This window comes from Meriones unguiculatus, chromosome 15, assembly GCF_030254825.1.
Source record: "Meriones unguiculatus strain TT.TT164.6M chromosome 15, Bangor_MerUng_6.1, whole genome shotgun sequence".
In the NCBI taxonomy this organism is placed as follows: domain Eukaryota; kingdom Metazoa; phylum Chordata; class Mammalia; order Rodentia; family Muridae; genus Meriones; species Meriones unguiculatus.
In genome coordinates this window covers 45,121-99,906 of record NC_083362.1, presented here as the reverse complement: position 1 = coordinate 99,906, position 54,786 = coordinate 45,121, and the positions used below count along the sequence as shown (strand labels likewise).

The 54,786-nt window shown below is 49.8% G+C and overlaps 4 protein-coding genes across 8 annotated transcripts; 2 read left to right on the top strand and 2 right to left on the bottom strand.

The window, feature by feature from the left end:
* The first annotated feature begins 8,347 nt into the window (after positions 1-8,347).
* On the top strand, positions 8,348-26,049 carry Orai2 (ORAI calcium release-activated calcium modulator 2). 3 transcript variants are annotated; one of them, XM_021651482.2, is made up of 4 exons: positions 8,631-8,764; positions 18,515-18,752; positions 21,064-21,582; positions 25,958-26,049. In XM_021651482.2, the coding sequence occupies exons 2-4, from the start codon at positions 18,528-18,530 to the stop codon at positions 25,985-25,987; spliced, it is 774 nt and encodes a 257-aa protein (XP_021507157.2). In that variant the 5' UTR covers positions 8,631-8,764; positions 18,515-18,527; the 3' UTR covers positions 25,988-26,049. The 3 variants fall into 3 exon arrangements, with proteins under 3 accessions (XP_060223875.1, XP_021507157.2, XP_060223874.1); XM_060367892.1 differs by lacking the exon at positions 18,515-18,752 and having other exon boundaries at positions 8,348-8,764; XM_060367891.1 differs by lacking the exons at positions 8,631-8,764; positions 25,958-26,049 and having other exon boundaries at positions 21,064-23,533.
* Positions 26,050-28,062: 2,013 nt separating this feature from the next.
* Positions 28,063-34,154, bottom strand: Alkbh4 (alkB homolog 4, lysine demethylase). The gene is made up of 3 exons (XM_021651498.2): positions 33,941-34,154; positions 30,318-30,515; positions 28,063-29,492 (listed from the first exon to the last, which is right to left on the bottom strand). The coding sequence occupies exons 1-3, from the start codon at positions 34,058-34,060 to the stop codon at positions 28,905-28,907; spliced, it is 906 nt and encodes a 301-aa protein (XP_021507173.1). The 5' UTR covers positions 34,061-34,154; the 3' UTR covers positions 28,063-28,904.
* Positions 34,155-34,227: 73 nt separating this feature from the next.
* Positions 34,228-43,295, top strand: Lrwd1 (leucine rich repeats and WD repeat domain containing 1). 2 transcript variants are annotated; one of them, XM_021651497.2, is made up of 15 exons: positions 34,228-34,368; positions 35,585-35,819; positions 36,254-36,370; positions 37,059-37,184; positions 37,416-37,520; positions 38,046-38,165; positions 38,245-38,359; positions 38,848-38,957; positions 39,258-39,465; positions 39,949-40,021; positions 40,110-40,250; positions 42,410-42,501; positions 42,621-42,776; positions 42,860-42,972; positions 43,057-43,295. In XM_021651497.2, the coding sequence occupies exons 1-15, from the start codon at positions 34,271-34,273 to the stop codon at positions 43,195-43,197; spliced, it is 1,950 nt and encodes a 649-aa protein (XP_021507172.1). In that variant the 5' UTR covers positions 34,228-34,270; the 3' UTR covers positions 43,198-43,295. The 2 variants fall into 2 exon arrangements, with proteins under 2 accessions (XP_021507172.1, XP_060223873.1); XM_060367890.1 differs by lacking the exons at positions 42,410-42,501; positions 42,621-42,776 and having other exon boundaries at positions 42,840-42,972.
* Polr2j (RNA polymerase II subunit J) lies at positions 43,252-49,464 on the bottom strand. Of its 2 annotated transcripts, XM_021651500.2 has the most exons (4): positions 49,307-49,464; positions 46,495-46,584; positions 44,202-44,376; positions 43,252-43,634 (listed from the first exon to the last, which is right to left on the bottom strand). In XM_021651500.2, exons 1-4 carry the CDS (start codon positions 49,357-49,359, stop codon positions 43,599-43,601), a joined length of 354 nt encoding a protein of 117 aa, XP_021507175.1. In that variant the 5' UTR covers positions 49,360-49,464; the 3' UTR covers positions 43,252-43,598. The 2 variants fall into 2 exon arrangements, with proteins under 2 accessions (XP_021507175.1, XP_060223876.1); XM_060367893.1 differs by lacking the exon at positions 46,495-46,584 and having other exon boundaries at positions 49,307-49,448.
* Between the last annotated feature and the right edge of the window lie 5,322 nt (positions 49,465-54,786).

Genomic DNA, 54,786 nt, shown 5'->3' with positions numbered 1-54,786 from the left:
TCATACATGTTTGCAGTGTGTTCTGATCATGTTTACTCCCATTCTCTTACCCCTCCCCCACTGAGGTCTTTTCCCAACAGAGTCCCCCTCCTGCTTTCACGTCTTGTTTTTGGCACAGCGCACTAGGTTTTATTAGGGTTGACTGAATGAGCTTGGATGGTGGGTTATTTACCAAAACATGGTAACCTTCCCAGTGGCTATACCACTTATGGAAATGACTCCCTCTCTCCTTCTGTAGCACAGAGTCCCCGGGCCCACTCTGAGCCATGTGATATATGTGATAACATCCGACTCTGTAAGCAGTTTGAGTCACATGAGACCTTCACGTCAGGACTGGCCCTGTGGTTTCCTGACTTTACCCAGCTGTGTCAAGGTTCTTGCTTTGAACCTGCAGCCTAGACCTCATGAGCTTTTGCTCTTGCTGGATGAGGGCTGCTAAGGAGCAGGGCTAGGCTAAAAGACTTAACTTCTGCTACCTCAGAGTTGGGAGCAAGTCCCTTCCTGCCTCTTCCGGTTTGCCTGGGCTAGCACTGCACTTGGCACTTCCGTCCGGCATCTTGGGAATGACTAAAGAGAAGGACTCCAGGCTGACCGCTGACATTGAGGAGGAAGCATCTGGGAGAAGGTTCTGGCTAAGGGGTTATCAGTACTCAGGGTGGCTGACTTGCTCTATTTTCACACTGTTAATTTGTTTCGGGAAACAATGCAGTTAGGTGATGTCACTGAGGTGGCTGGGCGATGCTGCCAGCCACCCCTGAAGCCACAAAGGAGGATCATGCTGTTATATGCCCGTTGAGGACTCATGGGTGGAGAGAATCCTGGAGGTGAACCCCAGGCCCTATATAGCATAACTGTCTCAGAAAGCCTCAAGAGTGTGGCCATTTCACCCCAATACACCCAGTCTCTCCTGACCTCGAAAGCCAAGCTCCCTTGTCCTGGGCTCTTCGGGAAGAACAGACGTCACCTCTGAGGACCCTGATTTACCTGCACAGTTGGCCTTTTATTCACTCTCAGTAGACACATGCCGAGCACTTTGTGTGACAGCCTGGTCATTTGGAGTAGAATGTTCTTTACTCTTGTGTTAGATTGCTCATGGAGTTTCCCAAGTAAGGTTTCTATTGTTGCAGGTGGTGGGGCTAGGGTTGAACTAGCTGTGTGACTTAGACAGTCATGGATGTGCTGTCCTGGGGAGAGCTTGCTGGTAGCCTCACTTCAGCAGGGGAGGGAGCCTGGTACTTGCTGGGCTGAAGATTAGATATGGTCCTCTTTCGTGCTGCCTGAGTGATGACTATTTCATAAAAGTGATGGCATCTTTTTTGTGTGATGGTGCACGGTTTGTGCGCCTGTGTGCACACACCAGAGGCCAAAGGGCATCACTATTATGCTACACCTTACTCCTCGAGACGGGGCTGAGACAGGCCTGGAATGAAGCTGGTGGCTTTTCAGTGGGTGTTGGGGGTTTGAACTCGAGCCCTCATGCTTGCACAGCAAGCACGCTTACTCATTGAGTCATCTCCTCAGCCCTCATAAAATAGAATTGAGTGAGGGGCTGGAGGGATGGCTCAGCAGTTAAGAGTAGTTACTACTCTTGCACAAGACCTCTGGTTTCCAACAGGGCAGCTCACAATCCTCTGTAACTCCAGTTCTTGAGGATCCTCTTCTGACCTTCATGGGCACTAGGCACGCATGTGGTACACATACATGCATACATACTTGCAGGCAGACAGACAAAATACACAAAATCTTAAATTGAGATGAGTAGAGCTGGCCCTCATTTTTCATAGATTCCATATTTGTGAATTATCTTTTCATTAAAATTTGTAATCCACAAATCCATACTTGTGTTTTTACAGTCATTTGCAGGCACAATGTCAGCACGTTACCAGCTGAGGTTGAAGGAGTCAGCCCCATTGTTTCAGCTCAGACATGAGGTGTCCTTCCCATGGTCTGCGTAGTGGCTGGTGCTCTGTGTCTTTTGGTTCTCTTGGCGACACTGCTGTTTGAAATATCCTCCAGGCATTGTACTAGGATGCTCTGTAGTTTTTCTGAGAGCAGGAAGTAAGGGACGTGACTGGTGGGGGAAATGTGTGTGATCCGATTCCCTCGGCATGTTTTCTATTAGCCTCGTGTTAATGAGTTAATGGTAGGTGAGTAAGGGATGGTTAAAAGGCTGAGCTGGTAGTGCTGAGCCTGACACTCTGATTCCTGGAACCCACATGGTGGAAGGAGAAAACTGACTCCAAAAGTTGTTCTCTGACCTCCACCTACCTGCTGTGTCATATGTGTGTACACACAAATAAATTAATTTTATTCACTCATTCATTTATTTACTTATCTATCTGTTGTTTTTTTGAGGAAGAGTTTCTCTGTACAACAGCCCTGGAAGGGGTGGGGTGGGGGCTGGAACTTACTATGTAGAATAGGCTGGCCTTGAACTCACAGAGATCTGCCTGTCTCCTGAGTATTGGGATTAAAGGCATGCACCACAAATAAGTGTGATTTTAAAAGTAAGTAAACAGCCTTCAAGCGACCATACTCACCAAGTAGTGTACTGTCAGCCAGCTTTTGGAAATGTGGTTGGAGACTTGGAAGACTCAACCCAAATGGTTCAGTCCTTAGGAATGCAGCATTCTCTCAGGTTCCAGTGAGTCCTGCGTGTCAGCCCTGCCTGCACATGTGTGCTCATTATCATTAACAATGAGTATGTAAGGACCTCCCATTTCCCCCTTGCCGTGCAGCTGCAGTTCCCACAGCTCAGGGGCCACAGCCCAGCCCAGTCTCTACCTCTGACTTTACCTGGGTAGTTTTGGTGCATCTATCCCTGAGACCTTCAGTGTGATCTGCCTCTTCAAGTGTGGAGAGCACAGAAGTCTTCTGCCTCCCGTGCTTTTCATGAGCCCACTCCAGCTGGGCATGGTATGAACATATGGGTATGAACATGTTTTCTGCTTCAGCCAGCAGGTGAAATAACAAGGCCCTGTCTCCATGACACCCTGCAGCTGTCCCTGTATTTTCTCTTCAGGCCTAACTCCCAGGGTCCTGGCTTTCACCCTGAACAGTACATGTCAGTTTGACACAATGACATACCTGGGAAGAAGCAGGATTGTCTGTCAGGTTGGCTTGGGGATATAGCTGTGTTGCATTTTCTTGATGTGGGAGGGCCTAGTCCGAGCCGGTAATGCCATCCCTGGGCAAGTGGGCCTGGGCTGGGTAAGAAAGTACGCAGAAGCCTGTGAGCAGCCCCTTCCATGGTCTGCTTCAGGCTGCCTGCCTTCTCTTGGCGGCAGACTGTGAGGTGCAAGCCAAATGGACCCTTCCTCACTTTCGGTTAGGGTTTGATCACAGCAACAGAGAAACAAGGACACACCCCCTCACCTAATCCCATGTCAGTGTCCGATGGGATCTTCCTTGGCAAGCTGGCCCTTGGTGACCTTGTGCACAAGTCATGCTCAATCAGCATTCCTGACAGCGCCTGCCTGCCTCCTGTCTTGTCTACCTTGCTCAAGCCCCTGAGCGCTGGGTGACCCAGCAGTCCTCTGTCCACACCAGGCAGGTCCGGGGAGAGCCGGTCTTGTCTGAGCACTAAGAGGACCCATACACCTGTGTTCCATGATCACGTAATGGCTTCCCAGGGCTGGATGGCAGATACCTTAGGACTAGTGTAAAGAGAAGGTATCTCAGCTTGGGAACTTTCTTCCCCACTTTCCATGGAAGTAAGCCGCACCACCATGCACACACCAGCATAGAAGTCAGGGTCACCTTTGGCCTGTTTTTTTGTTTTGTTTCCCCAAGACAGGGTTTCTTTGTGTAGCCTTGACTGTCCTGCATTCACTTTGTAGACCAGGCTGGCCTCAAACTCACAGAGATCTGCCTGCCTCTACCTCCTGCTGGGATTACAGTTGTGAGCCACCATGCCTGGCTACTTCTGGCCCATTTCTTAACCATCCCTACACCTGGTCCTGAACACAGGCACTTCTAACAGCCAGTCACATCCCATCCACAGTCAAGAGCAGAATGTGAGTGTGTGCTTGCTCACTTGTGCTAAGCTCAGGGCCCCTTTCCTAGGGAATGGTGCTATCCACAGTGGGCTAGGTCTTCCCACTGGAGAAATGGCTCAACAACTAAGAACATTGTCTATTCTTCCAGAAGCCCTGGGCTCAATTTCCAGCACCTACATGTTGGCTCACAACTATCTGTGACTCTAGTTCCAGGGAATCTGACATTTTCTGGTGTCTGAGACATAGCACACACATGATGCACAGACATACATTAAGGCAAACACTAATAATGCATTGTGGTTTGAACAAGAAAGACCCCATAGGCTCATACCTTTGAATGTTTGGTTCTCAGTTGTGGACTAGTTAGGAAGGATTAAGAGGTGTAGCCTTAGCTGGGCTGTGGTGGTGCACACCTTTGATCCCAGCACTCAGGAGGCAGAGGCAGGTGCATCTGAGTTTTAGGTCAGCATGGTCTACACAAAGAGAGTTCCAGTATAGCCAGGGCTACACAGAGAAATTGAGTCTCAAGGAACAAATGAGGTGTGGTCTTGTGAAAGAGTTGTGTCACTGAGGGTGAGTTTCTGCTTTCTCTGCTTCCATCTTGTAGATGAAATGTACTGCTCCAGCACCGTGCCTGCCTGCCTGCCTGCCACCATGCTTCTTCATGATGGCCTTGGACTGGCCTTCTAAAACCTTATGCAAGCTCCCAAATAAATACTTTCTTTTATAAGTTGCCTTGGTCATGGTGTCTCTTCACAGCAATAGAACAGAACCTAAGCACACATTAAAAAATAAATAAACATTTAAATAAGATAGTTTCCCACATATGTACCCACAGGCCAACCCAAAACAGACAGTCCCTCATTGAGATTTTCCTGGTGAGTCTAAGTCTAAAAAACTTTTTAAAGTTTTCTTTTTTTTTTTAATGTGTACGTACATTTTCCACGAATGCATATGTGTGTACTACATGCCCTGGTGTCCATGGAACCAGAAGAGGGTATTTGGTCTACTGGAACTGGAGTTACAGATGGTTGTGAGCCACCATGTGGGTGTTGGGAACAGAACTCGGATCTTCTGGAAGAACAGCAAGTGTTCTTAACCACCAAGCCATCTCTCCAGCCCTAACAATTAAAACAAAAAGGAATGGCACTTCTGGGACTTGGAGAGCCGAGCCTGCAGGACCAGGGACTTGGCTGCTTCCCAAGGCAGCACAGAAGGAGGCTGTGCAGAAACTGCTTTCCCTCCTGGCCCAAAAACCAAGCAGGCTTTCCGCTCCCCCAACCCCCACCCCTTGGAACTTAATTTCTGTTTACTCTCAGGCATCCTCCACTAAAGTGAGCTGTAATTACCATATATTAGCATGTATTTCCATAAAGAGAACACTCTTAGAAATCCACCTGGAAGGAGTCCAGAGAGGCCCTTTTCAGCTTCCTCATTCCATAGAATGTAGTAAATGTTTACAGAAAGCCAAGCAAGTGCTCAACCTGGGATGCCAGAGCCAATGAGAGACTGGGGTACGATGGAGACCATATGTTACAAACTTTGGGCTCTCTTGAGGGGATCTTTCACCATGGAGTATGGACAGGAAGGAGGTTAGAAGGAAGGCCCTGGCAGTGAGGCCTGCAGAGGGGTCAGCATCCTGACCTAGAGCCAGATGGGGCAGGGACATGGGGAGAGTCCCATGACAGAAGGATTGAGCTGGCCAGGGAGGATACAAGAGTCCAGTCTATAAAATAGATTGTAATGGCTGGCCAGATGACCCAGTGGTTATGAGTGATTTCTGCTTTTGCAGAGGACAGAGTTTGAATCTCATCGTCCACATCAGGCAGTTTACAACCACCTGTAATTCCAGTCCCAGGGGACCCAACTTCCTCTTCTGGCTTTTGCAGGCATCCTTACACACACACTCAATCTCTCTCTCTTAAAAATAAATCAGCCAAGGGTCTGAGGGTATGACTCATTTGATAGAACCCTTACCTACACAAAGCCCTGGGACCACTCCCCAGCACCACATAAACCAGAATGTGGACTGGAGGGGAGGGTCAGGAATTCAAAGCCATCCTTTAACTACACAGAAAGTTTGAGGCTAGCCTGGGCTACATGAGAGAACCTGTCTCAAAATTAAAAAAAAAAAAAAAGGCCATGTGTCATCACTGAGATACCTTCCCATTTAAAACACTCTGTGGATGAACTGTCAAGGGTGGAGGAGGAAGAAATGAGGTGGGGAAAGGTGAAGGTGAAAGGTCAACAAGAAGCCCTAAGAAAGGGAGACAGAGAAGAGCAGGATGGGTCTCAGTAGGACCCAGGAAGAGGACTGGCAAACTGTAAAGTGAACAAGAAAGGTCAGGGTAAGCAATATGATTCTCCTCCCATCACCAGCCAAACAGTTTACCCCTCCCCCAACCTAAATCTTAAACTAATAGCATTATGAGGGTGAGAAGTTAATCCACCTATGTGTTCAGGGGTGGGGGCCTTTCAGAAATGATTAGGTCATTAGGGTGGGCCGAAGTGATTGAACCCTGGTGGCTCTATAGAGAGAGAGACCACAGTATAATGGGTACACACCCCACCATATAAGGCAGTCCAGGGGGGCCTTCCACCATGCTGCTAGAACCTCTGCCTGTGCAAGTGTAAGCCAAAATAAACTTCTTGTCTTTATAACGTGGCCTCAGGCATTTTGTTAAACTGCAGAAGTCTGACTAATGTGTTAGTATGTTTGATATTAAGTTTTTACAGTGGACTGTGGGGGATACAGGTAGGCCATGAGTGACAAGCCAAGGGGACAAGTGCGGAGCCAGTGGGCTGGACATGCAGACGACACAAACTGTGAGACCATGCTGTATGATAAGACTTGGGGCTCCTAGAAAAGCAAGCAACAGGGCTCATTGATTAAGGGAAGGTAAGCTCTACACCTTCATTATTTGTGCCCAAGAATTTTGTTCAAGGACTGGCTAGCTGAGGCACTACAGAAAGAGCAAGGGCCAGCAGATGACTCAGTAGCTAAAAGCACTCACTGCCACGCCTGACAACCCGAGTTCAGTTGCACGGTGGAGAGGGTGGAGAGAGAGCGACTCCCACCTCCAGCCTTCACGCGTGTGTTGTGATGCACACCGCCACCCCCACTAAATAAGTAAAACGTAATTTAAAAAAAAATGTAAGGAAAGGAAGTAACTTTTAACCAACTTCAGGCAGACAGCCCAGATAGCAATACAATGCCCTGAAAAGTGACCTTGCATTGGCCCTGAACCACGTTTCCTTCTGTGTAACCCCAGTCAGCTCCCTGGGACCTAAAGGGGGCACCTCCAACTGCAGGTCCCTCCTTTGATGACACACGGCTTGCTTCATTCTAAGGACAAAGCGAGCCAAAAAACACTAAGTGCCGTTGCTAGTGTTTGGTTAGCAAAGTGGCTCCTAAGAAGACTGGTAATTACAGTTGGCATTTCATTTTTGCCCAGGCATGCCAGATAATTGTGCTGGCGGTGCAGGAGCCTCACTGCCTGGAGCTGGGAAGTCGTACTCCAAAGCCTTCCTAATAACCGCAAGAAGAAAAATACCCTCGTTGAAAGCGTGTCATCCGTGATGCAACGGCTGGAGTTTACCAAGTGTCTCCTTCCTGTTTTCATTTACTCCAGCTTCAGGGTAACAAGCCTCCCGGCAGCTGCCTTGAGAGAACGTGGCTCCCTCAGGCTCAGGCCCTTCTGCAAACACAGGTGAAGATCCTGTGAGGCCACACTGCCAGGTGGGTCAGCACCAGAGAGGATGAGTTGGCCTCACCTGTCCTAATGGGACTGGAGTCGAAACTGATGTCAGCAACGTCTTTATGCTCCCGGTTGTCAGGAAACTTGAGCACCGGTGGAATTTTTCCTTCCTTTGGGTAAATGTGTCACAGTCCAATGCTATTGCGACAGATGGAAAAATCCTATATAGAGCGCGGAGCGGCCGCCTACCAGGCAAACGGGAAGCACTCTGAGGGGCTGTGAGGCACCCACTGCGGCGCTGAGGCGAACCCCTTGTTTTTCAGAGTTACTTAGTGTGTACTTCCTGCAGAGCCCGTTACTGTTTGAGTTTCTCGGTTGTAAAACCCCAGAGTTCACCAGAAAGGGCAGAAGGTGGCTGCAGCAGGGAGTGGAAGGGCGTGGCGCCACCCCTACCCCACAGTGTCCAAACTACCCTCTTCTGACTTCCATTAAGTGCTCAGAGCTCAGCAATTAGTGAGTGTCCCTTGCGCTCTGGTGTAAGGCACTATTTGCTCGGACCAAGAGCCACCCATTTGACCACAGTAGCTCTGTGTAAGGTGTCACTGCACAACCTGGGCAAACCAGGATGTGGCTAGCCAGGCTGAGCCTTTCTTGCACCTCTCTTCCCACCCTGCAACGCTCACGCCCTGTCCCCACCTCTCCACGCTGTGAAGACACAGATGCTGGGCATCACCGAGCTAGGAACGGCGCTCTCCCACGCTCTGGCCCACCCATCTGGACCCTACGGGGACTGCAAGCACTTTGCCGGGACGAAGACCCCGTAGATCTTGTGAGAGGGGTAGGTCCCCACCCAGCTCTTTAAGGTCACGTGGTCTGCGGCGGGCCCCACGGATGGGTCACGTGACGGCGGCGCAGGGTTGCCTAGGCAGCCGCTGCGGGCGGAAAGAGGGAGGGGGCCGGTCCTCCGCCCTGGCCGGGCCTCAGGGCCACCCGGCCGCGACACAGACGCCAGCCACGAGCCTGGAGCCGAGACCTGGAGCCAAACGCGCTGAGGGCTGGCCAGCCAGGGTGAGTGCTCCGCGGCGGTCGGTCTCGGGAGGCTCTGGAAGGGGGCAGGAGAGGATTCCCACCCCTACTTAAGGGGTGTAGGGAAATTGGGTCGGGGACACTGGACAGGAGGAGATTGAGCTTCTTCCTGGACAGGTATGGGATGGAGGGAGAGGAAGGGACAGGATGACCAAGAGGCAGAGAGGCGGCCCAATGACCCCAAACTCTTGACATCCTTGGTAGGGTGCAGTGTCAGAAGCTTTGGGCTGCCAGGTTCTGCAGTTGACTTCGCTAGAGTAAGGGACAGGAATGCAGGTGGCTGATTCTGGCAGGCCGCTGCCACCTCTCAGGCGCCTGGGTGACAAGAGACAGTTCCCGTGCCCCAGATGTTTAGAGGAAGTTAAAGCAGGCAGACTCCATAACCTGCTGCCTGGGACTGTCTGGAGTCCTGGCGGGAGACTGTCTAACAGTCTCACCATTTTTTGTTTGTTTTGTATTCTTTTTGTTTTTCTACAAGACCTCATTTTTCTTTCTACTGCTCCTTATTAAAAAAAAAATTTTTTTTGTCTGCTAGCAATATTAGAGCTGGTGCTGCCTGACAGTCATGTGGGTCCCATCTTGTCTCATTGCTCCCCCTCCAGCCTGGTCTGGGAACATGTAGGCCAGACTGTGTTCCTCCCCATGGGGCAAGTGTTGGTCCAAGATAGGGACCCCCAAGTGTAAGAGATGGAGCTGGTGGTACATGCCCATAATCCTAATACTGAGGCAAGACAATCCCAAGTTCCAAACCAGCCTGGGCTACACAGCAAGACCTTATCTCAAAACAAAACCAAAAATAGGAAGGGGGTCAGTAGGAAGCTGTAGATGTAACTCAATTAGTAGAATATTTTTGCCTAATGTGCAGGAAGCTCTGGGTTCAATTCTCAGTACCATGGAAACCATGTGATCCATGAAATCACAGTCCTTGGAGGCAGAGGCAGGAGAAGGAGAAGCATCAGCTGCCGCCGCTGAGTAGAGGTGGTGCATAACCCTTGACCGCAAGCAAAGGGAGGCAGATCTCTGCCTTTGACGCCAGCATGATCTACAGAGTGAATCCAGGACAGCCAGAGCTACACAGAGAAACCCTGTCTCCGAAAGCAAAAAGAAAAGAAGGTGGCTCTGAAGGTGGCTCTGAGCCTCCTGGGCTAATCACAATGGAAGGGTGGCATGTCTCCTTTAGGCCCATCTTTCTTCTTTTGTGGGAGAGGGGTTAAGACAGGGTTTCTCTGTGTAGCCTTGGCTGTCCTGGACTTACTTTGTAGACCAGGCTGGCCTCGAACTCACAGAGATCTGCCTGCCTCTGCCTCCCAGAGTGCTGGGATCACAGGCATGCACCACCTGCATCCAGCTCTTACAGGCCTATCTTAAGACTGAGCTGGAGGCAGACAGCTCCCAGCCTACTCCTCACCACTTCCTGGGCTAATTTTATATCCTAGCTCAGCTGCACTCTCACACTGGGACCCAGGGGCCTTCCTCATTTGTGATCCCCTGAAAAGGCAGCTTCTTAACCTCATGAATCCTTTTCTTCCTTTAATCCCCTGGGATTGGAGTCATGATCGTGAGCCACCATGTGGGTTCTGGGAATGGAACCTGGGTCCTCTTGAAGAGCAGCCAGTTCTCTTAACTACTGGGCCATCTCTCCAGCCCCTCCAGAAGCCATTTCACTGGGTGAAAGGTAGTCTAGCCCTGAGAGACTTGGCAGTGTCTGGCTATTCCCATCACATCTCCCGGCACTGTTGGCGACTGTCCAGCATCTCCCTACTTCTGTCTGCAGCTAGCCCCATGCTGCTGCCCCAACTCACAAGAATCTTCCATCTCCTTGTCCTTTAACCAACCAGCTTTCCTGTCCCACCTGCTAGAGGATGGCTTCCTAAACATGGCTTTATCCTCCTACCTCTCAGAACCCTCCATGTGGGCCGCATCTTGTCTTGAGTGGAGGTTCTGTTTTGGTTTTGTTTGATATTTTAATTTTATCTTTACATATATATATATATATGTGTGTGTGTGTGTGTGTTTACTTATATATGTGTGTGTCTGCTGTGTGGGGGGGTCATGTGCATGTGAGTGCAGGTGCCTGTGGAGGTCACAAGAGGGCGCCAGACATCCTGGAGCTAGACTTATAGGAAGTGTAAGCTGTCTCACTTGGATGCTGGAAACCTAACTCTGGTCCTCTGCAAGAATAGGATATGATTTTACCCCCGTGCCATCTCACCAGTACCCAAAGTATCTATTTATGCCAGCTGTCTTTTCTACCCATGTCTGTATGCACTAATGTGGGCCTGGGTGTGACAGGCAGCCACCCTTCTGTTTCCTGCCACTGAAGCAAGTAGCTAACTGAAGAAGCTGCTTGTCCTGCTTCCCTGTTGGGCAGTGAGTTCTTTGAAGGCGAGATTCTTTCTCTTGTGGGCTTTTGTTTGGTTTGGGTTTTCACCTCCTTCTACATGGGTTGGTCCTGGAAACCTGACTGGAGCAACAAGGGACAGACACATAAAAGGGACAGACACACAGACGTGGGTACAGAAAAGCTAGGATTAGTTGGGCCGTGTTCTGATGGAGCAGTACCAACCGCACAATAATGGGAACCTTGGTGAGTTTATTATGTGCAGCACAAGGAGAGGGGTGTCTTTGTAGGATGTCACTGTAGGGGGCAGACACATGTGTCTGTTGTCCCTCACCCTAGAAAAATCCCAAAGCTGCAGGACCTGGGAAGTGCCTGGCAACACTAACCTCTGAGTCCTCTGACACTGTGCCCTGGCAAGGGTGTCAGGGATTGCAGTCACCTGGATGACTGCACCATCTCCCAGGTTGCAGTCATCTGGATGAGGAAGCTGAAGATGCCAGTTTTTACACACTGTATAAATTACTCTACTTGGACCAGAGAAAGGCTTTGCCATGACTTGGAGCCTCACCTGGGGAAACACTTTGCCAATTCCCACGGTCTGAGGTCTTAGCCCTTAACTTCACTTGGGAACTTCATCAACTACTTACATACTCATGCAAGGCTCCCTTGGATCCCCATAATGTTTTGTTTGCTTAAGATTTTGGTTTTTGGTTTTTAAAACCCAGGCTGATCTTGAATTTATAGCAGAGGATGGCCTTAAAATCTTAATCTTCTTGCCTCCATTTTCCCAGTGCTGGGATTTCAGTTGTGCACCATTACCCCCAGTTTTATGCCATGTTGGGGATCCAGCCTAAGGCTAATTAAGCCTTTTACTTCTGAGCCACACCCCAGCCCCTCACTGGGGAATTCTAGGCAGGGGCTCTATCACTGAGCCACACCCCAGCCCCTCACTGGGGGGTTCTAGGCAGGGGCTACACCACTGAGCCACACCCCAGCCCCTCACTGGGGGATTCTAGGCAGGGGCTCTATCACTGAGCCACACCCCAGCCCCTCACTGGGGGACTCTAGGCAGGGGCTCTACCACTGAGCCACACCCCAGCCCCTCACTGGGAGATTCTAGGCAGGTGACCACTGAGCCACACCCCAGCCCCTCACTGGGGGATTCTAGGCAGGTGCTCTATCACTGAGCTATGCCCCCAGCCCTTTCTTCACCTTTGATGCTTTAAGCATCTATGTAATCTTGTGAGCATCTCTAGGTATGGGAGACCAAGAATTGTTTTTCATAGTTTTATCTCCCTCTCCCTCACCTTTTCCCTCTCTCTCTCTTACCTCCTCCAGACTTCAGACTTAGTTCTGTGCTATATGAGTAGAAAGAAAAGAAGTTCATTTCCAAACTGTGACATTGTTCTGCCATTTGAAACTAACTCAGGGAGTGTTGTGAGGTTTTTGTCTGAATCTCCTCCAAGGGAGGGGACAACTTGAAGTTGTGACTGTCCACAGTGCTGCTGGCTGCATGTATGAGTGTCATGTGACCCTAGTCCTCAAGTTGACACCCCTATAAACAGCCTCAGAAGCCAGGTATGGTAACACAGGCCTGTCATCCCACACTCAGGGAGAGAGATGGCCAGATCTTTGTGGTCTACATAGTAAGGTTCAGGCCAGCCAGAGTTAGTGAACCCTCTCTCTTACACATATGCAAAACAACAACAAGTGTGGGTGCACACTTTTAATCCCAGGACTCGGGAGGCAGAGGCAGGCAGATCTCTGAGTTCATGGACAGTCTGGTCCAGAGAGTAAGTTCCAGGATACCAAGGACTAACCCTGTCTTGAAAACCCAAAAATTAAAAATCCAACAAGTAAAGGTATTGTTGTCAATTGCTGTTCCTTAGAGGGACAAGAACACAGAACTGTTTCCTAGGGGCCCTTCTGGTTGACCAATAATAGCTGAGGTTCTGCAGCTCGCCTGAGAACAAGGAGGACAAGACAAAGGGATGCTTCCCAATGCTAGCTTTCTTTCTCGTCAATACCCCTTAGGTATTAACATGGGTGTGTTGAGGGGTCCTTCCTTCATTGCTGACCCTCACAAACACCCCACCCTCTTAGGGGACCATCCTAATGTTTCCTCTCTTAGTCTCCCTCTCTGAATCTATTTTGTTCGCTCTCTCTCTCTCTCTCTCTCTCTCTCTCATTTCTTTTCCTCTGTTTTTCCTCTCTTTTAAATTGCATTGTTTATTTTGGTTTATGCTACGACATCCCCGTCAGGGTCAGAGGACAACTTTCAGGAGTCGGTTCTCTCCTTCCCCTAAGTGGGTCCCAGGGATGGAACACTGGTCCTGGGTAGATGGCAAGCACCTTTACCCACTGAGTTAATCTCACTAGTGTGTGTACTTTCTCTTCCTTCTCCCCCCGCCCCCGAGCTTACCCACAAATCTCACTCTGCAGCCCACACTGGCCTGAAGCTCTTACTCCTCCTGACTCAGCCTCCACAGGCCTGTACCACAACCTGCCTGGCTACGCACTTTCTAACAGTCTTAGGTAAGCTTTCCGTGCGCTGGATGGCTCTGAACACAGGAGTTATTGTCTGATGTCAAGCTACCCACAGGGTGCCTTTGCTATGTAGGCTTGTCCTGAAGAGATTAATCGTCTGTATCCCACCTGCAGAGTGCTGCCACATGCTGCCCTGTTGGAAAAACCATGGCAGTCCTCACTTAGAATTAGTGGGGATTTGAGGTTAGAGTCACACATCTTTCTCTTTAAGATTTATTTTTATTATTTTAATTATGTGTGGCTATATGCACATGAATGCAAGTACCCACAGAGTTCTGGTTCCCCTGGAGCTGGGTTTACAGGCAGTTGTAAGCCGCCTGATGGGTATGCTGGTGGGACTCAAACTCAGGTCCTCAGAAAGAGCAGTATGTTCTCTTAACCACTGAGCCATCTCTCCAGTCCGGCTCATACAACTTAATAGATCACACCTGAGGTTCACTCCATGCCCTTGCAGACCCAAAGTCTACTAGGAGTGAGCCCAGAGCTCTTTGAACTATGTGTCTCTTTAAAGCATATACATTCGCTGTAGTGGTGCATGAGTTTAATTCCAGCTAATAGCTCTGATAGACAGATCTCTGTGGGTTGGAAGTTAGAGTGGTCTACATAGTGAGTTCCAGGGCAGCCGGGAACATAGAGAATAAAGCACGCTCATGTCCGCTGATGGTCTCCACATCTCCTCCACCTCCATTTTTTCTTCTCCCTCCTCTCTCTCTCTTCTCAATCCTTTCCCTTCACTTTTTTTTTGTGTTTTTTTGTTTTTTGAGACAGGATCTTGAGATGTAACTGTGGCCCAGCTCCTCCTCCTTTTTTTTTTTTTTTTTTTTTGGTTTTGGTTTTTGGAGACAGGGATTCTCTGTATGGCCTTGGCTGTCCTGGAATCACTCTGTAGACCAGGCTGGGCTCAAACTCACTGGAGATCTGCCTGCCTCTGCCTCCCCAAGTGACTCCCCAAGGGATTACAGGCGTGTGTTACTATGCCCGGCTCCAGCTCCTTCTCTTAAAACATGACTCTGTTACATTTCTTTATTTTGTATGTATCTGAAAGTGCACATTCCATAGTGCATTGTGAAGTCAGAGGACAACTTGTGGTATCCAGTTTTCTCCTCCTACAGTGTGGATTCCAGAGATCAAACTCTGCAGAGCCATCACTCTGGCCCTCACTTTGTCACTTTGATACAGGGTTTCCCTAATACAGACCAGTTCAGGAGCTAGAGAGATGGTTTTGTCGATAAAAGCACTTGTTTTGAAAGTAAGAGGAACCTGAGTTCAAATCCCCAGAATCTATTTAGAAACTGTAGTCCCAGCATTGTGGACGCTTGAGAGCCTGTCTCAAAAATTAAGGTGGAGAACTAGAAGAAAACACTCCTGATATCCTCTTCTTAAACACATACAACCATACTTCACAGCATAACTTTTTATCCTGCCTCAACTTACTCCCAATTTTCATTTTGCTCATGGTTTCCATTGCAGCTCAAATGTGTTCAACTTAGAAAATGAGTAGAGGTTTTACAGGTAACTTATCATGACTAAGATTAGATTTCAGAAGCTAGTAGCTGCTAAGAAATGTCTTACCCTCACATTGCAAGGATCTTTTTGTCTTCAGGACCTTGTGTTCAAGAGTCCAGCAAGTAGCCAGGCCTGATGGGCAAGCCTGCAATCCCACATATTCCAGAAACTGAGGCAGGACAATCAACCTGAGTAACTTATCAAAACTCTGTCTCAAAATACAAAGGAAAAAAAAAAAAAAAAAAGGAGTTGGGTGTGGTGGTACCTGTAATCCCAGCATTCAAGGAGGCAGAGACAGGTGGATCTCTGTGAGTTCAAGGTCAGCCTGGTCTACAAGTCCTAGTCCAGGACACCCAGACAAGTAGTCCAGGCTACACAGAAAAGCCCTGACTCAGAGAAAAAAAAAAAAAAAAAAAAAAGGAAATAGAGAACAGAAGGAGGAATGGAGATGGTTCAGTAAAGAGCACTGGCTGCTCTTCCAGAGGATCTGGTTTGTCCTGAGCACTCACATGATGGCTCATAGCCATCTGTTCTCCTCTGGCCTCCCATGGGCACCATGTATGCACATGGGACACAGACACACATGCTAGATAACATTCATGGGGGGGGTATTTGAGCAGAAAGTGTACCTCATGCTTGCCCCCAGTGAGGGGCTGAGGCAAAACTTAAGTGCAGCTCACTTACCTAGAATTTACCAAGAGTGATGTAGACTCTGGCTAAGCACTGTGCTGCAGGGCCCCCCCAACCCCTCCCCCCGATCTTTCTGAATATGGCAATTCCCTGTTCATTGTCAGAGGAGTCAGTGTGTACCTTCTGACAAACTTTAAGTTTCAGTCACTCAAAATAGGCTCCATCCTGATTATCAGGGGAAAAGTGGATCAGCTTCACAGAGCAAAAGCTCAGCTATGGCAGCACATGGCATTACACATCTGACCTGCCTCTTCTGCAAAGGGCCCTGTGTTCTGTCTTGCAGACTGCCATCAAGACCAGGCTCCATACCCAAGCCACCTTTGGGCTCCCTGCCTCTGCATTTGGATTTGGATTTGGAGGTCAAGCATGTAATTTGAGCAGTCAGTATGCTGAGGCAGGATCATGAGCTTGAGGCCAGACTAGCCTACATAGCAAGTCATTATCTCAAAACAGAACACAGGGCTGGGGAGCTATAAAGTGCTTGCCACGTAAGCATGGAGGCCTGAATCCAGTTTCCAGGATCCATGAAAAGCTGTGCAAGGAAGACTGGGTAGGTGGAGGCAGGGGGAATCCCTGGAACTGGACAGCCAATTTAGCCAAATCAGAGCACTGTAGATTCAATGAGAGACCCTTTCCCAAAAATACGGTGGAGCATGATTGAAGAAGACACCCAGTGTCAACCTCTGGCTTTTTTGTGCACATGTACCACACTCATTCACTTGTATACATACGCTAGTACACAGGCACACACACACACACACACACACACACACACACACACACTTCTAAGGTTTTGTTTTAAGATTTATCATTGCCTGCTCACCAGAAGAGGGTACCAGATCTCACTATAGAGCGTCCTGAGCCACCATGTGGTTGCTGGGAATTGAACTCAGGACCTTTGGAAGAACAGCCAGTGCTCTTAACCTTTGAGCCATCTCTCCAGCCCTAAGGTGTTTTTTTTAAACAAACAAACAAACAACAACAACAACAAGACAAGGATGCTGGTAATGTGATTCAGTTGGTAGTTATCTGTCATACCACCTCTTGACACTAAACCAGAATGATGGTGCCCAGGCCTTTGATCTGAGGCACTGAGGTGGTGGAAGCAGGAGGATCACGTTGCCATCATCATCCTCACCTCAGCTAGCTCCTGGCCCACCTAGTATCCACAAACCCCGTCTCAAAGCCATAGCTGGATGGTTTAGATCTTGGCTCCTTGGGGACTAGCAAGATGGCTCAGCAAGTGATAGTTTGATCCTAGGGAACTAGCAAGATGGCTCAGCAAGTGATAGTTTGATCCTAGGGAGCCACATGGCGGAAGGGGAGAACCAACTCCTGCAAGTTGTTGTTTGACTTCCAGATGCTGCAGGGGAGGGTGCACACATGTTCATGCTCTCAGCATGCACAGATTAAAACATAACAAAACATTTTAACAGGGTCTGGAGAGATGGCTCAGGGCCTTCAAGCTCTTCCTGCTCCTGTGAAGGACCCTTCATTCCCACACGGTGTCTCGTAGCCATTTGTGACTCCAGTTCCAGGGCCTCTGAACCCTCTTCTAGTGCCAGGCACACATGTGCTCATACATACTTGCAGAGAAAACACTCACATATGTTAGAGCCCACTGGCAGAGTTGAACAGTTCTTGAGTCAGGAGTGAGGACTGAAAGAAAATTAATAAACCAACACCATACACATGGCTTCCAGGAGAAACTAGTCACCCAGTTTATTCCAGTAATCCTTTTGTAAATCAGAGCAGAAGCACCTTAGCACAATGAAGGGTTCACAGAGAAGTCAGACTTGTTTACTTTGACCACCTGTCTGTGTGATCCTCAGACAAACAAAAGGTGTGAATTTGACAAGCATCCCACCTGCTGTCTCAAACAAAAGGAGGGAGACTTGGCAAAACATCCAGCTTGTCACTGACTCCAGTGAAGGCCAGGGTGAAAACAGCTCTTTCCACAGAGGCTCAATAAAAAAGCCGCCTGACAGACCAGCGGCTCCCCACATACATACATAAATCTTTGGTTTTGAGACAAGGTATTTCTGTGTAGCTCTGGCTGTCCTTGAACTCACTCTGTAGACCAGGCTGGCCTCGAATTCAGAGATCCTCCTGCCTCTGCCTCCCAAGTGCTAGAATTAAAGGTGTGCACCACCACAGCCTGGCTAGTAAATACCTTTTTGAGAAGGTAGACAAAATTAAAAACAAAGCATGGGGAGCTGGTAAGATGTCCCAGGCATTAAGAATGTTTGCTGTACAATCACAAGGAATAGAGTTCAGATCCCAGTATCCACCTAGCAAAGCCAAGCATCCTACGTACATCAGTAACTCCAGCTTTGAGCAGGGCAGAGCCAGAAGGAACACTGGTGCTTGCTGGATCCCAACTTAGTGGAGAGAAGGTGAGCCTTTAATTCAGAAAGAGACCCAAGGAATAGGCAGAATGATAGAAAAAGACACTTGATGCCGTCTTCTGGCCTCCACATGTACCTACACGTATGTGGATGCGCATGTGCGCACACACACACACACACACACACACACACACACACAAAGAAATAGTAATATGCCTTAAAAAAACCAAAACTATAGACTGGTTTTTGCACAAGAACCGTCTAAGATGCTCTAACAAGTCATGTCTCTCCCTCCCCCAGCCTAGGTCCCACCATGAGTGCAGAGCTCAATGTGCCCATGGACCCCACCACCCCTGCCTGCCCTGAGCCCGGCCACAAGGGTATGGATTACCGAGACTGGGTCCGACGCAGCTACTTGGAACTGGTCACCTCCAACCACCATTCAGTGCAGGCACTATCCTGGAGGAAGTTGTACCTGAGCAGGGCTAAGCTGAAAGCCTCCAGCCGGACCTCTGCCCTCCTCTCTGGCTTTGCCATGGTGAGTGTGGGGGAGGGGAGGCTGGGCAGGTAAAGCCCCAGCAAATGTGTTTCCTAAAGTCATGAAGTGCTCCAGGGAGCACTTCTTCTCCAGGCCACTTAGAGGAAGACAAACACAGCTCAGCAAGGTGCTTACCATGCAAACATGAGGACCTGGGCTCACTTCCCTAGGGCCTATCGTGGAAGGGGAGATCGAGTATGGAAGGTTGCTCCTCTGACCTTCACAGCATATGTGCACCCATGCTAAGACACACACCACACACATGGGCAATACACACATGCACACATACACAATAAATTGATTAATTTAAAGAAAAGCAAAGAGCTGGAAATATGGCTCAGCAGTTACAGTGTTTATAATGTAAGTTTCAGGACCAGGGTCCAGATCCCAGAAACCCATGTAAATGCAGGTGATCGTGGTGGTTGAGCTTCAGAGGTGGAGATAGATCCTTAGCAGAGGGGCTTGCAGGGCTAGCCAGACATCAGTGACTGTCTTGGAATGTTACGTAGACCAAACTGACCTCACAGACCCACCTGCCTCTGACTCCTGAGTGCTGGGATTAAACGCATGCCCACCTCACTGGACTTCAAGCTCAATTTGAAGGAGTGTGTATGAGACATTAGATGCTGCTGTTACTGTTGGAACTTGTTCTCTTTACCACAGACTTGTACAAAACTGCATTTTTCTGACATTGTTTTTGTTTTAGTTTTGGAAAGTCAAGACATTTTACAGGACTAATATGCTTATTTTCTCCCCTCCCCACACACACATCCTTTTTTTTTTTTTTTAATTTTCAGGCAGGACCTTACTATGTAGACAGGTTGTCTTTGAACTCACTATGTAGATTGGGTTGGCCTCCAGCTCAGAGATCCTCCTACCTTTGCCTCCCTAGTGTTTGGATTAAAGGAACACATCACAACTCTCAGCTTCTTTTCTCTCATCACCCCTGTGTGTCTGTGTGTGTGTGTGTGTGTCTATGTATGTCTGCATCTATGTGTCTGTGTGTGTGGTGCTCATGATAGAGCCCAGCACTGCCAGGCAAGTGCTGTACCCCTGAGCCATACCCCCAGCCAGATGGTTCCCTTTGTTTGTGAGGCGCAGGGCTTGGAATTCACTCCCATCAGCAGCTGTTGTTTTTGGATCCAGGCCTTGAGACCATTTGGCTCACCAAACTTTGGAAGACTTTATAGTATCTCACCCAAAGAAATACTCACCCAAACGAAAGCTTAAGCCACTTGCAAGGTTTCCAGACAGGTTCTGTGAATGATCAAACAGGGAGTGTGTATTCTGGAGATGGGGAGGGAGAGGTCTAGACTTCATGGCAGCCTGGAGTACATCAACAGGCTGGCCTGGAAGGGAGGCCTAGGTCATCCAGGTGGCCCAGATACTGCGTGACCTCAGCTTGGCTATGGCAGCCATGCTTCATAGTAATAATTCATTTCTACTCTGAAACTCCTCTAGTACTGGCAAGTGCTTCTGGAGGCAACTTGGAGATACATTTAGGAAGCATCCTGGTGTCTTTCGCATCTCCTCTGGAAGTTTCCTCTAGTGGGTTATTATAGCTCACCAAGAAATGTCCAGGGGGAGATAGGAAACAACCTGAATATTCAGTGAAGAGGCAAAGGCAGAGTCAGGGCCAGCAGGTAAAGACATTTGCTGCCAAGCCTGATGGCCTAGGTTCAATCCTTGGAACACACATTGTAGAAGGGAGAGAATTGACTCCTGAAAGTTTTCCTCTGACCCCCACATGCATGGTGTAGCGGTCACACACATGCATGTGCACACGCTTGCAAGCACTGGTGATCTATGGCCACCTTAGAGGTCTCCATACAAATACGGAGAAGCATGGCTCCTGGCTTGCCTTCCTCTGGAAGCAGGCACAAACTACATGCTCTGGGCTTTGTGTCCTCCCTTTTATTATTTATTTACTTATTTATTTTTGAAGTGTTAGAGATCCATACATATGCTAGACAAGACCCATATATCTCTGAGCCACACACCAGCCCCTCTCTGGGTGATTATAGGCAGGGGCTCTACCACTGAACCACATTCCAGCTTTTAACCATCTTTGTTTCCAATCTTAGAGTCCTCTGATTAAAAAAAAAAATTACACACACACACACACACATATCCCCAAACCAGAACAACAAAAACTCCAACCCCAATAGAATCCCCTAGTGAGGGGCTGGGGGTGTGTTTCAGCAATGCAGCCCTTGCCCAGCATGCCCAATCCCCCCTACTATACCCAACTGATGGCCATGGTGGGATGCATCCCTGCCCACCTGACCCAACACCCCTGCTGTGCCCACAGGTGGCCATGGTGGAGGTGCAGCTGGAGACACAGTACCAGTACCCACAGCCCCTGCTCATCGCCTTCAGCGCCTGCACCACGGTGCTGGTGGCCGTGCACCTCTTTGCCCTGCTCATCAGCACATGTATCCTGCCCAACGTGGAGGCTGTGAGCAACATCCACAACCTCAACTCCATCAGCGAGTCACCGCACGAACGCATGCATCCCTACATCGAGCTTGCCTGGGGCTTCTCTACTGTCCTGGGCATCCTGCTCTTCCTGGCTGAGGTGGTACTGCTCTGCTGGATCAAGTTCCTCCCAGTGGATGCCAGGGGCGAGCCGGGCTCACACAGCCACACGGGCTGGCAGGCCGCACTGGTGTCCACCATCATCATGGTACCTGTGGGTCTCATCTTCGTGGTCTTCACCATCCACTTCTACCGTTCCCTGGTGCGGCATAAGACAGAACGCCACAACCGCGAGATCGAGGAGCTGCACAAGCTTAAGGTGCAGCTGGACGGACACGAGAGAAGCCTGCAGGTAGTGTGAACAGCACAGCCTGCAGGGGAGTGGGGCCCCTTGGGCGGTGCCAGCCACCACACAGCTGGTTGGAGTAGCCAAGGGGCTGCCAGACAAACTCTGGCTGCATGAGAACGCCATGGCATCACAAGAGCCACATCGGGGATTGCTAAGCAGACGCTCAGATGCTGCCCTGATAACTCCACACTCCTGTCCTCGCATGAATAAGGGTCTAAGGAATGAGAATGCCAACTGTTCCATCAGAGGCCAGAGGAAGAAACATGGTCACAGTTGTACGGCCCTAGGGACTACAACTAGGGACTTCCTGGGTCCCAGCATACCAGAGTTCACGGTAGATCTCAGATTGGCAAGGCCTGTTGGGGTGTTGGAGCTCAGTTGGTGGAGTGCTTGCCCAGGGTGTTGAAAGGCCTAGCACTACCTAAGCCAGGGGTGGTCATCCCAGTTTCATCCCAGGACTAGGGAGGTGGAGGAAGGAGGACCAAGAGTCCAAAGTTGTCTGTCCTTTGCTACATGGTGAGTTTGAGGCTACGTGAGACACCATCAAACACAAGCACATGTGTGCACGCTAGCACGGGCATCCACCCACCCACCCACACAATAGGCTGTTGGAAAGTGCATAGGTGGACCCAGGGTAGCATGGCTTGTGATAACAGGGATGTGGTGACCAGTGTACAGCTCAGCTTGGTGCTTCACTCTTGGGGACCATCACTGGGTGTTCAGGATCCCAGGGCACAAGCAGCTCAACAAGGGTAACAGATACTGTTTTTAGAACCAGAGTTTCCTGGTCTTAGAGAGATGAGCAAGTGTGGGAAGCCTGGCAGGACTAAGGAGAAATGTCTTAGAGCCCAGCACCATAGGCAGACTGAGGTTAGAGATGGTGACACCCACATACCACTGGCAGCAGATTCCACATGCAGAGATGTCGACCTCTTAGCCACAAGAAGAGCCTGAGCCAGCCCCCTCGCCCCCACCCCCACTCTTGTGGACTGTGTCAGCACAGGCAGGGACACCATCTCAGAGACCAGCCAGCTCAGCCACTACCCCCCATTCCCTCACTGCCTGTGGTCCTCAGATGTTGAGAGGATAAACTAGAGGGACTTCCTGTTTCAGCAGCGCGGTTAGCCTGGCCTGTGGGGGGGGCAGGGGCCTACCCCAGCCTAATACAGGAAGCTATTCCCTGTGATGAGCCTGATCAACTGCCAAGGCCAGGACTTTCAACGCAGGTCCCTGCCCCGTGTTTACACAGCTTTGCATGAGTTTGGCATGGCCACTGTGGGCATCTGGCCACCCAGCTGGTGTTGTCACCCATACCCTGAGGTACAGCGCTAACTTGCGTGGGAGCTGCTGGGACACAGTGCTTACCTATTTCTGCAATATTACCCAAATGATTGCTGGGTTCCCATGAGCACCACTTCTGTTTCTTACAAATTTTTTTTTTTTGGAGTCTGGATTTGGTGCCATGGGATCCTGGAGTTCCACCCCACCGCTGCTGCCACCAACGGCCCTCTGCCCCTGTGAAGTCTCTGGAAATGGGACACAACCGAGTACAACCTTCAACACTCAGAGGGCCCTGGGGAGCCTTGTGGACAGTCTTCCTTGTAAACTGTGACATCTGTGGGGAGCCAGGTCACAGTGTCCCGTGAACCCAGGAAAACGCCCTCTGTCTTTCAAAGGGTGTGTCTCTTAAGCACCTCCTCACACCCCTGCAGACATCTGTCTTGAGACCCCTTGAGTCTCAGACCTGTATGCTTTCCTAGGGTCTTTTGAGAAGGTCAGCCCAGCACCTGGGGAGGCAGAGGCAGAGGCAGGTGGATCTCTGTGTGTTCAAGGCCAGCCTGGTCTATAAAGTGAGTCCAGGACAGCCAAGGCTACACAGAGAAACCCTGTCTTGAAAAAAAAAATAAAAACAAAAACACAATGCTAGAATCATGGGTGGACAAGATGGCTCAGTGGGTAAGGGCACTTGCCACCAATCCTGAAAACCTGAGTTCAGTCCCCATCCTCTGACCCATGCACAAATAAACACAATAAGAAAAATAATTTAATGTTAGAATCACTGTAAGATGGCACTGTCCCAGCAGGGAAAAGACAGGTGTGGCCTTTTGGAATGAGTAGCTGCCCACTCCAGAGCAACTTTTGAAACACCATGTTGGACCAAGGATATAGCTCAGTTGGTCATGTGTTTGCCTAGCATTTGATAACTAGGACCATAGAACCCAAATATGGCTGGATGCACCTGTAATCCCAGCATTTGGGAGGTAGAGGCAGGTGGATCAGGAGTGCAAGGTCATAATGAGTTCAAGGCCTGGGACAGACAGACTGTTATCAGAAAAAAACGAAGGAGGTGGGGTTCAGGGTCTCTGCAAATGGCCTAGCAGTTGGTAGTGCCTACTGCTCTCGCTGAGGGCCAGAGTTCATTTCCAGCACCACATAGGGCAGCTCACAACTGCCCATAACTCAAGTTCCAGAGGATCCAACGCCCTCTCCTGGCCTCTGCAGGCATTCACACACGTATATATATACACATATAAAATAAAAGGGGGTTCCTGTTGGACGTTGGACCAATCCTTCTACCCATTATCTGAGGCCATTTGATGCCTCAGCTCATGGCATGCCCAGCACTTAGTGCGGTGTGTAAGCCCAGTGCTGAGGCATGGGACAGCCATCTGTGTGTGATTGGAGCCGACTGCCCATGAGGTCACCCATGGGCAGGAGTCGCAGGGCCATCCCAGAACTCTGTCAGGACCTGGAAGATAAGCTCTCACTGTGAACAGTGGCAGAAGCCAGCAGGCTGAAGGCCAGAAGTTCAGTTTCTGTAGGCATAACCTAATTTTGAATCTTGTTCTAACCGCAGCCACGTGGCTAGAACCACTGTGGGCCCCTATGGGGCTGGCACAGGCTTGTCCTAATTTCCTCTCTCCAAGATTCAGCCCTTCCTGGTGCTCAAGGGACCAGTGTCCTCAGACACACCAAGGCCCTTCCCAACATGACATGCGGGCTCCCCATACCCTTGATTACAAGGTCTCCAAGTCCAAGTGTTTCTATTTAAGAAGCTGCAAAGGCAGAAGTGTCTTCCAGGAAGGTCTATTGAGAATAAACTACAGGGGCCCGAAAGGCTCAAGACTGACTATGCCACCATTTCTGCAGGACACTGTGTAGATAACTCCTTCACTGTGTGTGGAGTTTTTAGCAGTTGCCCTGGATTGAGCTGAATAAACTGGTAAAGCTTTTCAAGTCTGTGCTCTTGAGAAGGATGTACCATGCTTCAGGGGATACAACCCCTTGCCCGCCATCCTGCTGACCCTCAGCCCCAATAGGAGAGCCCTTTATCTGAAGCCTATGCATTGCCTTGTATTGCCAGTCACTGCCTCACATGGGCACAGTGGACATGGGACCTTCTAGGATGGGCAGGCAGGCTGCTGGGACCCAGGCATACTTTGAGTGAGGTCCCTGCCAACCAGACCCCTGAGAGAATCTTAGGATTGGCCTCGGATGCCTTTTCCTGGTTTCCTTTCTGAAGGGGGGAAGGGAAAGGGCAGAACCCTTTCCCTGGACAGGGTCAGGTGGATCCCATAGTCTTCTGGAAGGAGCTCCTGAGGTGTCGGTATCTGTCCCTGTAGCTATGGTCTGAGGTCACCCACTGTGACCACCAACCAACAAGACACTCTAGACACTCGATTTGAAAAAGATGCCCAGACAGATAAGCCCCTCCTAGGAAAGATTTTCTTCCTGGGTGAATACATTCATGTCTCTGTGTGTGCATGTGTACCTGATGTGGAGGCCAGAGGTTAACTTTAGGTGCCACTCTTCAGACATCTTTAGTTGAGACACAGTGTCTCACTTGCCTGGGAACTGGACAGTTATGTTAATTTGGGGGTCAGGGAAGCCCAGGGATCTTCCTGTTCCTCCCAGTACTAGGAAAAGTATGTGCCACCAACTAGTTTTTGTTTTGTTATTTTTTGTTTTTTCCAAGACAGCATTTTTCTGTGTAGCCTTGGCTGTCCTGGACTTGCTTTGTAGACCAAGCTGGCCTTGAACTCACATCAATCTGCCTGCCTCTGCCTCCCTGAGCGATGGGATTAAAGGTGTGTGCCACCGTGCCTGTGTATGGGTTTGTTTTTTGAATTTTTTTTATGTGGAGATGCAGTTCATGCCCTCATTGTCACTTTACTGACAGAGCAACCTTCCCAGCACCTCCTAGGGACAATTTCTGTCCTTTAACCATAAGAATTAGTGATCAATGGGGGAGGCCCAGCCCATTGTGGGTGGGGTCACCCTGGGCTGGCACCAGGTCCTGGGTTCTATAAGAAGCAGGCTGAGCGAGCCAGGGGAAACAAGGCAGTAAGCAGCACCACTCCATGGCTTCTGCCTACAGGTTCCTGTCCTGCTTGAGGTCCTGTCCTGACTTCCTTGGGCGATGAACAATGATGTGCAAGTGTAAGCTGAATAAACCCTTTACTCCCCAACTTGCTTTTTGATCATGGTGTTTCATTACAGCAATAGAAATCCTAAGACAGTAATGATCTAGGATTTCAGCCCAGAGGCTTCTGGGAGTCAGGTGTGCAAAGCATATGGAGCAAAGTTCCACAGGCTGCAAGGCTGCTGGAAAGGACCTGGACTCAGTATATAGCCAGCCAAGTTGTGCCAGGCTTGAGCAGGTCAACACTTAAAATGAAAGTGACAGGATCTCACTGTCTCTCAGGCTGGCCTGGAAGTTACCATCCTCCTGCTTCTGCCTCCCAAGTGTTGGGATCTTATGTGTGTGCCCCTACCCCTGGTAGGCAGTCCTTCTTATTCTGAATGGGAAGCCATAAGAGACTGCCTACAGAGCATCAGAATTGGTGGCCTAGTCCACAGGACCCAGACCGGGTCCTGAGCTTGAGAAATCCTGCTGAAGAGACACGTGGATGAAGGTTTAAGGTACCAGTAAGTACAAGTGTGCGGTCACAGTCACTCCCTCTCTGTGGTGGCTGATGGAGGCCAGGCTTTCTGAAGCACATAAGATCCTGATGCCTCAGAGTCACCCATGATTTAGCATACAGCCTAATGCCTAATGTGAACAGCCATGGTGTTGATAGTGTGATAACTCATTCAAGGCTCCCTCCTCAGGGCCTCACTACATACAAGATAAGCAGTCTATTACTGTTTGGCCATGGTGCCTCAGACCCTGGCACAGACTTCCTAGATAGTTCCCAACTCTCAGATATTTCTGAGAGGGATCAGAAAGAGCAGACTGGCTGGGGCTGGAGAGATGGCTCTGTAGTTAGGAGCACTGGCTGCCCTCCCAGAGAGGCCAGGGCTTGAGTCAAAGCACCTACAAGAAAGCTCACAACCATATGTCACTCCAGGCCCAGGGACTCCAGTGCCCTCTTCTGGGCTTCATGAGTACTGCACACACATGGTGCACAAGCACATGCATGCAAAGCACATGTAAAATATAATTTCTAAGCTAAAAATATGAAATTAAGACAGAGGCTGGGGAGTTGGGCTCAGTCAGACCTGAGTTATACTGCCATAGCCCACTGAGTTGGATATGGGGGCATCCCAGACAGGTGGGTTCCTGCGCTCAGTACCAGCCAGCCCAGAATACATGGATCGTTCCAGGCAAATGACAGACCCTATCTTACAAACAAAATGCATGGCACCTGAACAACAGTAGCTGAGGGGCTAGTGACATGAATCAGTGGGTAAAGGTCTTTGCTGCCAAGGCTAATGACCAGAGTTCAAGTCCCAGAGCCAACATGAGGAAAGGAGAAACCTGACTCCCTCCAATGGGTCTCTGACCTTCTCCTGCATACCACATAACACAAATACACCAGGATAAATAAATGAATGCAATAAAGAATGGGAGACCTCTGGCCTCCAGATGCAGGCGTACAGCAAAGGCAGGGTACCCACATATGTATGCAACCTGTACAGGACACAACCCCCCAAAAATTGACATCATAAAAACAACCCAACCCAGGGCTGATTGTGACCCTTCCCTGGGCATGTAGGACAGTATGTTGTGTCTACAAAGCCTTGAGATACAGGGCTGTCATGCAGGCCAGCCCATCCACCGTGGCCTGCTCTCTCTGTCCTCCATACATGTGCTATGGTAGAGCAGAGCTGTGTCCTGCTCCCATAACTAAATAATAATGTAATTTTAAAAATTAAGTTCAATCCCTGGGACCTACATAGTCAGAATTTGAGGCCAGTTTGGGCTACAATGAAGAGCTTATCTCAAAAAAAGGAAGAACGAATGAATGAATGAATGAAAGAGAAAAGGGTTTGGGCATGGTGGGATGGTATATATTTTTAACCCAAGCACTCACTCAGAGGTTGAGGCAGAGGGATATCTTCTGAGTTCAGAGCCAGCCTGGTCTACAAAGCAAGTTCCAAGGCTACTCAGTGAGACCCTGTCTTAAAACAAAAGACAAAATAATTACAACTACCTCCCACAGAGATGGGGAAAGGAAAAAAAATCATTTCATACCAAGGTTTTTCTTCTATTATAAACTTTATCAGAGGGGGTGGCGATCGGAGGACAACTGGCAGGAACTGGTGTGCTCCTTCCACCATGTGGCTTCCAGAGACTGATTCAGGCCGTCAGGCTTGTTGGCAAGCGCCTCTACCCACTGAGATCTACTTGTCTCAGGTACTAAGGTTTTTAAAGACTTAATCCCAGGCCCATCAGAACCAGCTCTGGGCAAGGTGTGTGATGGTGTTCATGACATCGGAGGTCAGGTGGCTCCTCAGAAAACCTAGTGAGTGTCACCTCTGCACCTGAGGCAGGAGGATCAGGAGTTCAAAGCCAGGCTACATGGTAAGTTCCAGGCCAAGTCTGGTCCACGTGAGACCTTGTCTCAAAAAACCCCAACAGGGGAGGGTTACAGCTCAGCTGGCAGAGCACTTGCTTAGCAAGCAGGAAGCCCTGGGTTCCATCCCAGCATGCTGGTACACGCTGGCAACCCCAGCATTCAGGAGGAAGAGGCAGGAGGATCAGGAGTTCAAAGTCATCCTGGGCTATATAGGAAGTTCAAGGCCAGTCTAGGCCAGAGACCTTGTCTCAAAAAGAAAAGAGAAACAAAATAGTCTTGATAAAACTAGGTCTGGCAGTGCAGGCCTGTACTTCCAGAACTTTGGAAGTGGAAGTAGGAAAAAAAATCATGAGTTCAAAGTTATCCTTGGCTACAGATCAGTTCAAGGCTAGCCTAGGCTACAGGAGATATTGTCTCAAAAATATCCAATGAATCTAATGAGTTGTGGGTAGACCTCCTCAGTGTTAGCTCCCCTGACGGCCATGCTTGAGCCAGGCTTCCCAGCCAGGCTCTGGGAGGGGCTCACACCGGCCTCCCCTGGAAGGAGAGTGCAGCCTGCAGCAGCTCCTGCCCCACTTCTTCCTGTTGCCCTCCAGGCAGGAATGCCCCGGACAGCTCCCTGAAGGTGATGCAGACTCGTCGGGCCTTGATGTGTCTGCGGTGGATGGCATGTGTCCACTGGTGCCGTGCGGGCCCTGTGAGCATCAGCAGGGAGCGGCAGGGTACGGAGATGGCTACCTCCACCTCCTGGCAGGAGACAGTCCTACTAGGCGTCATGATGTTGCCCTTAGAAGTATCAGGTCCAACAGAGGGGTCTGAGGAGAGGAGCAGGCTGCCAGGGGCCTCACTGGCCATGGAAACCACTGTGGCTGACAGGAGGTTGAGGGTCACCAGCCGCTCACCCCACAGCCAGGCGTCATCCAGGTGGGGGTCAATGGCGGAGCCCCGCTCAGGGCTATAATCCAGATTACACTGTTCCACAGGCTGGAAGTCCTCCAGCCCCGGGTAAAGGCCCATTCTCTGGACTACCTTCTGGCTAAAGCTGGGGAGACCCTGGAAGCCCGCCATCCTCAGCTTCTGCTTCCGAAAATTGACTTTCGGGCCATAGTCCTGGAGTGGGGACAGAAAGGAATGGAGAAGTAGCTCAGTTTAAGAAATGCCAACCACTAACCGGGCATGCTGCATATGCGTAATCCCAGTATCCAGGAAGCTGAGGCAGGAGGACCACCTAGACTGGACTATAGAGTAAGACCTTGTCTTCAGAAAAAAGGAGAAAAATGTCAGCGTAGTAGCACCTATAACCCAGCATTTGTGAAGGACAGAGGGTTGGAAGTTAACCTTCATAGTAAGTTTAAGACCAGTTCTGAGACCTGGGTGGGGTGGGGGCTTCTTGGAGGGAGAAGGGACAGGTGGAATATAAGGTGGGGTGGATAAAGGAACAAGGTCCCCATACAAGCTGCACAGTCTATCCTAAGGGTCGGGGCAAAGTGGGCAGGGTGAATGGCTGGAGTAATCCCAGCAAAGGAAACTGCTTCAAGGGGACTCTAACTGGCTGATGTGGCCAAAGCTCTAACTAAACACTGCAGTGCCAGGAACAATGGGTGAAGGGTACCGTTGATGCTTCTGCAGGAACAAAGTTGTGGAAGTTGGGTGAGGGGGAGATAATAAGGGAGGGAGAGATGGGTGGGGCACTGTGGTCCCTTCAAGGCACATCAGGAGTCCCACAGGGATGTGATGAGAATGGGTGGTGCCTGGCAGCCTCCAGCAGCCATGCTGGATGGAGAGCCCTATCTAGAACTTACCATCTCTCCAGCAATGAGACAGCTCTATAGAGATGGTGGCAGCTCTGACTGATGAGGAAGTCCACACCCCCTGTAACTGGCCATCCACTTCCCACTGTAGTTAGCCTCTTGGCCCAGCTCAAGGCCACCGTACCTGTTTCCTTCTTCCAGACTGAGAGAGCTTCCACGGGTCATTGTCCATCAGACGCACCATCTCAGCCTCTTCCTCTGGGGTCACAAAGCCCTTGATCAGTGTCACTCCTGGGAAGGGGAAGGCCCAACCCTCAAAGTCAGAGTCCTCAGCCCCCATGGCCCAGCCTGTGTCCGGGCAGTAAAGGAAATGATATTTTTTCTGTAAAAGACAGAGATGGAGCAGATGGCTCAGTTAGTGACAGTCTTACCTTGTAAGCACAAGGACTTGAGTTCCAGCCCCCCAAATCTACCAGAAAAAAGTCATGGGGTTGTCATGGATGCCTGCAACTCCAGAGCTGGGGAGGCAGAGATGAGATGATCAAGGAAAAGCTAGACTGGCCTCTTGGTCAATTCTAGGCCAGTAAGAGACCCTCTCTCAAAAACCAAGGTAGGCACCTGAGGTTATTCTCTGCCCTCCGCTGCACACTTGCACCTGCACATACGGATGCTCCAAACAGAAGCACCCTAGAGCCACCAAAGACCCACAATACCCACATGTGCCCTAGACTTCCAGGAGCCTCTGGCTTCTGGGGTTCTGATGCTCTTCTTCCAAGCTGAAGCCACTTGGAGATATTTCAGGAGTCCCTGGGGCAAGGCAGACTGAACCTAGCCCCAGGCCTAAAGCCTTCTGAAGCAAGCCTGAGTTCTTTGTTCTCTAAGGAAATGGCCCTAGGCTGGGATGTGGGCCCTATTCCTTTGGCACTGTATGCATCTGACCCCTCAGGGTCAAGAGCATGAAAGGATAGGAGGCTGCATCATAGGCTAATGGTAAGGCTGTGGTCCAGGTGGCCAGAATTTGGGATGTGCTTATTGGAAGCCACAGGTGTGTATCTTCCTTAGCCCTCTGAGGCTGAGAGGTGCAGCAGCATAAACGCCTTCAAAAGGGGTCAGCTGAGATCTACTTGTCTCAGGTACTAAGGTTTTTAAAGACTGAATCCCAAGCCCATCAGAACCAGCTCTGGGCAAGGTGTGTGATGGTGTTCATGACATCGGAGGTCAGGTGGCTCCGATGTCAAACGTGGGGGTCAAAAGGGCTAGAGAGATGGCTCAACAGTTAAGAACACTGGTTGCTCTTCCAGAGGACCTGGGTTCAATTACCAGCACCTACATGACAGCTCACAACTGTCTATGACTCCAGTTTTTGGAGATCTGATACCGTCACATAGGCATACATGCAGGTAAAACGCTAATGCACATAAAGGAGTACATAAATATTTAAAAGGGGGAGGGGTCAACAGAGGCTGTAGTTCAGATGGTACGGTGCTTAGCATTTTGAAGCCCTGTGTTTCATCCCCAGCACTGCAAAAAACATGCATGGTGGTAGAGGGCTGTAATCCTGGTATTCAGGAGGTAGAGGCAGGTTGATGAGTTCATGGTCATCTTTCACTATAAGGCTCAGCTTGAGGTTAAGGCCAGCTTGGGCTACAAGAGACCCATGGAACTGAGAGCCTAGCACATTAGGAAAGCACTCTACCACTGAGCCACATCCCAAGCCCAAGTTCCTTGAATCTTCAAGTTCTTTATTTCAAATTGCCTTTTTTTGTTTGTTTGTTTGGTTATGTGTGTGGCAATGTACATGTGAATGCAGGTACCCTGCGAGGCACCTCGGAGCTGGAGCTGAAGGCAGATGTGATTCACCTGACTTGGGTGCTGGGAACCAAACTTAGGTCCTCTGCAAGAGCAGTATGTGTTCTTAACTGTTGATGCAACTCTCCAGCCCCACCCACACTGGGGAATTCTAGGGATTCTATACCTCCAGACCACGCCCTCAGCCAGCCATAAATTCTTTCCTTTAGCAGGCTAATCCCTGTGCAGCTCATGTCAGAATTTCCTTCCTTTCTAAGGCTACTTAACAATCTACTGTATGGATAGCCAAGATTTTTTATTTATTCATTAGTTTATTGTTTACCTCTATTTCCTTTGTTCTTTTGAGATGGGGTCTTATTTAGTCTGGTTTTAAACTTGCTATGTATCTGAGGCTATCTTTGGACTCCCACAGGCCAGTACCACCAAGGTCCACTCATCAATTAACCACTTGGTAGTTTGGTCGCTGTGAATGCTGCTATGACCCAGACATGGTGACACAGCTGTTGAATGGGCCAACACATGCCTGAAATCTTAGCATACAGAACGGGGGTCCTGGGTCTCTAACTAAAGAAAGGAACTAAAACAAAACAACTTTCTTTTGCATATAGACCCAGGAACATGTCAGATCGTATGGTCAGTCTGTGTGAAAGGCACCCGACACTGTCTTCCACAAGATGTTGGGCATTAGAGAGACTCCTATTAGGTTCCCAGCTCCCTCTTCCAAGCATCCTTCTAAAACTTAAGTTCTTTTCAAAACCCTTCAGAACATATCTAGGCTGTGCAGTGAGCACACCAGGCTTTCTGTGCTCTTAGTTGTCTCCTCACTCACGCACTCCAGGCCCCCACTCAATCATTCCCCTGGCTACCCACCCCAGAAACTTGCTATAGTGCTGCCCGGGCCATACAAATGCTCTGAGGTTATTTTTCATTCATTCAGCCATTGCCCATTTTGGTGGAAGGTGTTAGTCATGGCCACCAAAGGGCTAAAAGGGAAACATTTCAACATTTTTCCTGGCCCACCCCTCTCCTGACCTAGTACTACCCTGTAAGACAGATTTGTTTGGTTTTAGTTTGGTTTTTCGAGACAGGGTTTTTCTGTGTAGCTTTCAATGTCCTGGAACTAGCTCTATAGACCAGGCTGGCTTCCAACTCACAGAGATCCACCTGCTTCTGACTCCAGAGTGCTGAGATTAGAGGGGTGTGCCACCGCACAGCTGTAAAGCTGATTTTTTTTTTCCTTTTTTTCTGTGTAGCCTTGGCTGTCCTGGACTGGCTTTATAGACCTGGCTGGCCTAAAACTCAAAGATACACCTGCCTCTGCCTCCGGAATGCTGAGAGTAAAGACGTGCGCCACCACGCTCAGCAATGTAAAGCTGATTCTCACAAACAACATCTTCGGTAGGTTTTTTTTTTTTTTTTTTTTTTTTTCTGTTGTTGCTGTTTTCCCCTCCCCCAAATGAAAGCCTACACTGGCTTAAGTCATTCATTCCCTGCTGTCTTTCTTCCCTGGCTTTCAAAAGGATTTCCAATACAGCCGGCCTAGTATTCACCACTCCTTACCATTTCCATGTAGTCTCCCTTGTGCTCCGGAAGCCCACCCACAACCAGACCCCTAAGTCCAAGTTTGTTGCCACCCCCACCCCCAACAAAGTCCAAGAAGTGATGTGTTATATAGCCGCTTCCCTACTTCCCTAAAAAGCACTCACTCTTTAAATTTGCTGTGTGGCTGAGGTTGGCTTAAACTGAGTCCCCTTACTCTTTGCCTTTCAAATTCAGGGGTCTCGCGTGCACCAGCACTCCCCACTCTTCTATTTATCAGCTGACCGCCCTTGGGAAGCGTTCACCTTTTTGGTTATTGTGAATATCGAAGCTATGAGCTCTCCAAGTAACTCCCCTACCGCGAGCTTTGATCTCCGCAAGTATCACAGGCAAGCTGGGACTCAGTTTCCCATTAAAAGGAATAGATTTTCTAAATACGACTCTTTTCCCAGGCGGTACCTGAGGGGTGAGCTGCCAGGGCGGGTCCCTCTGGAGTTGTCTCTCGCAGATAAGACAGGTCCGGATGCCCTTGCAGCCGCACTCCTGCGAACGTGAAACTTCAGTCGATGCCGCTGCCATAGCGCCCTACGAGTACCTAGAGCGCAAGCGTGAGGCGCCGGGGCCGCTGGGAGTTGAAGTCTTCGCACGCGGAAGTAGGAGGCAAGGCTTGAGGCCGGCGTTCAGCTTCCTTCCGGTCGCCGCGGACTCTCAGAGCGTTTGCTGTGTGCCACTCCTGGGATCCGCGGCAGCCGGCCTTGGTGACCAGACTTCGTGGAGGCGCGGCTTCGGATGAGTGCGCGGCCACCCATGGCTCCTCTCACGCCGCAACTGCTTCTGCAACGTGGGCGACCCAAGACCAACAGGCTGGGGAAGATTCAGAGTCTGAAGTAAGAGCAGGCGGATTTGAAGTGGATCCGGGGCGTGGAGTTTTTTCCCCCGCCCGGGTCCTTTGGTGGGCGGGGTGCAATGCTCAGACCCCTCCCTACCCATCTCCTAAACGGGTTATTCTGTTATCCGGGAGTCGGGTCCCTATGGAGCTTCTATCTGGCGCCAAATGGAGATGCGGGAGATATTGGCAGCCCCAGCCCGGAGTCAAGTGGAGCTGGAGCGAGCGTCCTTAACCCTGCGGAGGGTCCAAAGACTGTTTGTTGAGCACTCACTGGAATATTGAGGAATCCTGGGTAACATGTAAGGAGCCTGCAGGAACGAGTAAAAACAAGAAGAAAATTGGAAGCCTTAGGTTCTAAAGTCGTTAAAGTATCTAGTACTCGAGAACCCCACCCCCACCCCCTCGCGAAAGACTAACGGCATGCGTTTAGAGCTAGCCTGGGCTACTTTCTTTTTCTTGTTGGTTTTTTGAGACAGGGTTTCTCTGTGTTACAGCCCTGGTTGTCCTGGAACTGGCCTTGAAGACCAGGCTGACCTCAAGCTCACAGTAATCCGCCTGCCTCTGCCTCTCAAGTCCTGGGATTAAAGGCTGTGTCACCATGCCCAGCAACAAAAGATTCTTTAAGGGAGGGGAGTCGGGCCAGAGAAATGGTTTTATAGCTAATGATGTCTGTCGCCAAGCCTGAGTTCAATCCCTTGGACCCAGATAATGGAAGGAGAAAACCAGCTTCCTATAAACCTGACCTCCTTACCCACACTTTAGACCGTGCCAATCCATACACACATACCACACACAGATACATAGACACTCTATAATGAATACAAGTGTAGTTTAGAAAGTGGTGAGTCAGGAACTGCTGGTGGAGCTTAGTTGGTACAATGCTTACAGGATATGCACAAAGCCTGAGTCTCCATAGATTCATCCCTACCACCACCTGAACCACCTGAGTGGTAGTACATGCCTGTCATCCCTGCACTTGGAGGTAGAGGCCAGAGAGTAAGTTCAGATTTTTCCTGGACTACGCAATTGTGGATTGATCTCTTGAGTTCTGAGGCCAGCCTAGTCTCCATAGTTTAGGCTATCCCAGTTAAAACAAAATAGGTCCGTGCTTGCACAAGAACTTTCTTGGTGAAATCCCATCTGGGCAGATGGATGATGAGGGGGAAGGGTCTGCCCAGACCCCTGAACTCTGCTCATCTCTGCCCTCACCCCAGTCTGTCCGGGCTGGAGCTGCTCTCAAAGCATTTGGATCCCAATCTCCTGGGGCGCCTGAAGAGGCTGAAGGAACTTGACCTCTCAAACAACTTGCTGGAGACGCTGCCTGCCAACCTGGGCCTACCCCATCTGCGAGTCCTTCGCTGCACCAACAACCAGCTGGGGGATGTCACCGCCTTGCACCAGTTCGCAGAACTTGAGGAGCTCAATCTAGAAGGCAACCCCTTCCTGACGGTGAGAGGGAGGTTCCACCAGCCCAGACACTTAGGACCAGGACTGTATGGGCAGACTCAACCTTTGCTACTTCTTTTGGGTTTTGTTTTGTTTTGAGTCAGGGTCTCATATAGTACAGGCTAGTTTCAGATCAGTTATGGAGCCATGGATGGCTTTGATCTTCTGGTCCTCCTGTCTTTGACCTCCTGAGTTTTGGCTATGATCCACCAGGCCAGGTTTATGCAGTACTGTAGATCAAACTCAAGGCTTTGTGCATGCTAAGCAAGCAATCTGCTAACTGAGCTACATACCCACTCTGGTTTTTTGTTGTTTTGCTTGTTGGAGACAGAGTCTTGCCTTGTAACCCAGACCAGTCTCCAACTCACTGTCGCAGACTGGCATCAAACTCGAAACATCCCTACCACACTCTGCCTGAATATCCCTCCATCCTTTAGGTCAGTGACAACCTGAAAATCTCCTATCTCCTGCCCAAACTACGTAAGGTCAATGGCAAGGACACAGCCTCCACCTGCTCACAGGTGGAGAACATAGATCGGGAGCTGACCAACAGGGTGAGCATGATGGAAAGTTGATGGGGGCGGGAGTGGGGTGGGGGTGGGGGTCCTTGGTCATATCAAGTGGGTATTGAGTATAGAAGTGAATTTTCAGAGGCATGTAACAGAGATCCTTGCCCAGACAGCCTCAAGTCTGGTGTGTTGAGTCTGCTTTTTTTTTCTTCCTTTGTTTGGAGACCCAGTTTCCAAGGTGTATCCAGTGGGCACAGCCGGATACCAGGAAGGCTAGTACTCTGCAGTGAGCCTTTTTTGCTTTTTGTTTTTGTTTTCTTGAGGCAGGGTGTCTCTGTCTAGCCTTGGCTGTCCTGGAACTTGCTCTGGCCTTGAACTCACAGAGATTTACCTGCCTCTGCCTCCCGAGCACTGGGACTAAAGGTGTATGCCACCAGTGCCCAGCAGTGAGCCATCTTTTGAGACAGGGTCTTTCTCATTATAGCCCAGATGACTCTCTTACCTTTGCCTTCCAAGTGTTGGGATTACTACCGTGCCCAGTTGATCCAGGCTGGTTTCAAGTCATATGACTGTAGTTTATGCTAGCAGCAGAATAAGAGGTTATGCTTCCAGAAGCTTCCAGAAGGTGGTATAGTCAATACACTTTGTGGGCAGGAGGATATAGGGCAGAGGTGTTGTATATGGCCAGGAGACCAGGCTGGGCTGGGCCTGAATCTGGTCCCTTTTATGCCAGGTCACAGCTCACTGGGAGAAGTTCCTAGCCACCTCCAGCCCTGAAGAGGGAGCTGCCTTCACAAAGTCTGCAGTCAGGGATGTGTGTTATGGCCCTGAGTCTCTCAGGGAGTTCACCCAGTGGCGGGTATGTCATGGGGGTTGGGCTAAGGGGTTGGTTCCCCTGGCACTCCGTTGTCCCGGAGACGTCCCTGGCTCTGAAGGATTGGTCAGTGGGATGGCTCAGGGATGGTAGCCCTAGTGCCTGGGGAGTCCCTTTCCTACCTTGAGAGGCACAAGCTCCATGGGACCAGGTGTTTGGGGAGAGCCTAAGGTCACCAGAGAGTGCTCAACCTGCCGATGGCTTGGCCTTCACCAGGTGCGGATGATCGCTGAGGAACTGGTAGCCTCAGGTGGGGCCCAGGTGCAGGAGTCGGACATACCAAAGGAGCCTCCACGGGCTGCAGCTGCCTCCAAGCTCAGGGTGAGTGTGTTCCCATGTGGCCCTGCGCCATTTTGTACTAGAACACAGAGGGTCCTCTATAGGAACTCAGCTCATGTCCAGGTATGTTAGACTTCCCTTGCTGTGAACAAAATACCTGAAGTAATCAACTAACAAGGAGGAAAGGCTTGTTTTGGTTAAGATTTCAGTCCATAGCTGCTTGGCTCCAAGGCTGTATGTATTGTGGCCTCATATGGGTTGGGCTGTGAATCTTGTGGTAGCCAAAGAGCAAAGTGCCATGTTCCAATGTCCCCTTCAAAAGGGTGCCTATCCAGTGACCCAAGTCCCTTCATCTACATTATACTCCTGAGTAGCCCCATAGGCTGCTGACCCAGCCTTTTAACCTTTGGAGAACATTTTTAATGTCCAGCCTTAACACAGAATAGGTTCCCCCTATGGCTCAGTTCTTGCTTTCTAGCCTTTGAGAGGCTATAAGTTCAACCTGTAGCCAGGGGAGGAAACCCCTGGGGCATGGTCACAAGGTTAAAAGCCCCCTATCTTCTACAGGCCAGAACGGCCTCAAAACGGCCAGATAACGTTCCATTCAGCCTTCCTTCCACCAAGCGAGTGCGTGCCTCCCTCCCAGCCCAGACAGAGGGCAGACCTAGGGACTCTGGTGGAGACCAGGTAAGCTCTCCAGGTGGCAGGGGGAGTATGCCAGAGGAGGCAGGCCAAGGGGCACCCATGACCACCTGTGCCCCCACAGGCTGCCCTGCACCTGGAACCCCTGCACTTCCTGCAGTGTCATAGCAGAAACAACAGCCCTAAGGACCTGGAGACCCAGCTGTGGGCCTGTGCCTTTGAGCCGGCCAGGGAAGAGGGTGCGTGCTTGGCTAATGGGTAGGGGGAGGCTTGGGTCACACAGTGGTGCTCAGCAGGAGACAAGAGATTTAAGATACCTGGGAAATTCAATGAGTTGATCTCAAGATAGGAAGGGATGGAGAGCTGGCTCACTGGATAAGAATGGTTGGTGCTCTTGTAGCGGCATCTCCCAAGGGTGGCCTTCAACTGCCAGTAATACCAGCTCTAGGGGACTTGATGCCTCCTCCGTCCTCTGTGGGTACCTGCACTTATGTGTACCCCCATGACACATGTATATAGCCACTAATTTTTTTCTAAGGTAAAAAGGCCATGGATTTAGTATAGTGGTAGAGGACTTGGCTGTCATGTGTGAGGCCATGTGCTTCAAAAAAATAAAAATAACAATAAAAAAATAAAATTAAATTAAGTAGCATGGAGGCCAGGAAGGACAGTAGGCAGGAACTTTAAAAAAAAAATTTTTTTTTATGTGGCTGATCCCATAAAACAGGGCACTCAGGGGCCACATCCCAGACGGTGGCCACATGTGGCGGAGAGACTGTTTGCGTGATAGACTGCCAGACAGGCCTCGTACTCCATAAATACAAGGTACCAGGCGAGGTGAGTGCCAGGGCCCCCAAGACTGCTGGGTTCTGGCGTAAGAGCCCCGAGGGTGGAGGTCCATGCTACGCTGTTTCCTGTGAAGTTAGTTATCTTGGTGGGGATGGAACCCAGCGTCTCAGGCCCAATAAGAGGACTTTGCCTCTGAGTCCTCAGGTGCTGTTTAACAGTGTTCAGCCACCCACAGCTCTCCTGGGAGCTCTGTGTTGTTGTTGTGCCTCACTACCCCAGGCTAGCCCTCCAAGCAGGTTGTTGCTTGTTCCCTGCTCATGACTGTTTCCTTCCTCCCACCCTCCTCAGGAGTTCTTCTCGGTGGCCTGGACCGCCCTGATGGTGGCCACCCAGGCAGGCCACAAGAAGCGCTGGAACATGCTGGCAGCTGCAGGCCTTCGGGGAATGGTCCGGCTGCTCCACGTGCGTGCAGGCTTTTGCTGCAGTGTTATCCGGGCTCATAAGAAGGCCATCGCCACCCTCTGCTTCAGCCCCACCCATGAGACTCACCTCTTCAGTAAGACCCTCGCCTCTGGGCTTTCCCAGCAGTATAGTCTTTCTTGCTGTGGTAGCCTTGGTTCTCTTTTTGGGGGTGGTAGGGCTCAGGATGCTGGGCCCAGATGGCATTGGTTGGAAGTGAGGTAGCTTCTTGTCCGACCAAGATTTCCATTTCAGGTTTATTTCTACCGTGCTATGGGGCCTTGAAGTTTCCTGGCAACTCAGGCTCCTCTGTTTCTCTGTCTGGGACCAGGGGAGCTAATACTGCCCCTTGGATATGGTGAACCCAACGAAGGTGACAGATGTGCTACAGAGATGGCTATGAAGCTGTGCACACTGGGTTCAGGCAGGACTGGGGATTGTGGGCCCATGAGTTCTTGTCCTAGCCATGGTCTGCCTTTCCTGCCTCTGATAAGCTGGTTGAAGGACCCACAGTCTTAACCTGCAAGAGGGACCAGGATCTTCTCAGGGATACCTCTCTCTTTCTCCATCCCCTCCTCAGCTGCCTCCTACGACAAACGGATCATCCTCTGGGACATTGGGGTACCCAACCAGGAATATAAGTTCCAGGCGAGGTGAGGCTATGGACTGGCCTGGAGAGGGGCGGACTCCTGAGGGTGAGTTCCATGGGCCACAGCTCATGGTTTTCACACATGTTGGCAGCCAGCTCCTCATGCTCAACTGCACTTCTGTGCCCTTGCGCCTCTGCCCTGTCCCCTCCTGCCCGGATGACTTCCTGCTGGCTGGCTGTGAGGGAGGCTGCTGCTGCTGGAATGTGCGGCTAGACCAGCCCCAGAAACAGAGGTGAGGATGCTGTGGATGCCTGGAAAGCTGGGCTCCACAGCTGGGTGCACATGGGCCCTGGGCACACCACAGTGCTGATTGATGGGCTGTTGCCCCAGAAGCCGTGTTCATGGTCTATTCTCTTTAAACACCACACTGCAATTATCCACCCGAGCCCTGGGCCTGTCACTCACATCCACCCTAGCATGATGTCCACAGTTGTGGGAAAGACCGGTGATTTCTATCCCAGGGCTCAACGCAGGTAGTGTAGATAGGATTTGCTCAGGGAAGAAGCTTTGGTGATGTGCCTTTGTGGCTCATCGGTCTGTGTGAAAAACCCTGAGACCTTCAGCTTGGGGCTCCTGTCCTCGGGTGGGGGAACATGGCATTAAACATGAGGGCTGGGGCTGTAGCTCAGTCTAGCTGACTGAGCACACACGACACTCTTAAGCACCACATAAACTAGGTACAATGGCGCATGCCTGTTCCCTCAGCTCTTGAGAGGCTTAGAACAACAGGAGTTCATATTTATACCTTTAGTAAACACAAGGCACAGAAGGTGTAAACTAAGGTAAAAACCTGCTAGCTTGGTGAGGTATATAAATTACACATTCACAAGCCTGATTCTACAGCTAAAATGCTAGCTCTAAAGAAATCTCTGTCCTTTACCCAGTCTCAACCTTACTCTTGAGTCTTACCTTACTCCAAACCTATGAGGGCTCCTTAAATCACTTTTTTGGAATACTGGGTTTTTACCTGTGCCACGCCAGCTGCTTCTCTGTGCAAGCCCATGAAGAAAATCCCTCTCTCTTATCTGGAGCTACTTCCACGGGGGGCTCTTCCAAGCCAGAAAAGAGCTTGAAAATGTCCAGTTGCTATCAAAGAATCCTCTAGCTCTTCCCTTACATTCTGGGCAGGCTGAACCATTGTCACTGTCACTGGTGCTGGGTTGCAAGCCAAGTCAATAGGGACAGCACCATTTCACCTTTAAGGTGGGGCAGCTCAGGGCCACCTGGCTGAGTTTGTCTTGGGTCATAAAGCAATTTACCTTAAAATAGGAACTTTCCATTCCTTAGCATTGCCATCTATGGAGTGATTCAGAGACACACCCAAACTGCATCTGGCATCCATTTATAAATTTTGCTAATGAGTAGGCTTTCTCTGTGCAATAATCAGACCCCCTGCAACAGGCCAGCAGTGGTGACAGGGGACTTCTGCAGAGAGTCTGAAGCTGCCAGAGAGGACAGCAGTGTGAGGGCACCACTGGGGAAAGCTAAGGAAACCACTTTTGCTCAGCAGGTGGAAATGTTTCTGAGCATTGAGGCTCATAGGCAGTGGTATCAGCAGAATTTGGTTTGTGCTGCCTGTCACAGAAGCCTATGAGCAGAGGTGGGATTTGAATATTAAAACTGTCCTTTATTGAGAGAGCCAGGAGGGAAAGCCTGAGGGGAATCTGCTTGCCCCCTGCTCCAGCTGTGGGGAGTTTTCCCAATGCAAGGGTTACAGCTCTGCTCTGAAAGGTATCCTGGCAGACAGGAGCCAAGGAACACCACAAAGTCAAACCACACAGAAAACTTCACATAACAGATTTATTGGGAGGGGGGAAACCCAGGAGGGTTGCCTCTGCTCAGGCCAGAGGCAGCAGAGAACTGAGCGATGGTGTTCTATAGGTTCTTGGGGGTGGAGCTTCCCAGGATGGCAAGGGATATGGTCTGTTCTTTGGGGCAAGCTCAGGGATTGCCGGGATTTTCTTTTCCTTGTAGGTCAGGACATGACCACTTACTGCCTTGAGGGGCCAGAAGGCATCTACAGCCGTTAGAAAGCAGCTGTTATTTAATGGCTGTCAGGGAAGTCTAGGGCATTGGACTGGCAGACACTTTCTTGTGCCTTAGTTTATAAAGTCAGTACAAGGAAAGCTTGCATTGGTCTGAATAGCCAACAACCAGTGAATCCCTCCCTTTCTACAGCTGTTCTGTCCTTGGTCCTGGGAGGGAGAGGCACTGAAAGCACCTTCTAGCTGTCAATCCTAGACCAGCCCTTCCTGACCCAGTTCTCCCATCCTGTGACTCCACCCATGTACCCAGTAGATGTCCCCCTCCCCACTTAGGACAAAGCTCTCTGGGCTGAAAACCCAGCCCTAAGCAGAACCACCACATGGGTAAGGCTAGGGTCTTCTGCAGGGCATGCGAGGTGGACTTCGTCTTCTCTGAGGATTCCAAGGTGTCGGGACAGAGAGTGGATGGGCTGGCATTTGTGAATGAAGATGTGGTGGGTGAGTTAGTCCAGCTGGGACACCCTGGGCTTGGGCCTAGCTCTAAGGGTGCTGAGGCCCCTGTTGGGGAACATGGAAGTTGTGGTGACAGCAGGCCTGGGCCCTTATCTCCTCTGCAGCTTCCAAAGGGAGTGGACAGGGCATCATCTATCTGTGGAGCTGGAGCCAGACATGGGCAGGGCGGGGCAGCCAGTCTGTGCTGCCTGTGGTCATCCTGGCCCGGCTGCAGTGGTCAACTACCAATTTGGCATACTTCTCACTCAGCACCTGTCCCGGTGAGCCTGCCCATTCCACCCCACCCGCTTCCCACCCACCCCCTCTCCCCATCTCCATCTTAGGCTCCCATTTGTCCTGGTAGACAAAAACCTGGTGATGTGTGGGGATGAGGAAGGCAGTGTGTGGATCTATGACGTTGAACACCTACTGAAGCAGCCATCTCCACTGGCAACAACTCTGCAGGCCCCAACACAGGTACTGTTGCCATGTGGGCATCCTACAGATCCTGCCTGGCATCTCTGGGTTGCAGGAGCCTAGCGCCTTCTTTTCCCTCCTCAGATCCTGAAGTGGCCTCAGCCAATAGCATTGGGCCAACCAGTGACCAAGACCATGGTAAACACAGTAGTGGCCAATTCAGCCTTTACCTACCTCACTGCTCTGACGGATTCCAACATCGTGTCCATCTGGAAGTGCTGCTAGTTTGCACAGGGCAGCGTACCAGGACATGGCTTATTGGGGCTAGTGGTAGAGGTATTTGTACCAATGAGTATTTTTATTAAATTCCATTGTGGACTAGAGGCCAGTGGAAAATGAGTACAGTCACGCAATCCCCACAGGGGTTCCTACCTTGACAGGCAGCCCCAGGCTCTGCCCAGCCTGTGGTTTGGGTCTCTGTGACAGGTCATCAAGTCTGATAGCCTACATGCTGCACAGGCTCCTGCTATACTTTATTAGGAAAGTAACAGTCTATGTGCAGAATGGGGCTGTGTCCAGTGTGCAGCTACAGAGAGCTTAAAGTAGCTGTCCTCATCGAAGATACTAAGAAGGGCCCTGAGGACACATGCACCAGCCTTACAGCCATTAAGCAGGGTTTCACTTAGCTACTCAATCCCTTCTTGCTTGTCCTTGATGGCCACCTGAAGAGGAAGGACAAAGGCAGTGAGGACAATGGAATGACCCAGCATCTCCAGCTTGTAAGGCACCAAGAACCTGGTGCTGCAGTCCCCCCAAATGCAGCACTCCCGAGAATACAGAAAGCAGGCCAATTAGCAGAGGTGTCAGAGTGCCTCAGCCGGCTTCACCCATCCTGCTCTGTGGCACCTGCTTGCTGAGGTTTGGGGATGGAGCCAAGTGGGATACCCAGCAGGGTGATATCTCACACTGAGGGTTCCTGGCCAAGAACTGTGACTCCTACCCTGGGATGAACTGCTACTAGACAAAAGCCCCGAATCTCAGGGGCCTTATGAACCAGAGTAGCCAGTGGCAAAGGCAGAGATTTTTGGTGTTTTGTTGTTTCGGGGTGTTTGTTTTCTGTTTTTGGTGCTGGGGATGGTACTCAAGGCCTTGATTGAGCTGGGCAAACATTGAACCACTAAGCTATGCCCCAACCCTCACTAGGGATTCTAGGTGTATTGGGGCAGCTCTACTACTGAATCATGTAGCACACAGCCGCAGCAGCCCCCAAGCCCACCCCAGTTCCTCACCCGGAATCGTTCCTCCAGAAGGGAGAGCTCACTGATGAGGTCTGTGATGGCATTGGTGAAGGCCTCCTGAGGGCTGTAGTCTGGGGTGGTCTGTACACGGATGATGATCTTGTGCTCCAAGGGGTGAGGGACTTTGTAGCCGGCAAACAGCACCTGTGGGTCCTTCAGGAGCTGGCTGAGAAATGGAGGGTTCACTGTGAGGTCGGTCAGACCTGGCAGACTTACTAACCAAAGTATCCCCTCACCCTGAATAAGGCAGGCCTTCACCTCAGCTCCTCAGGAGGACTGTAAGGTCAAGGCCAACCTAGGCAAGTGAAGCTATCCTAAAAAGTCAAGAGGGCTGGGGATGTAGCTCAGTGGTAGAATAGTTGCCTAGCATGCATGAGGCTTGAGGTTCCCTCCCAACACTAGAGGGACAGGGAAATCAAGTTAAAGGGACTCAAAACCATACAGAAACCCTGTTATGATGGCATCCTTCATCACAGAAGTTGAGAACCTCTTAAGTGGCTGCAGGCTATACCTAAGCCAGAACATTCAAGACCCCATCTCTAGGTACAGGAGGCAGGTATGGTGAGAAGAGGAGGGCCAGGCTCTCTCAGTCCCCAGGTGGCTGGCTTATATTCAGCCCTTTTCCACAGCTGAGAGAGGTCCAGAGCCTACGGTCATGTGCTCCTACTGGCCCCTACCACATACCTGAAGAGCTATAGATGGGAGCTGGGATACTGACTGCTTTTCAAGAGGCCCTGGCTTTAATTCCCAGTACCCATGCACATGTACTGCACATAATGGGCAGCTCACATCTAACTCCAGTCCCAGCAGATCCAATACTCTCCTAAGGCATCTAAGACACCATATGGTACACAGGTGTCCATGCCATATACGCACGAGCTGCTGGTTGGGCTGGAGAAACAGCACAATGGTGGAGCACCTATTGCTCCTGTAGAGTCAGGAGGATCACACCTGGCTTTAACTCCAGCCCTGGGGATTCAACAACCTCTCTCGGCTTGCTCAGACACACTCATACAATATATACTTTTTTTTTTTTTCTTTTAAGCTGCAGGTTGGACTGGAGAAGTGGCTTAGCAGTTAAGAGCACCCACACTTCAGCCTGGGAGATCTAGTGCCTTCTGACCTTCCTGGTAACAGGCACACATGGTAGACATACAGAGGCCAAACTCTGATAAAAGATTTCATAAAGGTCATGTACTACAGCCAGGTGTGGTGGCGTGTGCCTTTAATCCCAGCACTTGGGAGGCAGAGGCAGTTGCCTCACTGAGTTTGAGGCTAGGCTGGTCTACAAAGTGAGTCCAGGACAGCCAAGGCTATACAAAGAAGCTCTGTCTTGAAACCACCCCCCCCCCCAAAAAAAATCATATACTGCTCTTGCAGAGGACCCAAGTTCAATTTCCAGCACCCAGCTCATATGGGAGACATCTCTAACTCCAACTCCAGGGAATTCAATATCTCAGAGAACACCAGTACTCACACCCAGGGACAAAAAGCAAGTAATTTTTTATAAGTTGGAGGCTAGTTGGGTAGTGGCAGCAAACGCCTTTAATTCCAGCACTCAGAGGGCAGAGGCAGGTGGATCTCTGAGTTCAAGGCCAGGGCCAGGGCATACAGAGAAACCCTGATTCAGAAAAAAGTTGGAGGCTAAAGAAAAGTTCCAGGCATCACAGGTTTCCATCAAATGTAGGGGGTTGGGGTCAGGTGAGGGGGATGGTCCTGCTGGTTTTTGGTTTTGTTTGAGACAGGGTCTCTGTAGCTCTTGGCTATCCTGGAGCTCACTATGTAGACCAGACTGGCTTTGAACTCACAAGAGCCTCTGCCTCTCAAGTACAGGAATCATGGGTGTGTTCCATAATACCCAGCACCTGCTGCCCTCTTGATGCCTGTTAAAATGAAATCCCACTTTGCTGGAGCTCCCTGAGTGGATCTTGGCCAAGAGGCAATTGCTGGGGCTCTCTGCATAGCTTAGACTGCATAAACCAGCCAGCACACATACCTGGAATCTCAGCACTTGGAAGGTAGAGGTGAGAAGTATCAGGAGTCCCTGATCAGGGCGTCCTCTGTTACATAGGGAACCTGAGGCCAGCTAACCTTACTTAAGACCAGGCATCAAAAAGTCAGCATAGAAACAAGCCTTGTGTGACCAGACCAGTAATTGCCAGGTTGGGGGAAAGAACCTGAACTGAGAGTAGGCTGAGGAGAGACAGGAAGATGCTGTCATAGGACGCATGCTCAGCCTATAGAGCCCAGTGATACCCCAGAGGGCCTCTGGCCTGGGACTTACGATTTAATGATGTTCCCTAGAGTGTGGTCTTCTTTGTTGATGGTGAACAAGCAAGCATTGGGCACCTTAGTGTCCTTGTTAATGGTGATTCTAGAAAGAGAAGGAGGCAACAGCTGAGGGTGACTGTTCTCCCAAGCCCACATCCAAGCCATGTGCCCTGAGGGTCAGAATACCCCCTCTGTGGTCAGATATCACTGGAAAGGCATTTGGGCTGTTTGTACTACCTTGTAAAGTAAGGCACCCAGCCCTTTCGACATATGCACTGAACAGTAGCTTTAAACAAGCGTGACTAAATTCTTACCTACAAGAACCAACTGGACATGGTGGCGCACACCTTTTTCCCAACTCCTGGGAGGCAGAGGCAAGTGGATCTCTGAATTTGAGGCCAGCTGGGTCTACCGAGTGAGTTCCAGGACAGCCAGCTACATAGAGAAACCCTGACTTGAGAAAACAAAACCAAAACCTTAGGAGGCACTTAGCCCCTAATGCCCCCAACAATCAAGGCAAGTCCAACTCCTATCTTTCTGTAAGCTCTGCTATCCCCAGCTGTACTGAACATAGGGTTTCAAGCATGCTAAGCAAAGCCCTCTACCACTGAGCTACTGGTCCAGCCTTTGGAAATCGTTTTCAGTCTGCTCACCCGTATACGATCCTTTTGAGAGGTCTGGTATAGTTCAATGGTTGACTACTGAACTCACAAGTATAAGGCTCCAGGCTTCATCTCTATCACTACCCCCGTTCAAACGAGTTAGGCCTGTCTGGTAGCACAGACTGGTAATCCCAGCAATGTGGGAGGCTGAGGCAGGAGAGCAGAGAAAAACCTCAGCTGTCACCCTTATCTTTCCCTTTGCTTAAGGTAGGGTCTCATTTGCCAATGGATGCACCATGCTAGCTGATCCTCCTGTCTTCACGTCCCCAGAGGAACACTGGAAGCAGACACCCAGCAGTTTTGACACAGGTTCTGGGGATCCACACCAAAAGTCCTCAACAAATATCTTGCCCACTGAGCCATCTCCCAGCCTGCCAAAAATTGTAAAAAAGTGAGGGAAAAAAAGAGCTGGAGTGTAGCTTGGTGATAAAGCACTAGTTAGCATGGGGCAAAGGGGCAAAGCCTAGGGTCAATCCTCAGCACCACAAAGAAAAAAGCCAAACAAGAAACCACTTCTACCCCATGGGGCATCTTTACATGAGGGAACACCTACTAAACAATTTTTTGTTTTTTGAGACAATTTCTCTGTGTAACCCTGACTGTCCGGGAACTATCTCTGTAGACCAGGCTAGCCTCCAACTTGGAGATCTACCTGCTTCTGCCTCAAGTTCTGGGATTAAAGGTGGAGTAAAATCCACCGTCTGGCTAAGGATGCTCCTTTTTATCAAAGCAGAACTTCTCAGTACACAAATATTTACTTTGTCCATGCCTGTGTGGTGAGAGAAATCAGGACAACTTGTAAATTGTCAGTTCTCTTCCTTCTCCCATACTGATCCTGGATATTGAACTTAGGTCATCAGGCTTTTCTGTGGATGCCTGTACTTGAGCCATCTTGCCAGCCTGGTACCTGGACATTTTAGACCCAATTTCCCTTTTCTGACCAAGGGTCGTTAACAACATCCCTTGCCTCTACCCACTAGATGCCACAGAAGCCCCATTAGGACAGATATATTTTCAGACACGGCCAAATGCTCTTGCCAGTGGGGCAACAACAGGCCCCTCATCTGAGAACATACTCTCAAGGGAGGCTGAAGGAGCTATCAAAGGTCAAACACAAAATCCTGCATAGAAGTCTCATGGGAATGAGAAGTGTCAGTTATGGGTCTGCAGTGTATACTACACACTGAACAAACTCGGAGAATCCCTTGAAGAACTTCATTATTGACTGTGACCGATTGATAGATGAAATGAGCCTTGTGCATGCTAGGTAAGCAATCTACCACAGAGATCTACCTCTTTTTTTTTTTTTTTTGAGATAGGATCTCACATTAGCCCAAGCTGATTTCCAAGAAGGGGGGAATACAGGAAAGGGTTAGAGTTTCTTAGCAGCCTTTTGAGACATAACTTGTCACCAAAAGAGTGCATCTGCCTACCATTAAGACAATTACATGCAGCCAGAGCCAGCGGCTCCCGCCTCTAATCTCAGCACTCGGGAATTAAAGACAAGTGGATTTCTGAGTTTGAGGCCAGCCTGTTCTACAAAGTGAGTTCCAAGACAGCCAGGGTTCCTACATAGAGAAACCCTGCCTCCAAAAACCAAAACAAAGACAATTAGATGCTTACTCTCTCTTGGAGAAGTCTACATTTTACTTTCCCATACGCTCTGAATGCACATGCACCCAACCTGGGTGTGTCTCACTTTTTTAGCGCCTCTTTCTCTGAACCCTCATGCTTAAGCCCATATTAAAATAGTTTTAATAAACACCAGTAATCGTGCTTCACGACTAAACTGGTTAGTCCTGAAGTTATTTTTTAGGGTGGAAGCCACGACCCCAGGTGTGGCCTCAGTCCCTAAAAATCTATGGGAAATCCTCAGTCTGCTGAAGAGTGTGCTAGCTGTGTCTGTCTTTTCACAGCTGCCATCATGAGCCTACTGCCCTAATAGCCAAGTGACTCAGTGTCCTCGAGCCTCAGTTTTCCCACTGCAAAACGCATGCACTCGCCAGCGCCTGAAGTCAGGAAAACACGCATGGAGCAGAATAGAATGCTCCAGGCAAAGCCCGCTTCGGTTCCCTCCAGGCAGGAGCAGCACGACGCTCCGCCGAAGCTAACGGCCAGCGGGCTCCTATACAACCGTCCCCGCCTCAGCCGGCCTCCACTTACTTTTTCTCACCCTCGAAGAGCAAGAACGACTCGAAGGCCGGAGGGGCGTTCATCCTAGCGCCGCACTCTCCGCCTCAGACTCCAACCGCAAGCACCACAGAGCCCCGAAGCGCGATCACTTCCGGGTTACTCAGATGCAGCCAATCAGAGTAAGCATCTGGGCTCGCGCCCTCCGGCGGGCCGGATGATCCACTTTACGCAGGCGCAGCAAGGCCGAGCGAGAACACAAGCTATGCGCATGCGTCAGTCTAGAATCTTGGTCTGCTTGCACCCTGTGGGGAAGGAGCTTGGGGTGCCAGTTGACCCTCTCTTGGGCATACAGGTAACTAAAAACGCCATGTCACCTTTCCATTTTTCAGTGGTCTCTGTGGCAATCAGTCTTTTTTATTTTTTCTATTTTTAAAGATTTCTATATACAGCCAGTGCGGTGTCGCCCGCCTTTGATTCCAGCACTCTGAGGCAGAGGCAGGTGGATCGCTGTGAATTCGAGCCCAGCCTGGTCTACAAAGCCAGTACAGGACAGCTAAGGTTATACAGAGAAACCCTGTCTCCGAAAATACAAACAAACAAAAAGATTTCTATTTGCATGTCTCTGTGGGCAGGCGTATGTAGGTGCCTTTGGAGACCAAAAAAGGGTTGGGTCCTTTGGCGCTGGAGTTACAGGTAGTTGTGAGCCACCCAAAGTGGGTGCTGAGAACTGAACTCCAGTCCCCTGCAGGACGAATAAGGTTCTTAACTGCTGAGCCATTCCTCCAGCCTCCATGATGGTTCATCTTGACAACCTGTTGAACTTTAGAATCATCATGGAAACAAACCTCTATGTGGGGCCAGCAAGACAGCCCAGTGGGCAAGGGCAGTGTCACCAAGCCTGACTACTTAAATTGAGTCCCCGGGACTCGTGTGGTACAGTTGAGAACCTCCTTCTATGAACTGTGGCATGCACTTGCACGTGTGCACATGCACTATAGATAATAATAAACCGTTGGGTGTCTTTGAGATTATGAACAGACGTGACTGTGGAAGGAGCACTTACCATCCTGGCTGCTAAGGTCTGAGACTGAATAAAGGATGAAAGGAAATCATCTTACTCTGTTTCCTGGCTACAGGTGCAACACAACCAGCTGACTGGCGCTCCTGTTGCTATGACGTCTGCACTGCTATGAACTGTACCTTCTTTAAGATGCTTCTGTCTGTTTGCATTTTTTTGTTGTTGTTGTTTTTTAAGGCAGGGTTTTTCTGTGCAGCCCTGGCTGTCCTGGAACTCGCTCTGTAGACCAAGTTGGCCTCAAATTCACAGATCTGCCTGCCTCTGCCTCCAGAGTGCTGGCATTAAAGGCATGTGCCACTAGTTCCAGGACTTCTGTCCAGTTTTTAGACACAACAGGAACAATAACTAGTACAGACTCAGTCTCCCAAGAATTGGAAACACAGGCATGAGCCACCCTATTCATTGGTAGGTGAGTGCTACCGCATCACTGTATAGCATGGATAATGGAAGTGTCCCAGGAAAGAAGTGAAGACAGTGATGTCAGGTCCCAGAGGGCTCTGGAGCCCTTCACATACTGGGTCACACTCCTCCTTGCGTCTGCATATCGGCTTGTCGCTCTGGAGTATCTCAGATACTCTATCCAGTCATATCTAGGCCACTTCATCCACCTTCAAGGCTGAAGGTAAAAAGATAATGCAGGCCTCTAGCTCAGCTCTTATGTCTCCTTTCTTTCTTTTTTTTTTTTTTTTTTTTTGAGACAGGGTTTCTCTGTATAGCCTTGTGTGTCCTGTACTCACTTTGTAGACCAGGCTGGCCTTGAACTCACTGAGATCTGCCTGCCTCTACCTCCTGAGTGCTGGGATTATAGGCGTGCACCCCTACCGCCCAGTTTATGTCTCCTTTCAAACTGGAAGAAGGGGAGGAAGAACAAACAAAAGCCACTGCCTGCATCCCAAGGTTCTCCAGTCATGGTCCCAAGCTTGCAGTCACCTTAGATTCTAGGATCAGCAGAGCCTTGACAGATTCCCCCAGGAGGACATCAGCAGGGTTAATAATCATCTCACAGAAAAGAGCTTGACGCTTCCAGCAATGAGGATTTCTTAGGCCAACCCGGGAAGCAGAGCTGTGCTGATAGAAACCATGCCTCACCTTGACGGGGCCACTTAATTATTCACACCCCTCAGTCCCTGTCTCGGTGCCTTCCCTGTCTAGCCAAAAGCTCACGCAGTGCCCACAGACAGAGTGTTACCAGAATTCCTTCCCCAAGTGGACTTCACATCTACCCCCTTCATGAGGTTCCCTTGAGAAGCCAAAGAATAGTTCCACCACAGTTATCCCTTGGGGAACTAGTGAGGTTCTCAGACATACAGAGCATAGTGAGGGATTGCTGACAGCATGCAGGACCCCAAAGAAGTCTTCACCTAGCATGTGTGATGGCTTTCCCAAGGTCACATAGATAGAACCTCTCCTGTTAGCCTTCCATAGCCTATGTACTCAAGCACTTTCCTGAGACCCCCAAGGGCAAGTGCAATTAGAGCAGAATTGCATATAGATGATCCTCCTTATCTATTCCTATGAGGGAAAATCAGCAGACATATGTAGTGGGATACATATGTAATTTAATATATTAATATATAATATATGTAAATAATATTTAATTTTATTCTCTGTGCATTGGTATATAGGTGTCAGAATCATGGAACTGGAGTTATAGATAGTTGTTAGCTGCCATATGGGTGCTGGGAATTGAACCAGGGTCCTCTGGAAGAACAGACAGTGCTCTTGACCACCACTGAGCTATCTCTTCAGCCCCCAGTGGTAGACTCTTGCAGGCAGCCACAACTGATCTAATAATGATGGCTGCTTTGTTTGGTGGATGAATTTTCTAACTGGAAGTCACTGGACACTCCCCCCCCCCCCCCACACATACACTTTCTGTTGTTTTTTTTGAAACAAGGCTTCTCTGTGTAGCCTTGTCTGTCCCGGACTCACCTTGTAGACCAGGCTGGCCTCTAAATCACAATCTGTCGCTGCCTTTCTGAGTGCTGGGATTAAAGGCATGCACCACCATGCCTGGGAAAATAGTTGAACAGGCCTAGTCAAGAGTTAATTAGTTTGCCAGGACTGTATGAGGCAGCCCACGCCTGTGATCCCAGCACTCTGGGAGGCAGAGGCAGGCAGCTCTCTGTGAGTTCGAGGCCAGCCTGGTCTACAAAGTGAGTCCAGGACAGCCAAGGCTACACAGAGAAATTCTGTCTTGAAAAAAAAAATAATTGTAACAATGCTAGGGTGCTGTGGCTTAGCACTAGATCTCCTTCTGAGAACCTTCTGCTAAGGGGTTGGGGTGTGGCTCACATTGAGCATCCTCCTCCCCAGTTTGCACAACTCTGGGGTTCAGACTCAGGAACCCAGGCCCTCCCACAGGCGAGACAACCACACTCATTTGGCTGGCTTTTGTTTTTATTGGGACAGTCTCAAACTGTAGCTCATAAGTGGTTTCAAATTTGAAATGCTTCTTCCTCGGCTTCCTGAATGCTGGGAATACAGGTATGTGTTATTGTGCCCAGCTTCTGACTAAACTGCTTATGGCCCTGGGGATGGAACCCAGAGCTCCTTATGGGCCAGGCAGATGCCCTACCACTGACCTGTATTGACTGACTGAGAGTAGTTTTGAACACACCATGTGAATTCGCACATGGTGGCTCAGGCCTGTAAAGCCAGTACTTTGGGGATGGAGTCAGTAGGATCAGTTCAAGATCATCCTCAGCTACACAGTTGAGTTTGAGGACAGCCTGGACTATATGAGACACTGTCTCAGAAATAAAGGGACGAGAGGAGTGGTGGAGTGATTGCTGAGCACACGTGGAACCCTAAGTTTAGCTCTCAGCACTGCATGAACTCTGCTCTGCATGGCTCACACCAGTAACCTCAGTACATGGGAGGTGGAGGAAGGAAGATCAGGAGTTCAAGGTCATTCTTGGCTATATAACAAGTTTGATGGCATCTGGGTTATATGACAAATCCTGTCTTAACTCTTCCAGAAAAAAACATCATCATCATCATAATAATATAAATAATACACGAGCTGAATTGGGAGCTGGACATCCCCTGAAGAGTTTAAGTTAGCCTGGGTATAGTGAGCCTGGCTATAACTCCATTTTGAAATAAAGAACCATCTTGACTGGGAGCTTAATTCAGGTACCAGGAAATATCACAGAATGTACACTTGGCAGAAAACAAAGTTAACTCTCCTAGCAACAGCCTCCAGGAAATATCACAGAATAAATACTTCATAGAAAATGGAGACAATCTCCCTGGCAATAATCAATGAGAATCGTTGAAAAATTCTCCCCAATGTTTCAGATATAGTTTAGAATAATAGCCATTGTGATTATATGCTTAGGCAATTTTGATTCAGAGGTCACCTCGCCCCTCTAACTTTTACTTAATCCTGTAACATCAAGGCATATGTTCCCCCCCCCCATCATGGAAACCCCCTGCTCACAGACTTTCCCTTTAAGAACCCTGCTCACTCAGGGCTCAGGGTCCCACTTTTTTACTGCTGCGTCAGTGAGACTTGGGTCCCGAGTTTGATCGCTCTCATAATAAAGCTCTCTTGCTATTCCATCAAGTCGTCTCCTGGTAGTCTCCGAGGGTTCCATGAACCTGGCATTACACCCCTTACTCCTTCCTCTGGCAGGAGCAGAACTGCAGCCAGGAGCCACTTCTGTGGCAAGGCTTCCCATTTAGGGACAACGTAGAAGGAAGATGTTGGCTGAGTCTGTCTAGATCAGCTGTTTTCAACTGGTGGATCTTGACCCTTTAAGAGGTCAAAGGACCCTTTCACTTAAGACCATCGGAAAACCTAGATATTTATGAGTCAACAGTAGCAAAAATTTTTTTTTCTAGAGTTAAGAGCCTTGGCTGTCCTGGACTTGCTCTGTAGACCAGGCTGGCTTTGAACTACAGAGATCCACTTGTCTTTGCCTCCCAAGTGTTGGGATTAAAGGTGTGCACCACCATGCCCAGCTAACAGTAGCACAATTTATAAAGTAGAAATGAAAATAATTTTATGGTTGGGGTCACCACAACATGAGGAACTATATTAGAAGGTCACAGCATTGGGAAGGTTGAGAAGCACTGCTCTAGATGGACACTTCCTGGGATTCTTTTTCTTCTAAGGCATGAATGAAGGCCTTGCCCACCCACACTTGAGAGCACTAGCCCATCATCAACAAAAGCAGCACAGCACATGGCCTGGGTGTCATGGGGAAAGGCAAGGAAATGACAGGGGCTCTACTCACTCCCAACCCAGTGACCCCATCCCCAATCTAGCTGCCCATCAATTGCAGCTCTGCATCCTTCTCTAACCTTAGCAGTGTGACTGGAAACTTGGCCTGGTAACCCATAGAAGATGAAAGGGGGCCCTGTAACCCTGTGCAGTCTGTAGGGATGCTCTGAACAAAGAGGCTTGCTGTGGTGTCCCAGCTTC

Coding starts and splice junctions, on each gene's coding strand:
- Orai2 (XM_021651482.2), top strand. CDS start 18,528: ATGAGTGCAGAGCTCAATGTGCCCATGGACCCCACCACCCCTGCCTGC. Junction 18,753..21,063: donor TCCTCTCTGGCTTTGCCATG/GTGAGTGTGGGG, acceptor CTGTGCCCACAG/GTGGCCATGGTGGAGGTGCA. Junction 21,583..25,957: donor GACACGAGAGAAGCCTGCAG/GTAGTGTGAACA, acceptor TTCTGCCTACAG/GTTCCTGTCCTGCTTGAGGT.
- Alkbh4 (XM_021651498.2), bottom strand. CDS start 34,060: ATGGCAGCGGCATCGACTGAAGTTTCACGTTCGCAGGAGTGCGGCTGC. Junction 30,516..33,940: donor CCTGGCAGCTCACCCCTCAG/GTACCGCCTGGG, acceptor TGTCTTTTACAG/AAAAAATATCATTTCCTTTA. Junction 29,493..30,317: donor AGTCTGGAAGAAGGAAACAG/GTACGGTGGCCT, acceptor TCCCCACTCCAG/GACTATGGCCCGAAAGTCAA.
- Lrwd1 (XM_021651497.2), top strand. CDS start 34,271: ATGAGTGCGCGGCCACCCATGGCTCCTCTCACGCCGCAACTGCTTCTG. Junction 38,360..38,847: donor TGAGCCGGCCAGGGAAGAGG/GTGCGTGCTTGG, acceptor CCCATAAAACAG/GGCACTCAGGGGCCACATCC. Junction 38,958..39,257: donor AATACAAGGTACCAGGCGAG/GTGAGTGCCAGG, acceptor CACCCTCCTCAG/GAGTTCTTCTCGGTGGCCTG.
- Polr2j (XM_021651500.2), bottom strand. CDS start 49,359: ATGAACGCCCCTCCGGCCTTCGAGTCGTTCTTGCTCTTCGAGGGTGAG. Junction 44,377..46,494: donor CTAGGGAACATCATTAAATC/GTAAGTCCCAGG, acceptor TCCATTTCTCAG/CCAGCTCCTGAAGGACCCAC. Junction 43,635..44,201: donor TTCTGGAGGAACGATTCCGG/GTGAGGAACTGG, acceptor CTTCCTCTTCAG/GTGGCCATCAAGGACAAGCA.